A 69,736-nucleotide genomic window follows, 5' to 3' on the forward strand; every position below is an offset into this window, starting at 1 on the left:
GATTGGCATGCAAAAATTAGTCTTCAACCAAGCAGGCTCAACATATCTAAAATGCTGAAAAGCCATACATTCCGAGCTATCCATCTAGTATGGTATTGTAGCATGAATATCATCTCAAACACCGAAGGTGTTACCCAAAAAAAACGCCGAAAGGTGTGTAAGTTCAAATCTCCAGGAAATCCAGTTAACCCAGCCTAGCCTAATGTTTTTTTTGTAAAGCGGGGCCGAAAGAGCCATGGGCCAAACCTTATGCATCTGGCGGTCAGGCTCTTGGGCTGAACCTTCCTTTCCCGCATAGGCAACAGGCCCAAACCAGAAACCACTATCGGGCCGAGGTAAGCAAACGGCTAAACCCCCAACCCATTTCGAAACCCCTCCTCCAACCTCGTCCGACCCTTCTCCCCTCTCCCCTCTCCGCCGCCGCCACCATGCTCCGCGCAGCCCTCACCTCCGGCGGCGTCCGCCTCACCGCCCTCGTACCCTGCCACCTCGGTCGCCTCTTCTCATCCTCTTCCTCATCATCATCCACCATCGCCGCCCTCTTCTCTGAGCCCACCCCGCCCGCTGACCCGGCCGCCGCGATCCAGTCCGCCGGCGTCGACCTCTCCCACCCGGACACCGTCCCCGCGCTCCTCCTCGACCCGGGGCTCGCGGGAAACTACCCCGCGGCCTCGCGGTTCTTCTCTTGGGCCGCCTCCGACCCCGCCGCCAAGGCTACCCTCAACTCCCGGTCCTTCAACTCCATGCTCAAGCTCGCCGCCGCGCACGGCGACGCCCAGCGCTTCTGGTCCCTCGTCACCTCCATGCGGTCCAAGGGCTACGGAATCTCCAAGGCCGCCTTCCGTGCCGCCTCCGAGAGCTTCCGGGCCAAGGACATGGCCAGGGACGCCGACCTTCTCCAGGACGCCTTCGCCGCGCACGGCAGGAACGCGGCGGCGGCCGAGGTATGCAAAATTCTCCGGGCGCCGGGCAAGGATGACTCGTCAAAGCTGGACATGCTGAGTGAATCGGGCGTTGAGGTGGCTGATGAATTGGTGGCATTGGTGGTGGAGAAGGTCCGGCAGTTCCCGCGGCAGGCGATGGTGTTCTTCCAGTGGGTGGAGCAGTCGGCTGGGTCTGGAATTGGTTGGGGCAAGGTTTACAATGCAATGGCAAAGGTTCTCGGCCGTGAGGACTGCATCCAGGAGTTCCACGAGGTCTTGCGGAAGATGAGGGGTAAGGGGCTTGAGATGGATCGGGATGTGTATGTTACTGTCACCGACAGGTTCCTCAAGAGGAAGATGGTTGAGGATGCAGTGGACCTGTTCCGATTCATGGCAAGCAGACCAGAGAAGCTCTCGGAGGAGGATTTTGTCGTCCTGCTGAAGAAGGTTGTGGTGACTGGTGATTTGGATCTTAAGTTGGTAACAAGGGTCGTGAGGTACTATCAGCATGCGGGCAATGAGGTCAAAGCCTTGGCCTTTGATTCTGTTCTCAAGTCATTGAGGAGTGTGGCGAGGCTTGGGGAGAGTGGTAGAGTGCTCATGGCGATGAAGGAAGGTGGCTTTGCACCAGACAGTGTCGACCATGAGAAAGTTATTCTTGCAATGTGTGATGCTGGCAATCTTGAAGAAGCACACAAGTATTTGGTTGATGTGGAACAGTCAGGGCATAAGTTAGGTTCAAAGGTATGGTCTTCTTTAGTTCAGAAGTATTCTCTTGGTGAAAATGTTGACACTTCAGTGTCATGTTTCCATGAAATGCTGGAAAGAAGCGGCAACGACAACGAGAATGTGGGTTCTGCTCTTGAGGCGCTGGTTTCTGGATTATGTAAGAAGAAAGGGGCAAAGGAAGCATTCAAAGTTCTGAAGAACCTGATGTCTGAAAAGAATGTAGTTCCTTGGCAGACAACCTACAAGTATTTGATCCACAAGTTGATCCGCCAAGGGCATCTAAAACAAGCATTTGAAGTGCTAGGTTTGATGAAAAGTCACGGCTATCCATCATTTATTGATCCTTGTATCACACATATTTCAAAGTCTGGGACAGTGGATGATGCCCTGGGCCTGTTCAATGCAACATCATCAAAAGGGTTGCCATCAAGAATAACTTATGTGCGCTTGTTTCAAGCTTTGTTGAAAGAAGATAGGCATGAAGTTGCACAGCAGCTGCTTTCCCAGTCTCCTGCTAGCATCCAGAACCATGCTGATGTTCGTGATGTTTTCAGTAGGATCAAGATAGAAGAGCCCATTCCAGCGGCGTTGGCAGATGGCTGATATGAGGCCTAATTCAGCTTTTGATGGCCATATTTCGAATGACATTCTGAATTTGCCCTTTTGATGTTGTAATAGTGCTTTGAGCTGAGATCAACTTGTATGTTATAAACTTGTTTGCTCAATTGTTTGACTACTATTCTCCAAAGAAATAAGTTATGCCTTTTAAATTTCTTTGTCGTTTCTTTATGTTTGATCCACCATATTTCCATACCTTCTGTTGGCAGTTAGCTGTCGTGTGAATCAATATAGCTTGTAGTTTTGTGCTGCTTTGTTATTCAAAGATACAGGTTTGGTTCTTATCCAATTTAACATCCGCGTATACATTTATTATCTGGATAAGCTGTGAGCCTGTGACACGAAATATGAATTCTTTCATCTTAGCTCCGTTGAATCTTGTGATAAGTTTTGATTGTATATTACACAACTCTACTTGAACTAACGCTGAATTAATGAAGTGTGAGATCCAATTTACCGTATGACCTTGCTGACTGAGGATATAGATGGAAAGTGGTTATTTGGATCCCCAGCTAAAACACCTCGAGATCTTTGTGGCAGTGGCGGATCCAAGAAATACTTATAGGGGGGGGGGGCTGAAGAAATATCACTATAGCAAAAGGTCTATTATTGGTTGTACATAATTTTTAGTCCATATTCCTTCGGCAATTCGAATCACAAATTTTAACAAAATTGGTAAAATGTTGTAAAAAAAAACAAAATTGGTAAAATGGATAAGGTAAAAGCATGCCACAACATCAAATAAGGTAAAAGCAATAAGCAAATATACAGGGAGATGGGCCTTCTTGATTGGCAGTTCGGCACCGTGCTGGCTAGAGGCCTGCCTGGGTGTTATCTTGCCTGGGCCTTCAATCGACTGAATTGGAGGGTCGTCGCCTGGGCCTTCTTGGGTTGCAACCGAGGCCATCCAGGTGGGAATTAATGAAAAAGGCCTGCTATCTCTCTGGCCCAAGAAAAGCAATGTCGTCTTAGACTGAAGAGTTCGACATCTTTAGCCCCTCCTACTCAACAGCCATGGTGGATTTTTTTGCAGGGACTCCATGGGGCTCAAGGGGATCTGCAGCGGTAGGGGGGGCCTTCCTACTCAACAGCCATGGTGGAATTTTTTTGCAGGAACTCCATGGGGGCTCAAGGGGATCTGCAGCGGTAGGGGGGCTAGAGCCCCCCAAGCTTGGTAAAGAAAGCAAGCACGCCATTAATTACTATATATACTATCCTTTTGCCACATTTTGCCGAATCCAGCCTTCGAAAGAGCCGCCTACGCCGCTGGACCCGCGAAGACTACCTGGCTGTACTGTCTACTGTGCATCTTCCCTTTCAATTCCCTCGCTACTCAGCTTTCTCCAAATCTCACAATCGAAATCTTGTAATCTGAGCGTCGGCACGAAGTATAAGTGTCGACATGTACCTAGGTCGATCCATAGGAACCCACTCGGGTTCGGTTTCGAATTCAGAGGGAGAGAATCAAGTGTATAAAAGGAAACCCGCCGCGGCGGCACTTGGCACCGAACCGACCGCATCCACTCCCACAAGGACAAGGCCCGAAACGACTCGATCGCAGCCTCCGCCGCAAGAAACGAGGCGACAGCCGATGGCGGTGCCGGACGAGGCGGCGGTGGACGACGTCCGGCCGGTGGCCATGATGAAGAAATCGGCGTGGACCAAGGAGGAGGACGCGGTGCTGCGGGAGCAGGTCCGGCTGCACGGCCCGCAGAACTGGGCGGCCATCAGCGAGGCGCTGGCCGGGCGCAACCCCAAGTCGTGCCGCCTCCGGTGGTGCCAGCACCTGAGCCCCATCGTCGACACCAGCAGCCCCTTCTCCCTCCAAGAGGACGAGAGGATCATCGCGCTCTACCGCCTGTACCCCAACAAGTGGGCCACCATCGCGGGCTTCCTCCCGGGCCGCACCGACAACGCCGTCAAGAACCGCTGGCACTCCGTCCTCGGCAAGGTGTACCAGCAGCAGCGGCGGCGGGCGGCTGCACCCATCCACCTCCTCCGCCTCCCCGACGGGACGCTAGCTCTGTTTCCTTTGGCGCCGGGGGATGTCGGCAGAGGCATCACCATCCCAGTGCTCCGCCACCCGCCGCCGACCGGGGTTGATCTGAGCGGCGAGTGCCTGAAGCTGTTTCCGCTGGTGGCAGGTGATCTCGTCAGGGGCAACAATGCGAGCGAGGCGGCGGCGATGGATGTGGATTGCAGCACCGACGAATTGCTCGTCGAGCTGAGGCTCTGGCCGTCCACGAACCTCGAGGGCGGCGTTCAAGGCGATGGTGCAGGCAGTTCGGGGGCCCGAGATTCTCTTGTATCTGTATGTTCCTGAAATTCTTTGTTGTCCTTTCTCCTTTGATCCCTTGGTTGTCCTTGTTCTGAACTTCTGATTTGTAACAGATTTCCATGACAGACTGAACTTGCGATGTCGGATAGGATAGAGGTCACTAATCTAGTAAGCAACGAAAGTTTTTTTTTTTAAAGAAAAGGCAGGAGCTCTACCGCTTAATTAAATATAGGAACGAGAGTGTTTTATGTACACGTGGCATTTATTGGGCTAATCACACCGGTCCTAAACCAAAGTAGATACACTCCTCTCACGGTTAGTTTTTTCACCCCGCAAAGGAAAAAGCCCGCGCCTTTACACAATGTCTGCTGTGCTGTCTTGAACTCGTTCTAAAAAAATCCTCATATTCCTCTCCTTCCACGAGTTCCACACAATATATATTAGTATTCCATTGAAACGTCTGCGTTCCTATTTTGGGATCTTGTTTGCTGCATCTTCTCACCATTCGGCAATGCAGGCGGGGTCCTGCTGCGGCAACTGCACCATGAGATTTTCCCAAGATAACACTTGACCCCAAACGGCCTATGCAAAGGGGCAAAGCAAAGAGAGATGAAGCCCTGTCTCCAAAGGTCCATTACACAAAACACAATGTTCTTAATGAGGCCATCCCCTCTTTTGCAGGTTGTCCGCCGTTAGGACTTTGTTGTGCATTAAGATCCAAGCGTGCAGTTTGCATTTGTTTTCTGCTTGCGCCTTCCAGATGAGTTCGTGCTTGAATCTTCGATGGGATCCTCTGAATTGAATCAAGTATACCGAACATGGCTGTCCACTTCCAAGTGATTGTGTCCTACACGTCAAGCTGTAGCTACACCCCTTTCAATCTGATCCAAAGCCCGATAAATTCTTGCAGCTGTGTTGTTGTTGTCACATGCGCCCGCAGCGATCGGATCCAATTGCCATTGTGTAGTTCCTGACTCACTGTCCTATTCTTCCTGCGCACTAGCTGGAACAGGTGTGGCGCCAAGTATCTGGGCGCTTCTCCATCAAGCCAAATATGATGCCAGAAGCGAGCCTTGTTACCGTTTCCGATTGTGATTGTGGTAGAGGAGTTGAAAAGGAGGCGATCTGTGTTGTTGCACGGTACTTCCGTTCCCACCCATGGCTTTGAGTCATCTACCCATTCTTGCCACAGCCATCTTGAGGCGAAGAGCTCTCCCAAATCTTTCTAGGTCCGGCACTCCCAATCCTCCCAGCTCCTTAGGCTTGCACACTGTTGAAGCAAGGAAAGTTTTGATCGATATTCTTGCATTTTGTTGTCTTTCAATTCCTGAGACTGCATTACAAACTTTTTTGCTCAAACAATTGTTTGCAGTATTCCCCAAAGAAACGAGTTACACTTTCCTATTTTCTATATACACAACTCTACTTGAACTAACACTGAACTAATTAATAAGTGTGAGAACATATCTAGGGCTATCTGTGCAAAAACTCTTTTCACATTGGCTAGCCATCTGTGCAAAAGTTGGCCACCAGCAGTAATGGTAATAGCTGAAACAAACTGTGACGCTAACGGACTATTGCTGATCATGTCCACAGCTGACAGTTGCTATCATCATCTACCTGAATCAATCCATGTTGACCTTACGGCAGTTAGCTTGAACCTGGAATTGCATTTCACAGATACAAGTCATTGTTACTGTTGTTCCAGATCAAAGACATTAATTTACATTACTTGGGTGAGATGAAGTTCCTCTGAGCATTTATCGTTTCTGTCTTGAGCCAGGGTTGCTTCAGCGATTTATTTACTGGAATGAGGAATCAGTTGGTTTTCAAAAGGGTTACCTTTCCTTGATGTGACCTCCTTCTCGACTTCTGAAAAGATCTCCCTCAGCCTGTTGGCGGAATTCATCATGACATTCTTTGCAGCCTTCTTCTGATGCTTAGTGCCCTTCAACCAGGCAATCCCTAACAAAACCTTGATGCTGCAGCTGTTTGGTCTCAAGGGCGTGCTAGTCATGTGGTATTTCAATTGGATCTGCAATTTCAGCAAGCACCAACTGTTACCTGAAAAATTGAGTAAAACATTCGAGTGCTTTCATCGAGCTCTGCTTTCATGATCTTACACTGGAGTAGTCTTCATTCTGGACACCTTGGAGGGTCATCACCTCCTCGACAATCCAGTCATTTTGATTCGGTAAGTTATACTTTTGCTGAGTGGTCGTTGCTTCCCCTCCATATCTTGACAAGCTTTTGTCAAACCGAAAGCTTATACGACGTTGGTATACATTACGGTTTAGCAGCTCCCATTCTGTAGCTGAGTAGTCAACACAACCGGCTCTCTCCATCACTTTGTGTTCCAGTGGACCTCCAGAGAACATCTCCATTAAGGCACTGACCTGCAAATACAGAATTTGATTAGATTTCAACAGAATCATTTGCGCCTGCATTTATGAGGTTCCAGACGTGTTTTCATTGGCAAGGCACAAGACTCACGTCGACAGAAAGAACCGCCGAGTAGACTTCTGACATTTTTACATCTTCGTTGGCCAATAGAGAACCTTCTTCATACGGGTTCTCTTTCAGTTCAGGTTCTTTATCGATCATCTCACCTTTTTGTTCCAGACCTGGTGACCGCATTTTCCAAATTTCCATAATAATTCTGTCAAAAAGTTGTTTGATACATTAACATAACTATTTGACAAGAAAAGCTTATATTGCAATAATAATGGAAGAATGGGACCAAACAATGTATAACAAGCTACCACTAAGGGATCTTAATAATATAAAATAAATTATTATTAATACACTATTTTTGTTCCAGAAAATTTGGTAAGGATGACTTATTTCGTTTGTTCAATTGTGTATGAATGTTCATATAGTTTAGAGAGAAGTATTTGTGTTTGTGAAGCTTATTTCAAAATAGGCTTCCTTAAAAATTCCTTTGAAACCACACAAAAGAAAGGCATTTTTAACAACTTATGTAACGACTATAACCAAGGAAATTTGAAAATCCTGAAAAGTTTTGATGTATCTTTGAATGCCTTCATCAAGAAACCAAGAAAAACACCAAGCTCACTGAGGTGAAAGAATCCCTGGTTAGAGCATTGGTTCTTTCTCATCGCTCTAGAATGATCCTGCCCTTTAAATCCAAAGACCCTAGCCACATCGCTTTCTGTTAATGTAATGGGAACAGATTGCTCAGTTCACCAATTTGAGTTTTAGCATGAACATTGAGACAAATTGTAACCAATCTGGCTACCAGGAAATTGCTTCAGATTTCTGTTCGCTGGGTCCAGTCTGGGAAATCAACTTAGTTGCTTGTTACCACTGAAAAGCCAGGTCCTGGTTTGGACCTTGGATATGTATATTTAAGTACTCACCTGAAGAAATTTTAGTTTCCTTTTAAAACTATTATTTATACATGATGTAACCTATTTCATGACTTCTTTTAGGCAGGATGACATCCACAGAAAACTATTATTTAAATAGGATGGTTTTTAATTTCGGTATTGCAAAAATTTCGTCCACCACCGAAATTACCGAATTTCACGAAATTTGGCCGAAATTTCGCCAAAATTTTTTTAGAGACTAGCACATGAAGTATGCTTTTCCTAAAAAAAATTAGATATAAACAAATATTAGTATGATTTATGGCTACACATCTATTGGGTAGAAGAATATGCAATATAAACAATAGAAAATATGAGTCTACACTTATATAAAACATGTATTAGTGTATTACGAATTTTTGGGTTTTTCTTTCGGCGACCACCGAAATTACCGAAATTCGCGAAATTTCGCCGAAATTTTGAACCCTAGGGGACTATTTCAGTCAATGCATCAGAAAGACAGCAAGCTCTATAGAGAAAAGAGGCAGGAAACTGGGTTGTAGGCCATCATACTACGGCAAGCAAACACCAAGAAATTCGAGATATCTTTTTTTCCTGCCATGTTTTTATTTATGTGATGTCATTGATTGTTGAAGATATTCTTTCAGGACTCAGGGACTTAGGATACAAAATTTGCATAAAGCATTAATGGCAATCCTTATTGAAAGGCACTTTATCTATTGGTGTGATACAATGATCGATAAAGCATATCTTTAAAACTTTAACCTGTAATAATCTTAAACAAATGTACAGTAGGGTTTCATATCTCTTTGGAATCTTCATATCAGCATGGAATGAAAAGAAAGGGGGGGTAAAGGAATGATACATACCTGTGAGCATCATTGAATGAAACAAATGTCTGAAAATGGAACTTCAGTCTCCCTTGAGGATCCAGTGCTTTGGCGCCATGCCTGGCTTCAAAACCTCTGTCCTTGCGAAGGATGATCATCAATGATGGACTGCCGACTGTTGCTAGTTTCGGTGGAACAACCTGGATGTCATCGATATCTTCCCAAAGGAAGAAAAACTTGGTTTTCCGGCCAAATATATTGGAATAGAATCCAGTTATTCTTGGGGAAAGAAAGAGGCGCCCCTATGAAAAATGATAACTACCTCAGTTCTTGATTAGTCTGACCAAAACTAGATGCAAAAGATCGAAATAAGATAACAAACTGTGGCGAGTACCAGTGTGCAACACATCATCAAAAGTGTTTGTGCAACATATCATCAAATTCAAAAGTGTTCAGAAATGACACCAATTTATCATGAACCATGATAAAACAGAGCACAACTCTTATGTTGTTTTTCTTTTAATTTTTAATGAACTAAGGTTCCAATGAGACAAAAAAAAGGAACTTCGTATGCATGATCTACATTGGTTTATTTCACATATGCAAGATATCAGGAATGGCACTGTATATTGGACGATGAAAATAAAGGAACATATTTCAAAATACTATTAACTATTCTAAGTAAAATTTCAGTAGTACCATGAACAAATGAATCAATGACAAGTCAAGACATTCTAAGAAACTCCCTCCGTTCCAAATTTGTTATGTATCTACACATATGTTATATATAGATGCATAGCAAAATAAATGTACCAAAAAAATCAAAGCGACTTATAATTTGGAACGGAGGGAGTAGAACATGTAGTGAAGCCCGATTACCTGAAGTGGCATTTTCCGTTTTAGATGGCAGGTGAAATCATCAATGAGAAATTCTTCATGGGGAAGGCTGAAGAGCTTACGGAATGCAGAATTTGTCTGAGCTGAGCGCAATTGCATCTGAACATTCAGTTATGCAAGTTCAGTAAAAGAATGCATTGTGCAAGCATTAAAACAAATTCAGAGAACTTTTCCCCAGATCAAATTCTGGACAACTCATACCTTCTTGCCAACTTCTTTCCCCATTTTTTCCAGATAATTCATAACAACTTCAGTCCCCCGCGAATTGTTCAAAAAGATCCGCAGATGCAATTTGGGCTGGTGCCCTTGGGGAAACCTTCCATCAAGGGGAAGCCACATGTCACCCAAATCTGACAAATTGTTTTTCACAAAGTTGACTTCTGTTTGACCAATAGGAGTTTCATTGCTTGCCCCATCTGAATCATGCACAACCACGTCCAATCTTGCTGGCGGGTCGTCCATCGCGTCAAATTCAAATATTTCTGTAGAGTTGAAAAATCAAAGAATCAGGCAAATCTGAGAGGTCAAGAGGATGAAAGTGCTTCCAGCATGCCATTTCCAGCTGTCCTTTTTAACTTGTGGGATGAGATAAACTTATAATGTAGAAGCAGCACTTACCATTCCATTTTGGTTCAGAAGTCTGGTATTTGACTGAGCTGGTTTTCCTCTTTCCATTGCAGGTAAAAACTACGTAAGGATCAGGAAAACCAGGTGTACCTGCACTTACTACACCGCTTCCCTCAATAAGTGCAATAGTCAACAACCAACCATCTCGATGAGCTTTGACCCCATGATCACTACCTAATGTTGAGACAAGAAAAACGGAAATTAGATGACTGGCCATAGGGAATGGATAATTTTGCAAGTTACAGTGAAAATGAATGATAATAGCTTTTAAAGATGATTATTTTTTTAGTAAAGTCATTTAGAGGACTAAGGGAATCATACAAAGGAATAGATAGAGGAGAGTAGTGAAAAGAAAATATTTGCTTCATTTTGGATTAACTCGTTAACATTTACAGGATAACCTAGATCGGCCATCAGAAAGACATGTCAATATCAGTCATCACACAGAGATGATTACTGGCTTACCACGCTGTTTCCAGGCCTGCAAAAAACGTCGCCCTACTTTGATGATATTATGCCCCTGGATGATCACAATAAGACAAAATACAATCTCTCCAATGGAATCTGGAAGATCAATACCAAAATATTCAAGGCCGCCATGCACCACATTAGGCTTGGCTAGATGAAGATGTGTAATGATATACAGTGCTGTACTGAGAGAGCATATGAATGCAAAGCTTCCAAGGAAGCGGGCAACCAGCTTCCAGTTTGATTCTTTCTGCGTCTGCAGTGATGCTAAAATCTTATCTTTGGAATTAGCATCGTCAAGCTCAGCTACTTTAATTTTCCGGGACAGTACCTCAGAGAAATGTGAATAACCCTCTGCAAGGCCTTGTTTCGCTCCATTCTCTATCATTCCTTTCAGCATTGTACTCTGAACAAAGTTCAGACGCCAACTTACAGTAAGTTGTGTGGTCTGTTCTTCTAAGGGCAACTGGGAACCAGATATTATACGGTACAATATCTCGACCTTGAAACAATTGCCACAGGGAACATCAGGAGTGCTAACACTAGACAAAACTGCAAAAGAACTTCCAGTTGCCTTCAAGTATTTCTGCTCTTCTGTGGCTTTAACAGATTTAACTAATTTGCTAGCGGCTTTTGTATAAGTTATCGTTCGTTTTAAACAATTCTCGTTATTGTCATGCCTCCAGGGCTCAATTTGAAATCCATTTGTTCCTTGAAGTTCAGAAACTTCTGGCCAGAAATCTGAAGTTCCAGAAAACAACCATGAATTCAGTTCAGCTGGTGCAATAATGTAAGATTGGTCCACTAAAACACCACCAGGCAAGTTTGCCGGCATTTCACAAGCTTGGTCTTTGGACTCCATATTTTTCAGTAGTTCATCAAGACTGACCTCAGACAGTGTGCAACCCTCGCCATTTTCACGACACTCAGAATTCATTTGTGTGTTTCGAAACTGGTCTACGGACACAGGATCTGATGCTACAGAATGTGTAGCTTCAGCAGATTTCCGGAAGTATCGAGACATGACCTCCACTACTGATGATGTATCAGCGATGGCACTACCATCGTCTTCTTCAGGCTCCAGAAGAATAGATTGCTCTGTGCTGACACAAGACGGTGGCCCTGTGCTTGTAGGGCCTCGGACCTCCATCATGCTTTGGTTGAAGCCATCCAAATTTTTGCGGCATGCCCGATCAATGCTGGTAAAGGCTGACAGATCCAGGCTACTAGCAGTAGCTGATAATGACGAGTCATTAGTTTCAACTGACCTGTGTGAGCTGCATGATATATCATCAATAAGTTGTGGTGGAGCTTGATGTGCGTCGTCACAAAGGGTGGCCCTAACCGATAAGTATACTCTCAGGCAAATTTCACCTGCAAGGAAATATGATTGAACAGTGAATAATGCTAGCTTCAGTCACCACAGCATTCTACTCTGCAGAAATTTGAAATGATCTTCTCAACAGCAAAGCATTCATCAGAACAGGGATAAAAAAAACTGCTGAGGATTGGGGACAAAGACTTGTGATATGGAAAATCACTCAATTAAAGAGGATTTGGCGCATTGCTACGGGAAGTAGAAAAATCTTGACTATGAACAACTTGATCAAGGCGTTATGATTTTATTTCCCTGAACAAGTAGAACGCCTATCATGAGGTTGGAATCCATGTGCAGAGCAAGCATCCATTCTCCTACCCACATCTCCTTGGTATCTGTTTCGACTGCTTTGAACCATATCATCACTGATGAAGCATTGATTTCCATGGCATGCAAGAGGAAAAATCGGATGTAAGCAGGGAGTACCGCGCCTTTTCTTCCTGAACTTGGCGGCGCCGCTCCTGGGCTGGAGCTGGTACCACCTGGTGCCGAGACTCAGGTCGTCCGTCTCCATGATGGCGGTGAGGGGCACCCTTACCCGGCCCAGGAACTCGGCGCCGAAGAAGCGGTCCTCGTTGAGCACGGAGACGACGAGCTCCTCGGCGACGTCGCCAACGAGGAACCCGAACTCCTCGTCCCACACGGGGCTGAGGCTCCGCTTCACTACCGTGGTCGCCCGCGGTCGGCGCCGCCCGAGCTGCAGCCGCACGTAGGGGTCGCTGGAGCCGTTGAGGTAGATGGCCGGCAGGCCCCGCGCCTCGATCACGTGCACGCGCAGCAGCATCGGCGCGTCGTGGCGGCCGGGCTCCGGGGGACCACCCGGCGGGCCCGATGGCCTCGCCATCCGGCCGGGGCCTCCTCGGGGACGGACGAGCGGTGCGACGAGGAGGAGAGAGAGAAAGAGATCGAGCAGCAATGGCGGTTCCGCGACCTCCGAGGAATTGGGGATTTGCCGATTTGGATGAGGCGAGGGGGGGGGGGGGGGGGGGGGGGGGGGGGGTGGGGGAGAGGGATTGCCCGCGGTCGTTTGAATTCGGGAGGTGTTTGCGGAGGCATTTCGCGAGCCGTTGGATCTGAGGGAAGGGTGTGGTTCCAGCCTAACACGTGGACGCCTGCTCCGATAGGCTCGGGACGCCTCAGGTTTATCTAAACTGAAATAAACGGCATTAATCGAGGCAGCAACTTCTCGTTTAAACGAGTATGAGCTGTGCTCCGCTGTGATTTTCCCACAGTGGCTGCAGTGTACTCCCTTCCTCTCAAAATAAATGCACATCTTACGAATTGAGAAATCAAACTTTCGCTAAGTTTAACCAAATATATACAAAAATTGTTAATGTTTATGGTGTGCAATAAATATCATTAGGGTATGCAGTCATTGGTCTCGAGAAGGATATTACTCCATATTTTACATGGGACAACAATCAAAAAGCAAATTTTTGGGTTATAACGGGGCAAAATACGGCATGCAAATTAACTTCAGATGGTCAGCTTCTTGATTTGCTAAGGGCATCTCAACTGGTGAAGCTCCTAATGATAGTAGGAAGATGTGAGGAAGGGAATGAGAGGCTGGGGTTGACCTTACTAAAAGAGAATGTTGAAAAAAAAAATCAAGGTAATGGAACTCTTGTACTTGTTGCAATATTGAGCCGTCCATAATTGATGCTTGTCCCTCATAGGAAAAGCAAATCTGCAGCAGTTGAAGCCTCCTCGAGCCATCCAAAAACAATTGTTGAACCATCCACGATGCCTCATTCAAGTCTAGGGGTAATCACTAGAAGGATGGCTTCTCTTTCTTCAACCAGCCCAAGAGTAACAACTAGCAAAATGCCAACAATCTCACCTGGAGGAATTAATTGTAGGAGAAATTAATCGTAGGCTCATCAATGAGTAGATGAATTACTAATGTAGTACTTTTACTGTGACAGTGGTCTTTTGTGTGAACAAATGTCATGCTGTACCTTTAAAAAAAATGACATGCTGTAATTTGTCAACGTATTGCTAAAATTTGTGTTAATGTCATGCTGAAAGTTGTGCTATATATCTTGCTGAGAAGTATTATATCCTCTCAAAATATTGTCTTACATGTCATTGTACATCCTGCTATATTGTTGTTAAACTGGGGCTTAAGATATGCTGAAATGGAACCCGAAAGTGCAGCCGTATTGTTGTCCAGTTGTTTTTCAGCTCTAGTTAACGGTGAGTTAACAGATATGGTAGAAATAAGTAACAGAGTGATTTTTTATGCTATTTTTCTAAAGCTGCGATGCTATTTTTCTAAACTTTAGATCTTTTAATGGTACCAATCCAATTTTCCAAGTGCAAATGAGGGGAAATCGTAGTTCAGGATGAATACAAATTGTTCTTTTCTCCTCTGTTACCGCGCAGTCAAGCACACACTGTCAAAAGTACATGGAAACAGAACAGTTCCGACCAGAGTTATTACCAGACTAACACGCACGGAAGCAGATAACGTATGATTTACAGAAGCAAAGAGCATCTGGTGCAAAACTACTAAATTCTCGAATGGTTTCTCCCACTGGTCATCTTGACAATCCTCCTCACTAAAATTGTGAATAGCAGAAAAAGAGGAGCTGCCTGGAGCCAGAACATAAATAGCTGATTTCTTTCGCTCTACTGAGCTCCCTGATGATACACGCCATATGCATTTGTCCGTTGCATCAGCATCATACATTACTCTTTGCCAAAATCTGCACTGTAATGTGCACTCGATTCCAGCTTTTTTGCATCATTTAGCTTCCGCACAGCCTGAAATGAAAGATGCAGGGATTGAGTGTTAATGTGTAACCCCCACTATGCAAAGGTACACAAGATTGGAGTGTAAGATAGTGCACCTTCATGAAGTCTTCGTGGACTACATAATCTCTCTCTGCACGAATTGCAGCCATACCAGCTTCAGTGCACACGTTCCGAAGATCAGCCCCATTGAAACCCTAAAACCAAGAGAGTAAGGTGAAACTATACAATTGGATTAGAGGTTAGATATGATAATACAACTCACTCACTTCAGCTAGTTTTACAACTGCTTCATAATCAATTTCCCCATGCTTGGCAATACCAGCTGCATGGATTTTCAGAACTTCCATTCTTGATTGCTCGTTGGGTAGCGGAATTTCAATCTTCCTGTCTAAACGTCCAGGACGCAGGAGCGCGGGGTCCAGAACATCAGGTCGATTCGTGGCCATGATCATCTTTACCTGTTCAAGCCAAACTATCCTTGTCAAACTGAATTCATACAGAAACAGCAAGACACAAGCTGCTCTATGTAACAATCATAGAAAATGCAAGGTAAATAGAGTGTCATGAGTATTGTGTCAAGCAAGTGAAAAATCAATATTGAAGCGGATTCTGAAAAGTGGCATCATGTTACTAGTAACTTTGATTGTGCCTATTTAGCTAACCATGCAGAGCCTACCAAGCATACAAATTGCTAACTTTAGAGTATGTAGACTCTGGAAAAACAAGAACGCTGGTGTTGACAGATATTTCGTGAAAATTATACACCGATTACAGGATTGGGAAAGCACGGCAAAATAACATTTTGAACAGTTAAACCTGCCTCAGTTCTAAAACCCCAAAAATCAGAGTTTACACAAATGATAAAGCAGCAACATAAAGGTAATATACCTTTCGGCATCCAATATTCCAATTATTCAAATAAAGTTTCATTATATTACAAATTCCAACAGTAAACATGCATTTGCTCAACAGTACTATCAAATGGAGCTTGCAAAATCGAGAAGTTTACAACAGTAAATCACATGGTAATGTTCTTCCAGGTGTTATATATCCAATAAATGTGGAGTGCATAAATTTGGTTAGATCAACTTCCATTTAAAGATAGCATTACCGTTATACCTAAAAAATATGAGTTATCTAAATAAAAAATTTACCTTTCCTAGCTCGTCAAATCCGTCTAATTGGTTAAGGAGCTCCATCAACGTCCGCTGGATCTCACGATCAGCACTAGTTCCCTCACTAAATCTTCGCCCACCAATGGCATCAATTTCATCCATGAAGATGATGCATGGCTAGATAAGAAAAAATTGACATGAAAAGAACAAATATCATGAGTGATGGAACTAAAATGAATGATGATACGAGTCAGGTAAGGGAAGTGCATTATTGATTTGGTAGTGCCCCGACAGGAATTCAAACGAAGTAATTGATCCGAGTGATTTTTCTCATGCAAAGATGATAATTTGGAAAGTATTTCTTCTCATGCAATACTAACAATAAGATCCACACATTAAGTAATGATCAGTTTTATTAGTAAAGCACATCTTCCATATTGCATTGGTGGGAAATATTTTTATGACACAATATGTTCATCAAATAAACTATTGTAGTATTGTATACCAGCTTGCATAGCTACTTTAGACGCACAGCTTCAGGGAATATATCAATATACCATGGTAGTGTCTTCCAGATAAATGAAAGATCAGTTCAGAACCATTAGGTTTGCAGGAACTGAAAAAGAGTAACATCAAGCCTTTGATACTTACTTGGTGATCCCGTGCATAGCCAAACATTTCTCTAATCAAACGTGCACTTTCTCCAATGTATTTGTCGATAATAGCACTTGAAACAATCTGTTTTTAGACATTATGTAAGCAACGTATTTGAAGTGTAAGAAATACTGAATGCCATCAATGAAGTGAAAAGCCACACACCTTCAGAAAGTTAGCATCGATGTTACTTGCGATAGCCCTTGCCAATAGGGTCTTCCCAGTTCCTGGAGGACCGTAGAGTAGAACACCCTGGATGAGTAAATCAAACGAGCATTGATATTCAGTCAGAACATTAGACATTAATCTCTTTCACCTCATATGCATAATTGGGATCTAAACACATATTTGTGTTTACCTTAGGAGGCTTAATTCCCACACGAAGAAAGAGTTCAGGGTTCATAAGAGGTAACTCAATGGACTCCCTGAGCTCTCTAATCTGATCAGACAAACCGCCTACAGCGGAGTAACTGACATTTCCTGGATCTTCATGAAGCATGTTATATACCACAGGATCCACCTGAAGGATTTTCATTCCACATCATCAAAATACATTTTTCCATTGAAAACATTTGTTCTTCAACAGAAAAAAAAACTAAGAATAGATGAAGAAAAATGCATAAAATGACTGATAAACATACCTCCCGTGGAAGAGTGCGCATTATTGTCAAGGTCGTCATGTCAAGTACAACACGAGTTCCAGACGTCAACTTCTCCTTGTCCACTTTACTTCGGCAGCCGACGACGTATCGGGGACCACTGCTGGCCTTCACAATAACTGAAGAGACGGGTGTTTCAGTGTTCAGCTTTATATCGTTGATAAATATAAAACAGAAACTAAAAGTGGTACTTGATGTAGACATGCCAAAGAAAATACAAAATAGTCAGTTGGTGACTATAGATTAACAGCAGTATTCTCATTCATTGCTACCAAGGAGAGAGGAATGGCAAAAACAGATACGAGTATGTGTTCCTTTATAGTGGGGAAAGAATTGACTCTGAAGCCTGTAAACTGTGTACATGAATACAGATCCAAAGACACAGGAAATGCGCTGGACTTACAGCGTTCATTATCAAGAGGTCGGAGAACCTCTCCAATTATTTGCCCCACACTCTGCAGAGACTTCAAGTCATCTTCAGTCTTGGTAAAATCCTTCTTTGCATTTTTAAGGCTTTCTCTCACTGCATGGAAGGGGACAAGCAAGCAAATCATACTAGTTAAATTGGAATGAGATTTTCAGAAAACAAACAAACAAACAATGTATTTCGGCAATTCTTAGATTAACCTCTAAGAACAAAAGCTATTGTGGAGCACCAATGCTGATAGTTTTGGCTGTGCATCAAATTTACAAATGAAAAATAATAGTAATAGAGTACAGTAGGCTCATAGCAACAGTATAAGACTAACAGAGAAGAAACCAAAGCTTGCGATGGGAAGAAATTTAAACCAGGGAACTGGGGCAATTCAAGCTTATAAGGATTTATTAAACATAAACAGATGACTCTTGGTACCATAGTTTAAAAGGCGGTTAGGCGTCCAGGCGAGTGCTTGGTACGCCTGGACGCCTAGGCGACGCCTAGGCCACAAGGCGCCACTGTTTCCCAGGCGAGCTGGGTACGCCTGGACGCCTAGGCGTCGCCTAGGCGACGCCTTGAAAACTATGCTTGGTACACAACACATAAATCCCTAGCTCTCAAAACACATTACCAATAATCAGATACAGAGAACAGAGTTAGGAGCATTTGCACCATATGATTTTCTTAAACAGCCATCATGCAGTTAGCATGCTGAGAAGTGGGACAACTCTTGGATTGCAGCAGCTGTAACCAAGCTCAAGCTCAGGATACATGCTACTTTTGCCATGGAATTCTATACCCCTCAAAACTGAAATCGATCCAAAAAAAAATGTAGAGGATCCACACACAAAAGCTCTAAGAAAATTGAAGTTTCGCACTTCAATAAAAGAATTGCCAGTGTCTAATTGATGCCCCAACAAGTCTTTAATTGTTTATCTGCAAACGCTTGAACGACCAAACAAGCAAAGTTTGTGAGTGATCAACAAATAGTACGCAGCTCAACCAGGGTGAGAGAGAAATATTGGGGCCAATTATCCTAGCAATCGCTACCAAGATTAACCAGACTAAATACTAAGTCACCTCGTACTTGCAGAATTTCAGATCCACATAAGGCCTTGTTTGGATGTTATCGTATTCACCTCAATCCACATGTGTTGGTGTGGATTGGGGTGGAATTTAGTTCAAGTTCTACTCCAATCCACCCCAACACATGTGGATTAAGGTGAATACGAACATCCAAACAAGGCCTAAAGCAACCAGTCCCCACGGGGCCAGATTTAGCGCTCCAACCCCAAATCTACTGAATCAACAGCTGCCAAAACCTAACGCCACAAGTCCCGATCTAGCACGGAAGGAGCCGCGAAGCAAATCATCACCAACCCCTGGTAAAGCCTCGAAATCAACGAGTACGCCGCGCCACGGCCAGCGAATCTACATAGAAACTACTCGACATCCGAACCTCCAGCTAGATCCCGCGCACGCAGCCACGAAACCCCCTAGTGAGACACGGGAATCGACCGCCCCCGAACCCTAGGGACACTAGAGTCGAGCAAGGTGGGTGAGGGCGGGAAGTGGAGGGGGAGGGGGAGGACTCACCGGTTCCGACGCGCGACTCGAGCTCCCTGCAGTTGAGCAGCTTCTTGCGGTAGTCGGTGATGGCTGCCCGTCGGCGTGCGGCGGCGGCGTCCTCCACGTCGGCCATCTCGTCGTCCCGCAGTCTCTCTCGCGCAGGTTTTGCTTCCGTCGCAAGAAGAGAATCGCGCAGGTTACGTAAAATCGACTAGTGCGCTTTACGGCTTATCTACTGACTGCCGAGCTCACGATGCCGGCCTGAGCTGAACACGGTGACATCTTTTCGGCCCGCAAAGTGTTTTAGGAAACATGGTGTGCCGTGTTTCTTTGGGCCACTGGGCCGGAGCGGGCTATACTATTTCCCTGAAACTTCTGGACAGGCTTAGGTCGGATCAGAAACACTGTTGTACTTCCATGTGATGTGAACTTGTCTTTCTCAAAAAAAAAAAAAAATGATGTGAACTTGTTAAAAAAAGTTGTGAATATGTGAACTTGTTAATATGCTTCCATGTGATCTTGTTTATTACTATTGAAAACATGCTTACATTGGAGGATAGGATGTCTCTTATCCAGTTCATGTGAACTTGTGCCTTTGACCCGAGCAAAATTGCAAGTAGCACATTCTTCCGTCATTCTTACCTGTTTGATGATTATATTGATATTATATTGCACCTTTTTCTTCATTTCCATCGTTTAGCTGTGGCTTGTCGTAAACGATCGTAAATTTTCAGTCAGAACAGTATTTTTCTCTCACACAAACCAGTTAGCAGTACTTCTTTACGAACCAGCCAACCGAACAGGCTGCTCATCCATACTTATTTCAGAGAATGAAGGCTCAAGAAGTCAAGATCCATAAATAATTTCACGCACGTCATCTTTTGCCCAGCAGCCCAAGTATACAAAGAATCTGGTGTCTAACAGTAACATATTGACATGTAAAAGCACTATCAGTGTGGTGTGGCGGTACGTGGTGCATGACTCCACCACCTGGACTTAAATCTCAGTGTGCATAGATATTGATGTTCGTGAAGTTTAACGGTTGCATGTCATTCGGTATGGTATTAGGAATATTTAGGATGAAAGGTCAGTTAAAATGTTCAGTCTGCTCGCTGGTTTCAGTCAAGGCTTATCAGTCAATCAACAGTGTTTTTTTCTCACAATAAACCAGCACCAGCCGAGCTTATCAGCCCAGAAACCAACCAGCGAACAGGACGGTTAATGACGAATTTTGTTTTTAACACTTTTTGTAAACTAATTTTAAATCTAACACTGTTTAATTTTTTTTAAAACTAACACTTTTGGTCGCGCCTATTTCACTAGCGCGACGAAACGCCTGTGTTGCGCCACGCATGGTGGCACGGCAAGAGGGTTGACGTGGCGACGACCGGGACGCTGACCGGTGACGTGGCAGGGTCTGCCGCGCGACCGATCTTGACGCGGCTCTGCCGCGCCCTGATCGGTGGAGCGGCAGAGCCAAGTAAATACCGCCACGCCCGCCCGCGTCTGGCCGCCTGGCCGCCGTGCCCTCCGGCCACGCACGGCGGCTGCCCGCCACGCCCGCCACCGCCCTCACTGCCGCGGCCGCGCCTCCCGGCCCGGTCTAGCGTGTAATTGAAATGCAATTTAATATCAATCTAGAACCAAAAAGAGAAAACATGTGGTACTTTCTCGCAACCACTAGGATCAAATATCAGAACCTTCATCCGAGACATCACATCATACTTGAATACCAAAAAGTCGATCTTTTTCAAGTCATGGGCACTAACAAATGACTTTCACCCAGATTGAAGCACTATTCTGCCCAGATTCTTTGCAACTTGAACATCAAAAGTATAACCGCCAAGTGATTCAAGAGTAATACTTTCTTCTATTTTGTCTCTGAAATGTTTAGTAAATTTACCCGGTATGACCTACGGCATCAAGATTAACGCAGAACAAAGTTCAGCTGAGGTAGAATTTATACAGTTCCCTTACCTCATCTGAAATGGTCAGAATGTCTCTTTGAGTGGGAAGATAGTTTGCTATGACACTAGTGTCTCCCCCGGCGGCACGCACAGTGGTGGCATAAGCTTGTAGCCACTATGTGGGATTCATCCGTCCCTCGTAGGGATTGACCCCGGTGATTTTGAAACCACAGGGCCACTGGAGTGTTCGGAGTGCTCTAGTGAATGCTCGAGGCCCTTTGGGATTGTCACCGTCGGGGTCTGCAGCATTGCCAGTGTTAAGTGGCTGGAGGGCTGCATCAGGATTGCCGAACTCTTGCTCATATTCCTGACACCGGCATACTTCCTCTTTATGGCGAGAGAAACGGCGCCCATCGATATGATGTCGCACATCCCGGAGGTTGTTGATGTGTGCTCGGGCATCTTGGTCGACTTGGTTGTGTTGGCGAGGGTAGTCGATACGGTTCCCCCTAGCACCCCCTGGAGGGGTTGTCCACCATCACACTGTTGATCGGCGAAATGGCTTCTGCTAAGGCGGCAATTGGATCTTGGCATGGTGAATCGACGAATCGAGCTTGTCGAGTAGGAAGGTCTCTGATCTTGGCGAATCTTGTTGACCTGGCAGTGGGCAACTTTAAGCATCGTGGCGACCTTGGCGATCTCCGGCGTTTGCTCGAGCCGAGCGAGCTCATTAGCGGCCATGGCCAAGTTGGCGCTTGGGGTCTTTGAAAGCTCTAGTTTGGTTTTGGTGAATTAATGAAACCCTAAGTGCTAACCTAGTTTATCAAGTGATCATGAGATAGATAGCACACTTCAAGTAGAGAAGCTTATGAAGATCATAGCATGACAATGGTGATGGCATGGCGATGATCAAGGGCTTAAACTTGAAAAGAAGAAAGAGAAAAATAAAAAGCTCAAGGCAAAGGTATAATTTGTAGGAGCTATTTTGTTTTGGTGATCAAGACACTTAGAGAGTGTGATCACATTTAGGTTTGATAGCCGTACTATGAAGAGGGGTAAAACTCGTATCGGAATACGATTATCAAAGTGTCACTAGATGCTCTAACTCATTGCATGTGCATTTAGGATCTAGCGAAATGCTAACACCCTTGATAATATTTGTGAAAATATGCTAACACATGTGCACAAGGTGATACACTTGGTGGTTGGCACATTGGAGCAAGGGTGAAGAAGTTAGAAGTGAAAATAGAGGAGATGCCAATGTCGGTCAAGTGACCGGACGCTGGATCCAAAAGCACCGGACGCTGACTGCCTGCATCCGATCGCGTTGATTGGTGGTACAGAGGCTAGGGTTTACCACCGGACGCTGGGCTATGTCCGGTCGAGGTGGACCGGACGTGTCCGGTCGAGGAAAACCGGTTTTTGACCCTTACTGTACTCGACCGGACGCTGAGGCTCCAGCGTCCGGTCAGTTTTGCCGGAGCGTCCGGTCAGCTTCATAGCCATTGAAAACTGATGAACAATGTTTGAAGCTGGTGACACGTGGCGTCCATCAGTGGACCGGACGCTGAGTCTAGGGTCCGATCAGTTGGATCGGAGCGTCCGGTCAGAGCGCAGTATGCCTAGTGAAGGGATACAACGGCTCTATTTCATGGGGGCTTCTATTTAAGCCCCATGGCCGGCTGTGGCTCATATCTTTGGCCATTTTCATTGATATAGCAACCTTGTGAGCCTAGCTAAAGTTCTCTCACTCATCTCCATCATTGATTCATCATCATAGTGAGATTGGGAGTGATCCAAGTGCATTGCTTGAGTGTTTGCATCTAGAGTCACTTGGTGTTCATGTTTTGCTGTGGATTTCACTTGTTACTCTTGGTGGTTGCCACCACCTAGACGGCTTGGAGCAACGAGGATCGTTGAGTGGAGGGTGGTGATTGTCTCCGGCTCTGATCGTGGTGATTGTGAGGGGTTCTTGACCTTTCCTCAGTGGAGCGCCAAAAGGTACTCTAGTGAATTGCTCGTGGCTTGTGTGATCCTCATCTTGTGTTGGTTGTGCGACACCCTATTGAGAGTTTAGCATGTGAAGCCAATTAGCGCGTGAACCTCCAAGTGAGTGAATCGCCACAACGAGGAGTAGCTTGCCGGTAAGCAAGTGAACCTCGGTAAAAATCATCGTGTTCATCCTTTGATTATGAGATGATTGGTCTTCATTGTTATTCATCTTTGTGATTGATTGGTACACTCCTCTATAGGGTGGTATAACTATCTTGATCACTCTCTTTACATTATCGCAAACTAGTTGACAAGCTCTTTAGTGTAACTAATTGTAAGAGCTTGCTTGCTTGGTTGGTGTGGCTCTTTAATTAGCCTTTGAGAGCACACTAACATGGGGTAGTGTCATACCTCTTGTGTGAATCGACACTATCTAAACTAGAATTGTAGTAGGTGGCTTGTATTTTGAGTAGGCTAGCGCAACACTTGCTTCGCCTTATAATTATCTAACCTTTTGTTAAGTGTTGTTATAGAAATTTTTATTAGGCTATTCACCCCTCCTCTAGCCATTAGAACCTTTCAAGTGGTATCAGAGTCGAGGTCACCGTTATTTGAGGCTTAACAACCTTCGGTGTTAAAATGGCTCAAATCAATAACACCAAGAAGTCACCCCAATTTGATGGCTCAAATTATCCTTATTGGAAGTCAAAGATAACCACACACATCAAGTCAATCAATAGAAAGGTGTGGAAGATGGTAGAAACCAAAATTGAGATTGGTGATCCGGAGAATCCCACCGCGGCCGAAGAAGTGCTTCTCTAAAACAATAACATTGCTCTAAATACTATTCATGATGCAATTGATGAGAGAACATTTGAGCACATCAAGAATATTGAGATGGCTCATGAGGCTTGGAAGAAGTTAGAAGAATCATTTGAGGGCACTCAAGCCATGAAGGGTGCAAAGGCATACATTCTCAAAGAGAAGTTTGCAAGCTTCAAGATGAAGGATGATGAGAGTGTGCCGGAGATGTTCCATAGGCTTCAAGTGCTTATCAATGATCTCAAAGCACTTGGAGAAGAGGTGAAGGACAAGGACTTCTCCCACAAGTTCTTGAGATGCTTGCCTTCAAGATTTGGTACATTGGTTACCATTCTAGTGAGAAGCGGTTTGGACACCATGACACCAAACTAAGTATTGGGAGATATAATGACCGATGATACCTATAGAGATGATGATGAGAAAGAAGAAAAGAAGGAGAAGAAAGATGAGAAGAAGAAGAGCGTGGCATTCAAAGCCACATCATCCAAGGGCAAAGCAAAACAAGAAACATCAAGTGAAGAAGATGAATCATGGGATGATAATGATGATGATGAGAAGATGGCTCTATTTGTCAAGAGATCTAGCAAATTTATGGTGAAGAAGGGCTACCGTGCTAGAAGAAAGAAGTCTTCATCCAAGAACAAAGAAGAGTCAAGAAGGTGCTTCAAGTGTGGAAGCAAAGATCATCTTGTTGATCAATGCCTATATAATAGTGACAATGATGATGACAACAAGAAGAACAAGAAGAAGGGCCAGAAGGAAAAGAAAGAGAAGAAGAACAAGATGGCCTTCAAGAAGAAGAAGGGTGGATCATATGTGGTCACTTGGGATAGCGATGCTTCCTCAAGTAATGATGATGATGATAGTGATGATAATAAGACCACCAAGAAGAAGGTTCTTGCAAGCATTGCTATCAATGAGAAGCCTTCTCTCTTCGAATCTTCATCATGCTTCATGGCTAAGGCCACTAAGGTACAATCTTGTGATGATGGAAGTGATGAAGAATATGATGATGACAATGAATAAGAAAATGAAAATGATAGTGATAGTGATAATGATGAACCTACTAAGGATGAATTATTTGACATGCTAGAAGATGCTAAAGAACACTTTAACATTAAGAGAAGGAAACGCAAGAGCTTGAATAAGAAGGTAAAAGCCCTTAAGCAAGCCCTTGATGAGCTCAAAGCAACTCATGAGGAGCTAGAGGAAGCCCATGAGAAGCTTGGCAAGGCTCACAAAAAGCTTGAAAAGACTCATTCCACTTTGCTTAATGAACAAGATAAAAAGAAGCATATTGAAACTTGTGATGTAGGTTTAACTTATGATATAATTTATGAATCACTATCTATGCCTATCATTGTTGCTACTACTAATCCTTCTTGTAGCACTTCCACTTCCACCTCATCTAGTAGTGATGGTCTCACTTGTGATACCTCACTAGTGGTTGAGAATGAAAACCTCAAGAAGGAGGTCACTAAGCTCACTCACACCTTAGCTAAGGCTTATGGTGGTGAGGACCACTTGCTTATGGCCTTGGGTAGCCAAAGAGCTTCTCTCTATAAAGAGGGATTGGGCTATACCCCCAAGAAAGGTAAGGCGGCCTTTGCTCCTTACAAGACAAGTTTTGTGAAGAACAATGGTTGGTTTTGCACTAGTTGCAAGCAAGTTGGTCATAGAGAGCATGAATGCACTAACAAAAGCAAAAATGCTAATGTATCCTCTATTAAGCTTAATTCTTCCTATATGCTTGTTAAGGGTACAAATGGTGTGAAGGCTAAGTTCATTGGCAAACCATGGATGGGCTCAAAGAAGAAAGCCATTTGGGTGCCAAAGAGCTTGGTTACTAACCTTCAAGGACCCAAGCAAGTTTGAGTACCTAAAAAGAATTGATCTTCGTTTGTAGGTCAATTACAAAGCCGAAGGAAGGCATTGGGTTCTTGATAGTGGGTGTACTCAACACATGACCAGTGATGCAAGAATGTTCAACTCAATCAACACCAATGACAATGATGGTTATGATAGTATCACATTTGGTGATAATGGCAAAGGTAAGGTCAAAGGGCTTGGTAAGATTGCAATATCCAATGACATGAGTATATCCAGTGTATTGCTAGTAGAGAGCTTGAACTTTAATTTGCTATCCGTGGCTCAATTATGTGATCTTGGATTCAAATGCATATTTAGAGTAGATGATGTAGAAATCATAAGTATAGATGGCTCTAATTTGATCTTCAAAGGCTTTAGATATGAGAATCTATACTTGGTTGATTTTAATGCTAGTGAAGCTAGATTATCTACATGCTTGTTCACTAAGTCTAGCATGGGTTGGTTATGGCATAGAAGGCTTGGTCGTGTTGGAATAAAACAATTGAATAGATTGGTTAAGCATGACTTAGTTAGAGGCTTGAAAGATATTGTGTTTGAAAAGGATAAGCTTTGTAGCTCTTGTCAAGCCGACAAACAAGTTGGAAACACCCATCCTAAGAAAAGCATGATGAGCACTAGTAAAGCATTTGAGCTATTGCACATAGACTTATTTGGGCCAACACAATACACTAGTATTGGTGAAAACAAATATGAATTTATGATAGTGGATGACTACACTAGATATACATAGGTATTCTTTCTAGTGGACAAAAGTGATGTATTTGCAACATTTAAATCATTTGTCAAAGGCATTCACAATGAGTTTGAAATAACCATCAAGAGAGTTAGAAGTGACAATGGTAGTGAGTTCAAGAACACTAGAATTGATGAGTTATGTGATGAATTTGAAATTAGACACCAATTCTCGGCCAAATACACACCTCAATCAAATGGCCTTGTTGAGAGGAAGAATAGAACACTTATTGATATGACAAGGTCTATGCTTAGTGAGTATAATGTGAGTTAATCCTTTTGGGCCAATGCTATCAACATGGCTTGCTATTGTAGCAACCGCCTCTATTGTCACCGATTAAAAGAGAAGACACCATATGAACTCTTGAATGGTAGAAAGCCCAACATTACATATTTTTGGGTCTTTGGTTACAAATGCTATATCTTAAAGAAATGCACAAGATTGTGCAAGTTCGACAAGAAATGTGATGAAGGATTCCTACTTGGCTATTCCACCTCAAGCAAAGCATATAGAGTTTGGAATTTGGATAGTGGTACTCTTGAGGAAGTGTATGATGTTGAATTTGATAAAACCAAGGGTTCATAAGAAGAGAATGAGAACTTGGAAGATGTTAGAGGCATTCAACTTTTAAATGCCATGAGGAACATGGATATTGGTGAATTGAGGCCTAGGCAAGTGATTGATGATGAAGATGATCAAGTGCAAGTGCTCTCTAACTCAAATGTGCAAGATGATACAAATCAAGCTAGTGCGAGTGATTCTCATGATGTTGATCAAGATCAAGTGGCTAGTACATCGTCTCAATCCAATGATCTAGCAAGTGCAAGCAATCAATTTTCATTGCTCCAACCAACAAGTATTGCAAGAGATCATCCTTTGGATACAATCATTGGAGATATTTCAAGAGGTGTGCAAACGAGATCAAGATTGGCATCATTTTGTGAACACTTCTCATTTATGTCATCCATTGAACCAAAGAAGATAGATAAAGCTTTAAAGGATGTTGATTGGGTCAATGCTATGCATGAAGAGCTAAACAACTTTATAAGAAATCAAGTATGGGAAATGATAGAAAGACCAAAGGGACACAATGTGATTGAAACCAAATGGATCTTTAGAAACAAGCAAGATCAAGATGGGATAGTAGTAAGGAACAAAGCAAGATTGATAGCAAAGGATATACATAAGTTGAAGGTCTTGACTTTGGAGAAACATATGCCCCGATTTCTAGATTGGAAGCAATAAGAATATTGCTAGCCTATGCTTGTGCTCACAACATCAAGCTCTATCAAATGAATGTTAAGAGTGCATTTCTAAATGGCTACATCAATGAAGAAGTATATGTTGAGCAACCTCCCGGTTTTGAAGATGATAAGAAGCCCAACCATGTGTACAAGTTGAAGAAGGCTTTGTATGGCTTAAAGCAAGCACCTAGAGCATGGTATGAGAGATTGAGAGATTTCCTACTCTCTAAAAAGTTCACCATGGGTAAGGTTGACACCACTCTTTTCATCAAGAAGATTGGAAAAGATCTATTTGTATTACAAATCTATGTTGATGACATCATATTTGAATCAACAAATCAAGAATTTTATGACGAGTTTGGAAAGATGATGGCTAATGAGTTTGAAATGTACATGATTGGAGAGTTGAGTTACTTCCTTGGTCTTCAAATCAAGCAATTGAAAAATGGTACATTTGTGAGTCAAGGCAAGTACATCAAGAACATGATCAAGAAGTTTAGCATGATTGATAGCAAAGTCATTAGCACACTAATGGGAACCAATGGCAACTTAGATAGTGATGCAAGTGGAAACATGGTAGATCAAAAGTTGTATCGGTCTATGATTGGAAGCCTACTCTATATGACCGCATCAAGGCCGGATGTCATGTTTAGTGTATGCATGTGTGCAAGATTTCAAGCCTAACCAAGAGAAAGTCATTTGAAGGCTACAAAGAGAATTTTGAGGTACTTGAAGCATACATCAAATGTTGGTTTGTGGTATCCCAAAGGAGCAAAGTTTGAGCTAGTTGGTTACTCTGACTCGGATTATGCGGGATGCAAGGTAGAAAGGAAGAGCACCTCGGGCACATGTCAATTGTTGGGAAGATCACTTGTTTCATGGTCATCAAAGAAGCAAAATAGTGTTGCATTATCAACCGTCGAAGCCGAATACATATCCGCCGGTAGTTGTTGTGTACAAGTACTTTGGATGAAGGCCACTTTGAATGACTTTGGAATCAAGTTCAAGAAAGTGCCATTGCTATGTGACAATGAGAGTGCAATCAAGTTGACAAACAATCTGGTTCAACATGCAAGAACAAAGCACATTGATGTCCACCACCATTTCATAAGAGATCACCAACAAAAAGGGAACATTTGCATTGAGAGTGTAGGGACCGAAGATCAACTTGCCGATATATTCACCAAGCCGTTGGATGAAAAAAAGGTTTTACAAGCTAAGAAATGAGTTGAACATATTGGATTTCTCAAATATGTGTTGATGCACCCCCCACTCATATGACATGCCTCTCCTTCGAGCAATCTAAGGTAAAAGTTGATTGGCATGACATACATCTTTGCTAAGGACATGTTTAGTGCATCTAGTCATATTTTCAATCTTATTAGGACCTTTCAAATGGTTCTATTTTATTAGGCTCATTCATGAAAATCAAATGAACTTGATGTTTATATAGTATCACTATTGCTTCTATGCTTGACTTGATCTAGTGATAGCATATGACATGTTTATGGGCTTGTAAACCTAGTGTTTAATCTAGAAAATGAACTATAAGTGTTTAACTCAATATGGTATAAGATAACCCTTATTTGGAGGTGTGAAGAAGCTTGTCCTTGGATCAAACTGAGTTAAATATCTTTAGTAAATGATCTAGACTAGACCAAATTTAGGAAAATAATCCTCACCCCATTGATTGACATTAATAATCTTGACTCTACAAGTAATACTATCTACATTTAGAACCTTTGTGGTCATTGATGATAAAGGGGGAGAGAAACAAAGATATGGGGAAGAGAAACAAAGATAGGGAGAGAAACAAAGATAGTGAAAAAGGGAAAGAAACATAAAGATATCTTGACATATGACATAGGGGGAGAGATATGAAAAAGGAAAGGGATCAATTAAAATTTTGAGCACACAAGTAGGGGGAGTAAGCTCATAAACTTGTATGGTGCATTTATATTTGCATTTCATATGTTTGCTTGCATGGCACAAGTATTCAATTTACACATCCATACTTGTGTGATGAATGTTAGTTGTAAGATTGAATGATGAAATGAAATCACTAGATAACTTTCATTTCCAAGTAAGTCTTTACAAGTGGTATCTTTTCAAAATATGTTTCCAAGTGATATTGAGCTAACCATGGTGCTAAGGATGGTATATTGGTGCACTCCGATTGGTATCATGCTTCAAAGGTCCATCTTTTATATCTTAGCATCATATGGTAGACATTGACTCCTACATTTCCTATCTAAGCATATGTGCAAGCTATAATCCAAACTCTTAGCACATATATAGGGGAGCAATTGCTACCATTTAGGGTTCATGAAACTTATCCATATCCTTTTACAAATGGTAAATATGCTTGGGCAAGCAACATGGATTCAATTGAATTTCAAATTCATATATTTGTATAAGGGTTGTCATCAATTACCAAAAAGGAAGAGATTGAAAGCTCTAGTTTAGTTTTGGTGAATTGATGAAACCCTAAGGGCTAACCTAGTTTATCAAGTGATCATGAGATAGGTAGCACACTTCAAGTAGAGAAGCTTATGAAGATCATAGCATGACAATGGTGATGGCATGACGATGATCAAGGGCTTAAACTTAAAAAGAAGAAAGAGAAAAACAAAAAGCTCAAGGCAAAGGTATAATTTGCAGGAGCTATTTTGTTTTGGTGATCAAGACACTTAGAGAGTGTGATCACATTTAGGTTTGATAGCCGTACTATGAAGAGGGGTAAAACTCGTATCGTAATACGGTTATCAAAGTGCCACTAGATACTCTAACTCATTGCATGTGCATTTAGGATCTAGTGGAATGCTAACACCCTTGATAATATTTGTGAAAATATGCTAACACATATGCACAAGGTGATACACTTGGTGGTTGGCACATTGGAGCAAGGGTGAAGAAGTTAGAAGTGAAAACAAAGGAGATGCCAGCGTCGGTCAAGTGACCGGACGCTGGATTCAAAAGCACCGGACGCTGACTGCCTGCGTCCGGTCACGTTGATTGGCGGTACAAAGGCTAGGGTTTACCACCGGACGCTGGGCTATGTCCGGTCGAGGCGGACCAGACGCGTTCGATCGAGGAAAACCGGTTTTTGACCCTTACTGTACTCGACCGGACGCTGAGGCTCCAGCATCCGGTCAGTTTTGCCAGAGCATCCGGTCAGCTTCATAGCCATTGAAAACTGATGAACAATGTTTGAAGCTGGTGACACATGGCATCCATTAGTGGACCGAACGCTGTCTAGGGTCCGATCAATTGGACCGGAGCGTCCGGTCAGAGCGCAGTATGCCCAGTGAAGGGGTACAACGGCTCTATTTCATGGGGGCTTCTATTTAAGCCCCATGGCCGGCTATGGCTTATATCTTTGGCCATTTTCATTGACATAGCAACCTTGTGAGCCTAGCCAAAGTCCTCCCACTCATCTTCATCATTGATTCATCATCATAGTGAGATTGGGAGTGATCCAAGTGCATTGCTTGAGTGTTTGCATCTAGAGGCACTTGGTGTTCGTGTTTCGCTGCGGATTTCGCTTGTTACTCTTGATGGTTGCCGCCACCTAGATGACTTGGAGCAGCAAGGATCATTGAGCGGAGGGTGGTGATTGTCTCCGGCTCCGATCATGGTGATTGTGAGGGGTTCTTGACCTTTCCCCGACGGAGCATCAAAAGGTACTCTAGTGAATTGCTCGTGGCTTGTGTGATCCTCATCTTGTGTTGGTTGTGCGGCACCCTATTGAGGGTTTGGCATGTGAAGCCAATTAGCGCGTGAACCTCCAAGTGAGTGAATTGCCACAACGAGGAGTAGCTTACCGGCAAGCAAGTGAACCTCGGTAAAAATCATCGTGTTCATCCTTTGATTACGAGGTGATTGGTCTTCATTGTTATTCATCTTTGTGATTGATTGGTACACTCCTCTATAGGGTGGTATAACTATCTTGATCACTCTCTTTACATTATCGCAAACTAGTTGACAAGCTCTTTAGTGTAACTAATTATGAGGGCTTGCTTGCTTGGTTGGTGTGGCTCTTTAATTAGCCTTTGAGAGCACACTAACATGGGGTAGTGTCATACCTCTTGTGTGAATCGACACTATCTAAACTAGAATTGTGGTAGGTGGCTTGCATTTTGAGTAGGCTAGCGCAACACTTGCTTCACCTCATAATTATTTAACCTTTTGTTAAGTGTTGTTGTAGAAATTTTTATTAGGCTATTCACCCCCCTCTAGCCATTAGGACCGTTCAGTCTTGTAGACGTCATGGCCATCGACATGGACGAATTCATCGTCGAGGTTGTGGTGGAGTGGGAGTGGCCTCCCTTGCGAGTCGAGCTGTTCTTCGTTGCGAGCAGCCTCGGCTAGCACAATGGTGCCCTCATTCGCTCAGCACTACGCACGGTTGGCATTTCTGTTGACACGAGCAGCGCAGTCCTCGTCGGTTTCCCCATCCCATGGGGGGCTGTCAACGCTGAAAGGTCCTAATATGGCTAGAGGGGGGTGAATAGCCTATTTAAAATCTACAAATCAACTAAAGCAATTTGATTAGTATAACAAATAGCAAAATGCAAACTTGCTCTAGCTCTATAAGGGTTGCAAGCCACCTATCCAATAATTCTAGTTGTTATGATCACTAGGCACACAATCCACTAGATCACTACTCACTAAGAGCTCTCACAAATGCTACACTAAAGAGCTCCACTAGATGAACTTAATCCACAAAGCAAGCTCTCAATTCTAGCTACACTAAAGAGCTTGATATAGCTAGTTTGCGGGAATATAAATGAGTAAGTGAGGTGATTATACCGCCGTGTAGAGGAGTGAACCAATCACAAGATGAATACTTTATCAATCACCGGAAGAATACTAAAGGGCAAGAGACAACCAATTTTCGCCCGAGGTTCACGTGCTTGCCAACATGCTACGTCCCCGTTGTGTCGACCAACACTTGATGGTTTGGCGGCTAAGAGGTGTTGCACGAACCTCATCCACACAATTGGACACCGCAAGAACCTACCCACAAGTGAGGTAACTCAATGACACGAGCAATCCACTAGAGTTATCTTTCGGCGCTCCACCGAGAAAGGTATAAATCCCCTCACAATTACCGAAGATGGTCATGAACAATCACCAACTCGTGCCAATCCTCCTCCACTGCTCCAAATCGTCTAGGTGGTGACAACCACCAAGAGCAACAAGCGAATCCTGCAGCAAAAACACAAACACCAAGTGCCTATAGATGCAATCACTCAAACAATGCACTTGGATTCTCTCCCAATCTCATAAAGATGGTGAATCAATGATGGAGATAAGTGAGAGGGCTTTGGCTAAGCTCACAAGGTTGCTATGTCAATACAAATGTATAAGAGAGTGAGCTTGAGCCGGCCATAGGGCTTAAATAGAAGCCCCCACAAAATAGAGCTGTTAGGCTACTCACTGCACTGAACATGGGGCGATCGGACGCTCTGGTCATATCGACCGGACGTAGGACCCCAGCGTCCGGGTGTGCGATGCACGCCACATGTCCCTTCTCTTTAAATACTGAGCGCCCGATCCCAATGGTTAAGTAATGACCGGGCGCGCTGCTGCGAAGTGACCGGACGCTGGACCTCAACGTCCGGCTGTTTTCAGTAAGCATCTAGAAGCGAGAAACCACGACTGGACGTGTCCGGTCATGCTCGACCAGAGTCACCCAGCATCTGGTCATACGGCATCTCCTCTGTGCACTGCCACGTCAGCAGGACCGAACGCACCCCGTCAGCGTCTGGTCACTAAGTGACCCAGCGTCTGGTCAAAGACTGATGCCAGCGTCTTCACACTTCCACCGATCGGACGCGCCAGTCCAACTGAGACCAGCATCCGATCACTTACAGTGACTTCCGTCTTTTCTATAAAGAGCGCTGGTGGCACCGTCGGACTGTTCGCACTCTATAGGCGGACACTCCGCTGATGAAGTTTCTAACCCTTGCTCAAATGTGCCAATCACCAAGTGTATCACCTTGTGCACATGCATTAACATATTTTCACAAATATTTTCAAGGGTGTTAGCACTTCACTAGATTCTAAATGCATATGCAATGAGTTAGAGCATCAAGTGGCACTTTGATAACCGCATTTCAATACGAGTTTCACCCCTCTTAATAGTACGACTATCGATCCTAAATATGATCATACTCACTAAGTGTCTCGATCACTAAAACAAAATGGCTCATAATATTTATACCTTTACCTTGAGCCTTTTGTTTCTCTTTTTTCTTTTTCAAGTTCAAGCATTTGATCATCACCATGCCATCATCATCACCATAAATCTTTACCATTGCTTCATTACTTAGAGTAGTGCTACCTATCTCATAATCACTTTGATAAACTAGGTTAGCACTTAGGGTTTCATCAATTAACCAAAACTAAACTAGAGCTTTCAGACGCTGACATTGAAAATCTTGCCTCCCCGGAAGGGTAGGAAAGGAGGTTGGACGACGGCTGTTTCGGCGACAGTCTCCGTAGAGCCCTAGAACTCGGAGTCTGGATTTTTCTTCAGGATGGTATGGAGGGATGCTTCGGGGTGTCGGCCGATTTGCAGCATATTAACAGTTGGCGAGAACTAGTCGGTGATCTAGTCGGTGAGGGGATAGATGTCCCCCACCTGGTCGGTGAATTTGCCCCTTAGGACATCCTGATGGATGGCGACCGTAACCCCTGGAGTTTTTTGATCGGCCTCCGATGGATCAGAATCGGAGGGTGGTCGGCGCTGAACCAGAGTGGTCAGAGCCGATTCCGTGATGGAGAGACAGTCGACGAGCTTCTGGCCAACCTGATCGATGGATGCGATCAGATCGTCGTTGTTGATCTGCTTTCTCGGGTAGCGGGAGAGCAGGCGGCGAGTTGTTGATGAAGACGACATCGGAGGCGGTTTCGAGATCAAAACTGCTGTTGCAGGTGTTGGTGTGGTCGGTGCAGAATCGATCTGCACCGGCTCGATGATCTCTCCGTCTCCATCAGCATTGATGACCCAAGAGATCGTTTCGACCGTAAAGATCTAGCCGGGCTTTGGGGAGGACGAAGAGCCTGCAAAACGTACCATCTTGTTCGTCATAGAAATAGCACGCACACTCCTGCCTGGTGCGCCAACTGCCGATAAAAGATGCTCGGCAGTCCTCTGAGGGGTATCCCACAAAGGTATATTGATCGATAGAGGTGCGCGTAATCAAAAACAAGAAGGCAACAAAGACACAAGAGTTAGACAGGTTCGGACCGTCGAAACGACGCAATATCCTACTCCTGTGGTCTGTTAGTTTGTATTGGTTATCATATGATATTGCGTGTATTTTGAAGGGATCCTGCCCGCCTTATATAGTTTGAGGGACATGATTACAAGTCGGTTAAATCTAGGAGATAACTGAAAAGTAATAACAGATTACAGGAATCATAGGATCAAATATATCTTAACAGATCTTGTAGCATCTTCAGGATAATGCCCCTGAATGGTACACGCCAAGCAGTACAGTGCATCATAGATTTTTGTCTTGTTGGTTGGACCGCCTCGGACAGCGTAGCCCATATAGTCTCTCGTGGATACCGGGATCGAGCCCGGAAGCCGGCGCCGGGGCCGACCTGCTCGAGAAACGGTTCGTACCTCCGGCCACGGCAGCCACGACGCGGTGCTATCGCCGAGATCGCTCACAGATACACGCCGCCTGCATCTATTCATCAGCCACCCCAGCAACGTGGACGTCAGTAGCATGTAATCTTAGAGATCGCCCGGTTCTGATCACTGCGCGTGTTCGCAGAGTTGCGGCTGCGCGACAGGGACCATGCGGATCGTGTGCTCCAGGCTGCAGCCCACGAAGGCGATGGACCAGGACCATACCGCACCTGAATCGAGGGCTTGATTAAGGACCATCGCTCGGCCGCTTTCCACCGCTGTGCTGCCCCCGCCTTCATGCCTGGACGCACGGCGTCATGGGCACGGTGGCGCCGCCGGCTGTACGAGCCTACGAGGTGAGAGAACCCAAGACCGTGCTGCTTGCGAGTTGCGACGAAGCTGTTAGGTTCTTCGATTACATTTATATAAACGTATTCACGCACGATCATCATCTGAGCGCATCTGGTGTAGTGGTATCATAGTACCCTCCCACGGTACTGACCGGGGTTCGATTCCCCGGATGCGCACTAACTATATTTTTTTTATCAATGTTTAACCTCATCCTCGTTGTTTTCAGTGTTTTCGTATCATGAGCAAACACCGTAAAACCGTAATGTTTTCCACATAGAATTGTGGTTAATCATGAACTTTTAACCTCATCCTCATTATTTTCTGTGTTTTTGTACCATGAACATTGAGCAAACACCGTAAAAAACCATAATGTTTTCCACAGAGAATTGTGCTTAATCACGAGCAAAGATTTTCCCCCATGTGTCAAAATTGTGCTTAGTGAAAAACTCCTCGCTTTCCATGTGATGTAAAAAGTTGTCAAAGAAGGTGGAAGCTAAAAGGGATACCTTTTCGTTCTTTTTTTTTTTATCAGGTTTCAGATACCAACCTTTGTGCAAGGACCAAAAGGAAAAAAAAGGCCCATTGGCTCGTCAGCTCTTCCAAAAGTCAGGCCATGAGGGAGAAACGTTGCCAATAGTTCTTTCAGTTTCTGCAGCTGCTGCCCAGTGCCCACATGTTAGGTTTGCAGGCTAACTGGCTAAGTCTAGCCTGTCAAAATGGGCCTGACTTTTTTCTGAAGGATCTCTTGGCTTTACAAAAATGCAATGGCTGGTGAGTCACAGGAATCTGCTTGAGCAGTTCTTGTCTAAGGTTGAAACTTTACAGGAGCCACCATGTCATGACGGTATGTATGTTTTTCATGAATTGTTGAATCGTTTTGATAAGCAAAGCATCACAAAAAACCCCACCTTGGCGCCGGCGAAGCCAGTGCATATGTGTCGGGGTCATGCGACCCCGATAACTTTGTACGAATCAGTGGAACCCCGCATATTCCGGCCAGCTACGACCCCATCAAATTGAGTTCATGAATCTGTGCGACCCCGGCAGCAGTTTAGTCTAGATTCGCCGCTGCACCTTGGAAAGACTGTTTGCAAGCAGCAGAAGATTACGGGGTTTATTTTCTATGCTCTGCAAGTGATCCTTAACTTCAGCACATCAGTTTGTGCTTCAGAGATTGCATGCAGTGACAGGCTTGTGACTAATCAGTTCAGATGCCTTGAGTGTCATATGCATATATATAGGACAATGATTCTACACTACTTACTGGGGAAGGAAAGCCTCCAAGTTCAAAACCATGTCTGTCCAGAAATTATTTGGTAAAAAGGCAAAAGGCATGAATAGTGATTCAAAGATCCAGGTAGCAATTCTCCAGTGCGAACAGAAATCTGGTGAGTGGTGTATATGGAGCCCTCGCCTGGATTTTTTAGACATGATTTTTTTTTCGAATTTGGGGAAAATAAAATACGGTAAATTATCACAAGGATTTTGTAAGATAAAACACGGAGAACAATGGAATACTGATCTTTTTGGAGACTCATGAGGTAACCTTGATGTTTCAGTTTGTAAAGGGATCAGGCTGAACTCTGAAATATGAGGCTTGAATTTATTCAGAAAAAGGAGAAATTCATCTGATGCAAGGAAAACTAAAATTCTGAACCGTCTCCGAATCATCCATTGAATTTTGCAATAGCGCGATTTTCTATGAAGAGAATTGTGTTAGTAAACTGCATGCACCTGTCCTGGAGCAGCTAGCGAGCTCTTCATAAGCGCCGTGAGCCCATGAGCATCCAGTTCAAGAAGCATGGATCTAACACACTATACAGTGAGCAGGCATGTAGGTGCTAATCTGCGGTCATGTCCCTAATGCTAGAAAAAACAATGTACATGAAAGAAGCGCAGCCGAGTACTGTACAATCCACCCCCACGCTCCAAGTCTCTGCAAATTCATTAAAAACACAAACAATTCAAAAAGACCGCATAAATAATTTAATCGAGATCAACGACACGATTTCATACAGCTACATGGATATCCACACCACTCATATTGTATTGCGACGTGTGCTAGTCCACGGGAAAAAAAAAAATCCGAAGTACTAAATGGTGTGCCACACACCCCGATACACACTATGCTTGGTGTTGGATGATAGTGCTACCCTCCACTTGTGGTTGTGGTTATGGTTGTGGATGGGAAAGATGAGAGGAGCCGATCGAGGAACCAAGAACCAAGACTCCAAGAGCATGTAGTACCTTGAAGGGCAGGAGAGGATGCGGCGGCGCCGACGACGGCAGGAGCCCCTTGAGGCCGATGTTAATGGAGACGCTGCCGTCGGGCTTGAAGAGGCCGTAGTGCCGCTCGGTGGTGGGTCCCGGCTTGAGGTTCTCATTGAAGAGCGCGAAGATGTAGGCCTTGGCCACCCGGTCGGGCCTGTAGGGCGTCCCCTTGCGCAGGAAGAGCCGCTTCCTGAGGTTGCGGTCGTACGTGACGGCGTTCTCCATGTTGGCGCCGGCCTCGGTGGCGTCGCCGGCGGACGCCCATCCGGTCTCGGCCACCCGCACCTCAATGCCCGAGTATCCCGCGGCCTCGAGCGCGAAGTAGGCGGCGTCCAGCTGGGCGTCGAACATGTTGTCGTAGTGCAGGCCTGTCTTGGGGTCGACGATGCCGGCGTTGGGCTTGAAGAGCGCGTAGTTGATGTCGATGTGCGACGGGTCGCTCATGTAGGCGAGGAACGGGTAGGCGTTGACGTAGAAGGGCGCGCCGGTCTTGGAGAAGAAGTCGAGCAGCGGGCGGAGGTACACCATGAGCTCGTCTTTGAAGACGCAGGCGGAGGGCGGGTAGGAGTTGGCGAAGACGCCCTCCGAGTGCGGCGTGGAGAGCTCGATCTTGGTGTCCAGCCGGAGCATCCTGAGCGCGTCGTGCACGTTGAGCACGGCGCCGACGAGCGCCTCGGCGAGCCCCGTGTCCGCCCCGCCCAGCACCTCGTTGCCGACCGTGATGCCGACGATGCGCGTGGACGGGTAGTACGGCTGCACGTTCTCGTTCAGCCAGTCCATAGCCTTGGCCGGGTTGGCGGCCATGTCCTTGAGGAATTCGTTCGGGATGGCCACCACGAGGTTGAGCCCCGTGCCACGGAACGCGTCCAGCACCTTGTGCTCCGCGTCGTAGATCTTCACGTTGCGGATCTTGGCCAGCTTCAGCAGCCGCACCACCACCTCCGGCGGAGGCAGGTTGTCGGCGATGCGGCCGTAGTTGATCCCGTACGTGCCCACGAACGAGTGGATGCCACCTACATGCGGAGTCGAGCGCATGCAGCAGCCATGGCATGCATCGGGCGAAGATCATCAGGGTCAGTCAAGTCATCAAATGAATTAAATGAACCAATCGATAAATCAATCGATGGATGGATCAGCAGAGCAGCCTACCTTGATCGGAGCGGTGGGAGATGTTGTTGTTTGTGACCTGTTGAGCGTGGCAGGGGAAGGCGAGGAGGCAGCAGCACAGGAGCAGCAGGAGCCGGCGGCGGCGCCCGTCGCCGGACTTCCACCGCGGCGGCGCCATCACCGCCGTCGTCTCCCAGTCCAACTGGCGCAGCAGCAGCAGCGAGGAGGAGCTCGGTGTCGAGAGGCGCAAGCGGAGGAGGAGACGGAGGAGGAGGGAGGCGTGGCCGCAGCGAGGCGCGCGGGCATTAGAGCAGGCGTGCGGCGTGCGGGGCACGTTGCGTGGGGCGCGGGGCATGGCGGCGGCACGGCCATGGATGGATCCCGCGCGCGGCTTAATTAGTACTTCTCCCCAGCGCACGCTCGCTCGCTGGTCGGCGAGGTGGTGGCCGGTTGCTTGCTCGGCCGGGCTCGGTGGGAGTGCCTGGCAGGGGTTGCCAAGAATGGAATGGTGGTGGCCGAGGGGGAATGGTATCGGGTCTCTTGCGTTGCCTCCTTCCCGTGCCTTCCCTCCTCACTTGCCTGCGCGGCTGCGCGCCCGCGGCTCTCCGCATGCGACGTGTCTGCCCTGCCGCTCCCTGCTCTGCTCGGCACTCAGCCGCTGAGCCGCCTCACCATTGAGCTGAACTACGGCTCAGTTCTTCTCAGGGATGCAAGGATCGGAGGAAAGCAAAGCAAGCAAGCAAGTGAAAGAAATGGGATTCTGACAGCACGCGAAAAGGCGCATGATCCGAGATTCAGAGCAGAAACCACGTCAGAGGATAAGGGCTTGTTTAGTTTGCAAAATTTTTGGCGAAATGGTACTGCAGTACTTTCGTTGTTATTTGGCAATTAGTGTTCAATCATAGTCTAATTAGGCTTAAAAGATTCGTCTCGTGAATTTCGTCTAAACTGTGTAATTAGTTTTATTTTTTATTTATATTTAATGCTTCATGCATGCGTCCAAAGATTCAATGTGACGGGGAATCTTGAAAAATTTTGCAAAATGAAGTGGAACTAAACGGTACCTAAGAAGCATGGAGCAAATTTTGCGTCAAAGAAGAACAGACTGATGAACAAGTGTGCTATTGATGCTGATGGTGCAAATTTGCACCTGAATTATATGATAGTGTGTAACAAGTTTAGTTTTTGGATCTTTGGGAGCCAGATGAGGTAGCACGTGTTTATTTCTGTTGAAACTGGTGGTCTCAAACAGTGTGGAGGGGGTAGAGGCCTCCGCCTGTTACGCCGCAACCCACCCCCCCCCGGCGGAGGCACGGGAAACAGACGCGATAGATGGGCGAGTAAGGGAATGACACGGAAAGCTATAGTTTCATTAATTCGTCCACCAACCAACCTCTTTACTGTTACAAGTGTTCCCTATTTATAGGGCTCAACTACCACATTCACAGAGTTTACAGTAGTATCCCTCAACTGCTACAGTACATTCTTGGGATATTCCTCTACTCGCCTTCCGTCTCGGGGGTAATCTTGCCATGCCGCCATCTGGTACTGGGTCTGCATGATCAACCGGCCCATCGGGCCTCAAGACTCGGCGATGGGCTTTAGGGCCTCCGCCGTGGGTCTCCGCTCTGTCCGGCCTCAGGATCCGACGACGAGCCTTCGGGCCTCCGCCTCTGGGAGTGCCGAAGCCGTAGGCCTCCGGTATCCCAGGATCGCCGATCTCCTGCTTGGGTCTTCGCCCCGACGGGCGGAGACCATGCTGGAGCACCCGCGCAGTCCACGAGCGCCCTCATCTGGTTACCTACACATACCCAAACAACGTTGGCATTTAATTAGTCTCCTGGCGGAGCGGCCTCCGCCCCATCGGCCGGAGACGCCTGCAAGCCGGCCAGGCGGAGACCGCGTCAGGGCCGTCACCCGCAACCTGCAAGCTCAATCTAACAAACCGTTCTCTTTCCCGGGTTTGGAGGCGTGGGAGCACAACCTCCGTTTTGGTAACAGGTCGGAGATGCCCTCGTAACCTGCTGACTGCGTAGGTCTCTACCACTCACGGTGGCCATGTTACAACAGTTCCCCCCTTTTGAGACCGTGGTCCGCCTGAGCGTGCCGTGAGCTCAAAACGCTCTAAGCAAGGACGTCCACGGGGGCAGAGACTGCGCATAGTCGCGTCTCCGACCGATCTCCGCCGGTTCCCCCCTGGCCCGCTCTGGCGCGGCCATTGGTCTTGTCAAAGTAGCCGTTTGGCTGCAAATCTAGCCGTTGTGCATCTTGCGACTTATCCGGAGATGACCGTTGTTCGGCGGGAGCCGAACCGCCCGTCCGTGGCCTATATAAGGGCGGGGTTGGTGGCGGGGTCCCCCCCGCACGACTCATTCGCTTTTCTTGCGGCGCCAGAAATCGATCTCTACTTTCTTTGCTTTCGCCTAAGCTGCCTTCGCGCGTTCCTTCTTTCTGCTTGCGCCTTCCTCCCAGGTCGCCGCTGCGGTGGCTTTCCTTTCCACCTTCGCCCATACTCGCCGGCCCGCCTTCTTCGGACCCTATCGCCACCTTCTTGGTGTTAGGGCAGGTGGCTAGGGTGCTCGCTTTGAGGAGTGCATGCTTGCCTCCGCCTCTGCGTTGGAGTTTGAGAAGCTACTGGAGGAGGATTTGGGGAGTGTCTCCGCATCCATCGGAGACCTGATCGCTGTGGATTCCGGAGTCGTGGCGATAAAGTCATGGGATTTCGGCCCCTCCTCCATTACTGAGGAGGCGGTCGCGGAGATGTTGAAGGAATCGTATTTTCCTTCTACGAGGGTAAAAATCCCTCCGCCCGGTCAGACCGTTCCGAAGCCGAAGGAGGGATATGCGGTGGTGTTCCGGGACTTCTTCACCTGTGGCCTCCGCCTTCCTTACGTCCCCTTCCTCCGCTGGGTGTTGGAGACTTTCAACGTCCAGCTCCATCATCTGACTCCTACGGCCTTCCTCACGCTCAGCAAATTCTACTGGGCGTGTGTCTCTTATGGCGCTGAGCCGGATGTGGACACCTTCTGCACTTACTATGAGCTGCAGAAGCAGCCAAAGAAGAAGAAGGAGATGTGGGAAGTCAAAGAGGTGGAGGTGATCTACCAGTATGGTAGTTGCACCTTCATGTCGAAGAGGAACCAAGGCATAGATCGCCTGGAGATTTCATTCTGCCTGAAAGGCAAATGGGACCGCGGCTGGCTTGAGCAGTGGTTCTACGTGAAGACCTATGGGGTGTGTGGCACCACCGAGGATGGTGCGGAGGTCTGGGAATATCCACTGACCTCAAGGATGGAGGTGATGGCGCCGCATACACACGTGGAGCCGCCAGAGGCGGTGTCTCCGGCGAGGGAAGCCTGTGAACAGGCCTTTGCACTAGCGTGCCATTACTCCGGGGGCCGCGATCTGGTGGAGGAGATAATGGCCTCCAACTATTGGCCCCTGAGCAAAGACAATCCACCCTTTCAGCTGGAAACGGTGCAGGTTCCCGTTTTTGGGCCAGAGGCTGGGATTCCGTTCCCCCGCTTTGGCCAGTCTTTGGGGGAGGGGGTGACGGAGGATGGCTTTGTCTCCGAGGTTGAAGAAGCCACCATCGGGTTGGTCGACAAAATTTCCTAGTGTGAGTACACGTCTCAGAGAGCCGTGGCAGGCACCATACCGCGGCTCAATCGAGTTTTTGAGGAGCTCGGGATCATCTACTGTGAGCACGAGGTTTCCGGGGAGGTCCTGGCTTCGATTGACAAGAAGAAGAAGACCTCCGCGAAGAACGTTACGGCGGAGGCCGAGTCCAAGAAGAGGAAGGGCGCCGCTGTTGCACGGGCACCTCCAAAAAAGAAGAAGAAGTTCGGCACTCTGGTGATTGCGCCGGCTACGTCTTCGTCCGGTAGTGCGGGCGTTGCCTCCGTCGGCAGTGAAGATGGCCAGAGATCTTCTGTCCCATCAAGGGACGTGCGGGTCATGGGCGGCGGAGATAGCGGCTCTCCTGGTGCTTCGGTGCGCCCTTTGCGCGGCGCTGTGAGTGGTGCGGGGCGGCCAGAGGCCAGCTCCGCTCTGGCGCGATCCTTGCACGGTGCCATGAGTGGCGCCGAACAGCCGAAGGCCAGCGCCGTGAATCCTATGCCCGACATTTTTGGCGGGATGTCCTCAAGTTCTGAAGAGGGCGTGGAGGTCGACGTGCGGCATGCTCCTCCTGCTCCTGCCGTTGCTTTGCCTCCGTCAGCGCCAGAGGCCGTCGATGAGCGGTCGGAGGCCATGCTTGCAGAGCAGGCCCCGGTGGCTCGGTCGCCGCATGATAGGGCGGGGACTTCTGCTCAGGGGGCTCAGCAGGCGGCCCACCCTAGGCTTTTTATGAGTGAGTTGGTTTGGCGCACACCTTTGTTTTTATTGTCTTTGCCCAGTTTATTTGTTTATGTATTCTATGTTGCTTTTGCAGGTGATGTCATGGCCAGACTCCTCACTTCGGAGGAACAAGCGGCTGCTGCCAGCGCCAGGTTTGGTCTAGGGCAGCCGAGGCCGATGGCGCCAGGTCCAAGTGAGTGTGGAGTGTTTTTATGTTACTCGTCTCTTGGTCTGTCGTTATTGCCTATGTCTGATCGGCCCTCTGACCTGAGTTGTTGTTTTTTTACGCAGGCCCCTCTGGCACTTCTATCTTAGGTTGGGAAGAGTGCTATCTTGGGGTTCTTGGAGACGTCAGATGTGGTCTTCGGTAGTTTGTGTATTCATTATGAGATTTGTTTTCCTCACCTTATGGTTTTGTATTTGTTTGTTCTTCTTTGAATAGATCGCTTCAAACAGCGTCTGAGGGACATGGATTTCTTCCAGCTTCTCCATGTTCATCTAGAACACTAGAGCTTGGTTCGTCTTCGGTAGTTTATGTTTTTTGGTGTATGCTCGCCTTTATATTTGCTTTGTTTTATTTCTATTACTGATCACCTTGGTCTTCTTCTTTCTGATCGTAGGGGTACCACACGGGCGTTGTTATGGAAGAGCGCTGCACTCATGAGGTCTCTGACTGGGATTCTATGATTAAAGTGCTCAAAGCAGAGAACGAGTGCCTGGAGGGTGACAAGGGGCGTTTGACCAACTCCCTTGTAGCTCTTCGTCTTTCACTAGCGGAGAAGGAAAAAGAAACGGAGGTGGCGAGGGCCGATCTCGCCAAGGCTGCCGAGCAGGCCCGTAAGGCGAATGAGTTGGCCGAGGGTCTCCGGTGATAACTAGCCTCTGAGAAGGAATCCGCAGCTGCAATGGAGGGGCAACTGACTTTGATGACGAGGCGTTTGGACTCGGTCAAGGTGGTCCTGGCTGCAACCGTTAGCCAGTACCGGGCCACCATCGCCGAGTTCAGTGGCGAAACCTCCGCTCCTCTGGAGGAAGATAGCGTCTACGCCCTCGCTTCCTGGCTAAAGCGTCACCTTGCGAAGCTCCCCGATCTAGTGAACGGCTACACGGACTATGGGGCGTTGGTGGGGGTGACGAACTACGCCAAGCTTCTAGTGCACGGTGGGTGTACGCATACTGAGAGTATTCCGGGGGGGGTGCTACCGGGTCTAGAGGTGCTTGGTGAGACTTCTCCTGGTTTGCGAAAAAGCTTGAGGAATTTCATTGGGTACTTTTGGGCTCCGTTTGGGAGGCTTACCGCCCGGAAGCTAGCGGAGGAGAAGAGGGCGAAGGTATTTGTAGTCTTTGTTGTCGCTGTTTTTCCCTTTCCTTGTTTCTTGCGAAGCTGTGGATGCTTTTATTGCTCTGTGAAGCTGATATTGTGGTCTGTGCTTTAACATGAGGCACAGAAGGGTCTGGCGAGTAGGCCTCCACCGATTCCTAGCTCAGCGACTGCGGGTGATGCCTCCACCTCTGCTAACGCCCCGAAGAGCGCTACGATCTGCGGTGGTGACGCCCGGAAGCCGCAGGCACCGTCTCTGTCCGTGTTTGGTGCGAGCTCCGCTCCTAGGACTTCTACAACGTTCGGGACTCCAGAGGTCTAGGCTCTTTGCAGGATTTAGTTCTTTTAACTTGTATTTCGCAGTCCGGTTGGACTCTTGTGAATAAAGTTTCTTTTGTTCTGAATGATTTTGTGGAAAATTTTAAACTTGCGCAGGTTCCAAATCTGGAGCCTGCGCAAGATGTTGCGCCTTTGAATCTCTACAACGACGGTATTTACATGAGCGAAGAGCTTTGGGAGTACTGGCGTTCGGCTTTTCCGCGCAGCGTTGCACGCGACTTGTTTGAGTCAGTTAAGTTAGACATAGACGACGAGCGCGCTGGGTTTACTCGCACGCTTGCTTGGCGCGGACCTCCGCCATAATAGTTAGGGTTTTATTGTAAGTTTGCGTCCTGTAAGAATGCTACTTGATGTTATATGGAATACAAAACAGGTTCACTTTCTTGATTGTTTGTGCGGGGGCTTAGGTCTGTTGTGCTAGTTTACGTATCTCGTCTAGTCCCGAGCTTGCACACCATGGGCCTTTGCTTGGGCGAACGTGCGCGATACAGGGGTGGTGGCTAGGACCTCTGCCCCATGTTCTTTCCTTCTCTGTGCTTGCTTGATGGCCGGGGTAGAAGTTTTGGCAGTTTTTTGACCAGCGGAGGCGTACTTGAAGTCTGCCTGGCGGGGCTTACTGAATCGGTGTTTGACCCGATTGGAGGTTTGGCGCAGCTTGTGCAGACGGCGGAGACTTTTGGTGTTTCTTTAGCTAGGTGTTTTAGCTGTCTGGTGGTATGGGCCTCCGATGCTGCACACCTGTGGTACATGTTTTATTTGTAGCAATGGCAGGTTAGGTCTCCGGCGTCAGGGGGATGTTATGAGATTTCGTGCGATATCCCCCTTCTTCCGTAAGCATGCGCTGTTCATCACCATGCTGTAGTTCCTGTCTCTTTTCCCAATGCCTCCGACTGTCTACTGGTGCCTCTGACTTTACGAGTTTTCGTACAATATCTATGGCCGACTTAGATATCTAAGGAGACCCCTGCCTCCATGGCCATTACTGTGGCTTGTGTTTGTGCTCTGCCTTCTTCCCCCCTTGCACCTTATGCTGACTAAGGTTTTAAGGGCGTTGGGGGAACCCGTTTTATAGTGGGGTGGTGGCTTTTGGTTGTTAAATTTTTGGTACGTTGTTTGTTGGAACGTATCTTGGCTTTAATGGTCTATATCTTGGTTGTATTATTCATGTCTTTTGAGATCTTTTGAAGTAAATAGGCTTAGTGCCTAAGTGATAGGGTTTTGTCAGACCTTGTCCTCGTTTTGATGTTTTTGGTGGCAGAGACCTTCTTCCTGGTTCTAGCGCCATAATGGTGTTGCCTCTGATGCTTGGATTGGTTTTTTGTTAATTTTGGAGGCCTGTTTTAGCCGAGGTTGTTTTTGCCTTGCTGCCTGAATTTGTTCAGGTCTTTGTCAAGGTCAGAGGCCTGTTTGGCCAAGGTTGTTTTTGCCTTGATGCCTGAATTTGGTCAGGTCTTTGTCAAGGGTCGGAGACCTGTTTGGCCAAGTTGATTTTTGCCTTGATGCCTGAATTTGGATAGGTCTTCGTCAAGGGTCGTAGGCCTATTTGGCCGAGTTGATTTCTGCCTTGGTGCCTGAATTTGGACAGGTCTTCGTCAAGGCTCGTAGGCCTATTTGGCCATAGAGGTCGTTTCAAATTGCCAATGCCTATGGTCGGCGCTTTGAAAGGACCTGTGCTTATTATTGTTCACCGAATATTGCGGCGCTAGAGCTGACCGCTTTTGGTTTCTGACTTTTCAAGCGTTCTTTTGGGGGGTTACCTCTTTATAGTTGTAGAGGATTTTTACATTGAGCCTGCCTCATTAAAAACCTCACCTCCACTTGGAGTTCCCCTGTGAGGAATAGAGTACAGGCTCTTTTACATTTTTTTTGAAGAAAAGAAAAAAACTAAAAGGTAAATGAACGGAGGGGCCTCCGCTTATTTTTTGCGGAGGTTGCCCTTTGGTACACTGCCTAGATGTAATATCTGCGAAGGCTGTCGAAATTCTAGGTGTGGGTTGTCGTGACACCTTCGCTGTTGGTCAAGTAGAAAGAGCCAGGGCGGCCTGCTGCCATTGCTGTGTATGGGCCTTCCCATTTCGGTTGTAGTTTACCAAGAAGTTGTGCGTTGGGTTTTCTTCTAAGCACGAGGTCTCTGTGTTTTATGTCTTTCCTTACCACCTAAGAGTCTCTCCACTTCTTGGTTTGGGACTGATATTTTGCAATGCTTTCTACTGCTTCCAGTCTTATGGCTTCTATTGTTTCTTTTGCATATTCTTCATCTTGCAACATTAGCTGTCTCGTTGTGCGGAGGCTTTCATGCTTGATTTCTTCTGGCATCATGGCCTCTTCTCCATAAAGCAGTTTGAATGGTGTGAATCCTATTGTTCTTGAGATAGATGTATTGTGTGACCAAATCACTCTGGGTAATTCATCTACCCATTTTCCTTTGCGTAGGCCCAACAATGTTTTTGATATTGCTGAAACACTATTCTGGTTGCTCTTTCCACAACACCATTGGACTCTGGGTGGTATACTAAGGCGAAGGCTTGTTTTGTCCCAATGCTTTTGCAGAATTCTCTGAAGTTATCTGAATCGAATTGTTTTCCATTGTCTACTATCAAAATCCTTGGTACACCGAATCTGCAAATAATGTTTTGCCAGAAGAATTTTCTGACAGTTTCTGAGGTTATCTTAGCCAGCGGCTTTGCCTCTATCCATCTTGTAAAATATTCTACTGCCACTACTGCGAATATGTTTCCTCCTTGGGATGGTGGTAATGGGCCGACCAGGTCCATACCCCATCTTTGTAGCGGCCATGTCGGAGGTATAAGCTGGGTCTCCGATGATTGTTTTGACTGCCCTGGAGAGAATGTTTGGCATGCTTTGCATGTTCTGACTGTCTGCTCTGTGTCTTGTATGTGTGTTGGCCAATGAAAGCCTTGCCTTATTGCCTTTGCTGATAAAGCTCTAGAGCCAATGTGCGACCCGCAAATTCCTGAGTGTATTTCTTGAAGCAACTCTATGCCTTCGCTCTATGATATGCATTTGAGGAGAGGCTGGACTACTCCTTTCTTATACAGTACACCATCTATGATTGTGTAATTTCTTGCCCTGGCCTGTATTCTTGCTGCTTTTGCTTCATCTTCTTCGGTGGTTTTGCCTTCTAGGAATTTTGTTATCGCCTTTCTCCAATCTTTATTTTTAGGTGTAGTATAGGCTTTAGTGCATTAGATGTCTCCGTAGTTGCTGGAGACTTCAAGATCTGGTAAAAAGTGTTTGGTGGCAGTGGCAGGTTGTTTGTCGCAGCCTTTGCCAGTTCATCTGCCTCTGCATTTTCTGATCTTGGGATGTGCTTCAGGGTGAAGCCCTCGAATCTCCGCTCCAAATTTCTGACAACGGATAGGTATTTGATGAGTTATGGCTCTCTTGCTGTGTATTCTTTCTCTACTTGGCCAGTGACCACTTGAGAATCTATTTTGATTGTCAATGTTTTTGCCCCTAGGGCCTTTGCTTTGCTCAGCGCTAAGATCAAGCCTTCATATTCTGCTATGTTGTTTGTTGATTTGAACTCTAGCCTTGCTATGTATTTCAGTTTGACGCCGGAGGGTGCCGTTAGGACGATGGAGGCTCCTACTCTGGCTTGGCCCAAGGCTCCATCCGTGAATGCTATCCAGCCTTAAGTTGTTGGTTGTACCTTGGGCTCTGTCGGAGGTGTCCAATCTGCTATAAAATTGGCTAATGTTTGTGATTTGATTGTAGTTCTGGGGACATATGAGATACCAAACTATGATAGCTCTGTAGCCCATTTGCCTATTCTGCTAGAGACTTCTTTGTTTCTGAGCAAGTCTTGCAGTGGCAGCGATGTTGGAACTGAGATTTCATGGGCTTGGAAATAATGCTTTAGTTTTCTTGATGCCATCAGCACTGCGTAGGCAACTTTCTCTACCTCTGTGTAGTTTAGCTTGGCTCTGGACAGTGCTTCTGAGATGAAATAAACTAGTTTTTGAGTTTTGCATGATTCTTTTTCTAGCTCGTGTACTAAGACTGCGCTGACTGCATGGTCGGAGGCCGCCACATACAGCAATAGGTGGATGTCTGATTCTAGGACGGAGACCATCAGTGAGTTTGCTAGATACTCTTTGAAGTTATGAAATGCCTCTGACTACTTGGACCCCCATTCGAAGTTGCCTCTACCCCTCAGGGCTTGGAAGAAGGGTAGGCTGCGTTCTGCTGATTTTGAGATGAATCTATTGAACGCTGCTATTCTTCCTATTAGCTTTTGCACTTCTTTCTTGTTTTTGGGCTCTGCCATTGTCATTATTGCTCTGGTTTTGTCTGGGTTCGCTTTGATGCCTTCGTTGCTTATGATATAACCGAGCATCTTCCCTTTTTTTACTCCAAATATACATTTTTCTAGGTTGAGGCAGAGGCCAGCTGTCCTAAGGTTGGCGAAGGTCTCCTATAAGTCGGAGACATGATCATTCTTGTTCTTGCTCATTACCACGATGTCGTCGACGTAGGCTATGATGTTTCTATCTAGTTGTGAGCCCAAAACTTCCTTTGTCATTCTAGCGAAGGTTGCTCCGACATTTTTTAGGCCCTCTAGCATTTTGGTGTAGCAATATGTCCCAAATGGAGTGGTGAAACTTGTCTTGTCTTCATCTTCTTTTTTCATCCAGATTTGGTGATACCCAGAGAAATAGTCGAGGAGAGAGAACCTCTGGCATCTGGCTGCCTTGTCGATGGAGGCATCTATTCTTGGCAATGGGAAAGGGTCTTTTTTGCAAGCTTTATTCAGATCTGTGAAATCTATGCACATTCTCATTTTGCCATTTTTCTTTGGTACCAGTACTACATTTGCAAGCCATTCTGAATACTTGACTTCCCTGATCACTTTTGCATCTAGCAATCTTTGCACCTCTGCCTTTGCTGCGAGGATTCTGTCCTTTGACATTTTTCTCTGTTTCTGCTTTCTTGGCTCATGTTTTCATTGATATCCAGTTCATGATGTATGATGTCCCTGCTGACTCCCTAGAGGTCGAAGGTTGACCAGGCGAAGATGTCCTTGTTTTTACTAGAGTTTCTATGAGCTCTTCCTCTTCTGCCTTGCTCAATTGTGAGCTGATTGTTACTTTTCTGTCTGGTAACTCCTTTTCTAGGAGGCTCAGCTTTGTCTCTTCTTGACTTGCCATATCTGTTTTTCCTCTGGGCATATCCAGAGGCTCTAGTTCTTTGTCTGTCAACTCGACTGCATTGATGTTTCTTTGGGCTCTACAGATAGCTTTTTCTATGTTTCTTGCTTCTTTCTGGCTGCCTTGGACTGTGATAATACCATGGAGTGCTAGTATTTTCATGCACAGGTAGGCCATATGCAGGGCTGCGTTGAATTTGGTTGTAAATCCTCTGCCCAAGATGGCATTGTATGGGTAATACAGATCAACGACGTCGAAGGTTATGTACTCGGTTCTGGTATTCGCTTGGGTTCTAAACGACACTGGGGGTGAGATTTTTCCTAATGCTTGTATCTGCTTGCCTCCGAATCCTATTAAAGGGAATTCGGAGGGCTGTAGTTGATTTCTGCTGAGCTTCATTTAGTTGAAGGTATTTGCGAAGATGATATCTGCTGAACTGCCAGTGTCAATCAGTACTCTGCTTATCTGCCATGCTGCTATGTTGGTCTTGATCACCATTGTGTCTGTGTGAGGGTAGCTCTCTAGCTGGAGATCTTCTTCTGTGAAGGTGATTGGGACTCTGGACCAATCTATATGTTTCGCCGAGCCTTGGACTGCTATATTGTTTACCAGGCGGAGGTGATCATTTTTCTGCTTTTTCGTTTGAAACTCCATTAATGATCTTTTGGCAATTGGCAATATCATGCCTATTGTTGGCAGTGCTCCATGAGGGTTGACTTGATTTTCTGGGTTTGGCTTGTTTTTTGGTGTTGGGGTTGGTTGTGAGGTGGTGGCGGAGGCAGTTGCTGCATGTGGTGCTGTGGCGGCGGAGGCTCGAGCCTTATTCAGTTTTGTTCCAGTGGGTTTGTTTCGAGGTAGGTTATATGGGGAGATTTTGGGTTTATGTAGGTCAGGCTTGCCTCTGACCTGTAGTTGCCCACCGGAGGCTACTGGGAAGGTGATGACCGCCATGCTATTAGGAAGTTTGGGTAATAGGCAGAGGCCAGTGTGGAGGGATGTATTTGGGTTGCGTTTAGCGTTGGGTACATTAGACAGTACTGCTGGTGGCCAGTTGTGTAGGTGGTGTTGACCTCTCTTGCGCTCTGCTATGTCAGAGGTTGGGTAGTCTACTTGTTCTTCATCCTTTCCTGTGTTTCTTTTATCTCCGGACAATCTTTGGTGCTGTACCCTGCGTTTTCGCCGTGAAAAATGCAATATGGCCTACGTTGTTTCTGGCTTTGGTTTCTGTTCTAGTTTTTGCCTTAGTAACCTTGCCGACCTTGGTTCCTTGTCTGGGTCTCCGGCCATGTTGGCGCTGCCTGTTGCCCTTGCTCAGGGTGAAGTTGACCCTCGATGCTGAGCACTTGCCCCTAGCCTGGTTTTTGATTTGATACATTCTGGTTCGTATAGGTTTTCTAGGAATTTTTGCTGCTGTTTTGTTGTCTGTTTTGACCTTGCTCCTCCAGCCTTTTGCGGAGGTCATTGTCTGATCTACAGTACTTCTCGAACTCGTCATACAACTACTGTATGGAAGTTGGTTTCTTTCTTGCTAGGTGTGTTGTGAATGGCCTGATTCGGAGTCCTTTGATTGCTGCTTCAATGGCGATCTCGTCTGGGACATCTGGTGCCTTCTCCTTTAGTTGCACGAATTTCTGAAAGTAGTCGTGTAGTGTCTCTCCCTGCATTTGCTTGCACTAGAACAGATCTGTGGAAGTCAGCGACTATGCTGTTAGCCCCTTGAAGTTTGCCAATATCTTATCCCAGAAGTTCTCCTAAGAATAGACTGTGCTTGGTTTGAGCATAGAATACCAAGCCAGCGCGTCGCCTTCGGCTGCAATGACAAATGACTTTGCCAAGACAGCGGAGGCTACTGCTGCCTCGTAACTCATAATGAACTGATGGGGGTCTGTCTTTCCATTGAACTTTGGTAGTGTGATTGGCTTGTACGCTGTTGGCCATGGCGAATGTTGTATGCCTTCAGATAGTGGGGACTTGGGATCGATAGGCCTCTGCATCACCTGAGATGGCATCATTGGCTGGCTAATCACTGGCGTAGGGCCTTGTAGCATGGTTGTAGTTGGTGTTGTTGTGGAGGCTAGGGTTGCGGAGGTTGATGCTGGTACTGCATGCTACATACTTAGCATCTCAACATGTAGGACTGCCAACTGCTGCCTTATTTCTGCTGCTTGTGCTGACGCTTGAATAGCTTGCTGATTAGCTGCGAATGCTACTGCCATTCTGTCCCTCTCTTGTTGTGCTCTTTGCAACTGTGCTTACAGCTATTGCAGTTCTTTCTTGGGTGTTGTGGCTGAGTTTGGTTGGGCCTCCGGATCTTGAATCTCTGGATCTTGGGGTTTCGATGGTTGATCCTGGGCATCTGCTCTAGTGTCATCCTCCACTGGCAAGGTTGCGTAGGTGCTACGAATGTTGCGCCTAGGCCTTCCTCGCTGACCCATGGTCACTGCTGCTCTGGTGGTGGTTTTTCTTTTCCCTACCATCGTTGGTTTGCCTTGGCCAAACCACGGTGGACGCCAATGTTGAAACTGGCGGTCTCAGATAGTGTGGAGGGGGTAGAGGCCTCCGCCTGTTACGCTGCCCCCCTGGCGGAGGCACGGGAAACAGACACGATAGATGGGCGAGTAAGGAAATGGCACGAAAGCTATGGTTTCATTAATTCGTCCACCAACCAACCTCTTTACTATTACAAGTGTTCCCTATTTATAGGGCTCAACTACCACATTCACAGAGTTTATAGTAGTATCCCTCAACTGCTACAGTACATTCTTAGGATATTCCTCTACTCACCTTCCGTCTCAGGGGTAATCTTGCCATACCGCCATCTAGTACTGGGCCTGCATGATCAACCGGCCCATTGGGCCTCAAGACTCAGCGATAGGCTTTAGGGCCTCCACCGTGGGTCTCTGCTCTGTCCAGCCTCAGGATCCGACAACGAGCCTTTGGGCCTCCACCTCTGGGAGTGCCGAAGCCATAGGCCTCTGGTATCCTAGGATCACCGATCTCCTACTTGGGTCTTCGCCCCGATGGGAGGAGACCATGCTGGAGCGCCCGCGCAGTCCACGAGCGCCCTCATCTGGTTACCTGCACATACCCAAACAATGTTGGCATTTAATTAGTCTCCTGGCGGAGCGGCCTCCGCCCCATCGGCCGGAGATGCCTGCATGCCGGCTGGGCGAAGACCGCGTCAAGGCCGTCGCCCGCAACCTGCAAGCTCAATCTAACAAACTGTTCTTTTCCCGGGTTTGGAGGCGTGGGAGCACAACCTCTGTTTTGGTAACAGGTCAGAGATGCCCTCATAACCTGCTGACTGCGTAGGTCTCCGCCACTCGCGGTGGCCATGTTACAACAATTTCTCTATATATCCTTTTCTATTTCTACTAGGACTATGAAATCAGGCACAAACCTTTCAGTCTCCACCATCTTTCTACTAGTTCAATGCACGGATGCCCATACACCTTTAGCTTTAGCCTTTTTAGTTTTTTTTTTCAAATGCTCTAAATAACACTAGTGGTCTATTAAGTATTTGAGCAAAAAATTGGTGTCTAAACTGAAACATGGTCTTTTGGCATAGAACTGGCCAGTTGTCTGCCCTGCAGCAATGAGTTCCCCGGAAATAAGGAAGACTTGCATCCATTTATCTGACGAGACGACACAACTTTGTGCATCAGCTAGCAGGGAGGAAACAATTGTGTGGCCTATGTTCCATTCACAGAAAGTGACAAGACATGCCTCTACATCTCTTGATGAAAAGGTTCCAAGCAATGCAAGGATAAATATTCTGATAAGGAGATGGTGGAAAAAGACACAGATGAGGTGCGACGCTAACTGCTAATGTAGTCATCAAAAGAAAAATAGGGTAAGCCTTCAGAGAAGTGTCTCCTCTATTGATATGTTCCTGCCAGCGATTTTCGAAAAGAAAAGGGCTTTAGAGAAGTGCAATCAGCATAAAGGAGATGCATAAAAAGTGTTACCATATTGTGTGATTATTACATGATGGAAAAAGCCATGTTAGCTCCACATAGGAAAAAAGAACACAAATGTAAAGACCTACCAAAGCACAAAGCAATCGCCAATTCTGTTTCCCAATCTTCTAGTGGTGCTTGACCTACCAGTGGAGATGTAATCATATGCGATTGGCCTTGCAAACCCTGATTTGGACCTTGTGATGTCCAAGAGGCAAATGTAGACATGTATTGTTAGATTTTGCACAATTGAGGGGCAAGATGGGAATATGGGATACAATGACAGTGATGACCATTGGATGCACCTCCCTATCCTATGTCCCCACGCTTCATTTTCACCACCAGACGCCTCGACACTATGCATGATTGTGTTGGTATCACCACTATGTATATATAGATAGATTGTTACTGTGTATAGCAGACTCGGTCTAGCTCACTGCATCCACAAGCCAGTGTCACACAAGACCTAGGCCCACCAAAGCCCATAACTAATCAAGGTCTCGGGCCTAACTCAACCGAAAAGATTAGTTTCATAGGTGAGCGGGACTCCACCCTATGTGTTGTGCTCCTTCACCATCAACTTCCGATGCAAGACTAAAATTAACAATCTTCTCCATCACAAACCATGCCCAACTCTATGAAAGACGTTATCCATAGTGGCAAAGCTCGTAGCAAAATGTGTGTTGGGGGGAGGGGGGCAATTTGTAATGTTGAATCCCATTCTAGGAATTCAACCCAGCTAAACACAAGAAGAGTTAGGTATTCACACCAACCTAGTTCCAAGGCCAACTAAAGTTCACCAAAGCTTGATGGTTTAGATTCTTGTTTAGGAGTACTATAAGTTGGTCCGACCAACCTTGTGAGGTCCAACAGTCTAAAAATTATGTATATTTGTTTATTTGTGAGTGGTAGCCTATCACGTTCACATAGTTGATATTAGTTACAATGATTGATCTATAAACTCATATGTATAAGCCAAATGGATTTACCAGTGTATACTATAAAATCTAGTCTAATATTTGGGCGAAACAAAGAACTTTCAATTTTGAAACTCACTAATTTTGTTCTTACTACATGTTTCTTTTTATTTTAAATATGCCACTGCCTTTACTTTGGTTACTAATTGTCTACTTGCTCTCTCCAAAAACCAAAGAGCACTTTATGCTATTGCCCCTGCTAGCCTGCTGTACCAAGCTGAGGACTCTGAATTGCCCCCTTTTCTAAAAACAAGAGCAAGAATACAAATCAAAGTTGAGGTAAAACCTACACATAAAATGTGCTAGTGGAAACCAGTTGTAATTTTTCAAGGGACCTCAAGTGTGGGTATTAGCGCAACATATGCCAAAGCCAATGTTTAGCCTCCGCAAAGTCCAAATGTGTGATCTGTTGTGCCGAATAACCATGATATATAGGGTTTCCTTGGCTACCTTATTTTCATAATATCAGTAGAGGCAATGAAACAAGATACAGTAATTTAAAAGGTAATATACCTAGAGTATGCGAACTGATCATAAATCAGTTGGTTAGGTTCCTTGTGGTGGATCCTGTCCACCCGAGTTCAAGTCCTCGACTTGGCATAGGTGCTCGTATTTTTCTAGATTTATTTCAGGATTTAACGGCGCTATACTTTCAGTAGTAGGCAACGTCCCCGTCGACAGCAAGGCGCCAGTGGTGACTTCATGAATCTTGAGATCTACTGGCTCGGTCCTTCGAAGGTGCTCATAGGGGTAGGGTTCACGTACGTGTGTTCATAGGGGTGAGTGTGCATGCGTGTTGTGGGAGTCTGCGTTGTACCGTGTAATCCTCAAAAAAATATACCCAGAGTATGCATAATAGAGAGATTAGGGGGACATCTGGTTCCTTGGCCAGTGCTGGCCTCGCCTAGCCTAGCGAATCAATACGTGTTTGGTTGGCTGACAGCTCTCGGTTTTTGCACTGTCTAGGCCAACGTGAGTGAGCCAGAACTACTCTCCGGTGTTGGCGAGGCGAGGCGAGGGTGTTTGCAAACTAACCAAACGCCCCCTCGGTGCACCGTCAATGCATGTAGATAAAAGAGCATTGCGGAAGGAGAATTGAAGTGTGGCTAGATGACTAACCATCTTCATATCTCCTGTAAACTGAATCCATAAATCATTCTCGTTATCTTTTAAATGTTGAAAGTTAATGTGCTACTCTATGACATCGTTGGTCAGCCTTTTTCTCCAACATCAATGCTCTTTAGTCATTGCCCTCATATGCACCAATGTGACCGTTGCCCAACACAAGCCTTAGGCACCTCCCTAGTGTCTAAGTTGCCCCGTTGCTCGACTGCCTCCCCTTTCTTGCCTAAAGGTCAATGGCTCTGACAACCTCTCCTCCTCACCCTTCCCTAATCCAGTTAATATGGTGGCCTTGCTCCACCCATGCCCACACTAACCACTGGTAGGCAATGATGCTTCCATCGTTTCATCACTTCATCGTCCATCACCAAGCTAGCCTCTCACTAGGGATGCGAGGTCTAGGTGGCCAGAAAGAAAACTTACATGTAACCCGCCCATCATGGTCCTCTTCTTTGGTGAGTGGAGGTGGCGGTGTTGTGCTCCATGATTCTTTGTGAAATAAATTTAAGCGAAACAAATTTAACGCTTTATAATTCAATTTTCATTGGAAAAGGTTGAGTAGAAGCTTAGGTAGCATTTGATGTTTTAGAGATGTTTAGGTTGCATGATCTTGCTTTTTTTCCTTAGACCACAATATTCTTTTTCAAGGATTTAAGAACAGGAAATCTTGGAATAAAGAACTGGAGACAAAAAGTTAAAAGGAAACAGTAGAGAAAAACAAACATAAAAGGAAACATTGAAAAGACAACGAGATTGGGAACGAGTAACCACCTCCAGCCCAAACACAGTCACCACCACCTACATCCCCTGTTGTCTCCTCTCCTTCCATCGCCACAGGCGACCCTTCTCCATGGAAGTCGGCAGGCTACCGCCTCCCTTATCCCTCTCGCTAAGCTCCTCCGCATCACCATTCCCTAGCATTACCCACGGGAGGTAAAGAAACCATCTTTCCACCTTCTCCCACCCCCTCGAGCCCCATAGGTGCCACCGGCATTTCTCTTGCGGTTGCTTGGCCCAGATCTGTGCACATTCGGCATTTCTCGTACGTATATCTCGCATGTACCTCGATTCCCTCGGTGGGTGGATGTTGGTATTTATTAACTTGTCACTTGTTTTAATAGCCACCTATTAACTACCTACATCTCCTAACATTACTTTACTAGGTTGTCATCCCTAGTGATGGTGTCAGAGATGCTTGTTGGTGCTGCCTAGCATCACTACTAGAATGATACTAAGTAGTTCTTTATCATCTTATATGACTAGAAAGAATATATAGATATAAATGAAAAAGGATTTGCAAGCGCACAGATAATATATCATTGTAGCACTTCACCCGAGAGTATTCCAGGTATCGTTATTTATATTTTTACCATAGAAAAGGTCTAGCATGGACATGTATTGATAACTTATACTATTAAAGGAGAAGTAAACCTTAACAAATATTGTACTCATAACAGGGGTAAGTCATAGGATAAGAGATATATATAATAAGTAACTCAGAGCACTCCTTTCTAAGGCAATAGCATGGTCAGGTACAATATTAGAGGAATAATTCCTAAGTCATTCTTAATTACAAGTCAAAGCTATAACACTCCTGGTATTACGAGCTTGCTTAGCACCAAGATTTAGATCCGAGAGGGATTAGCCTAACAAGTTTTTAGGTTTTAAAAATTTATAACGCACATGAAATGATAAGCGAATCATATGTGACTCACTTTTGTGGACTCAAATAAATATCCAAGTTACCTTACTTGGTGCGTAAAGTGCTAATAAAAATCCTAACGAGAAAATGGGATAAGTCATTTTAATTGTTTGGCACAAAAAATAATTTATATAAACAAAAATAAAATATAACTTGTGTGTAATACTTAAGTAAAGATGACGACTAAGTGGTGTAGTTGAAGATGCAACTTTAAATTATAAAAATAAATGTTGTTAACTAGTGTTCTTGGGAGCTCAAAAATCAAATTTGAAGTTAAGATAAGCTCTTTTTGTTAAGTCGGCAAACACTTGAACTATTGTTTAAAATGTCATTTTTGGTGAATTATATTGAGCAAAATAGTTAAATAGTGCTTAAGTATTTTGTTCCTATGATCTAGTATGAAGTATGGGCTATCACATGTAGTATTTCTTGGTTGAAGTTACTAAGGTATGGACCTCTTAAAATTGTGGCAACAAGTGTTCATGGATGTTATGTCCAAATCGAACCCTTGTCTTTTCTAAGTCAGAAAAGAGTGTTGGACAATGCTATTTTGGCGTTTAGTTCTAACTAAAATGCTTAAATAGTAGCTTCCTGATTTCATAGTGTTAGTTGCCTCTAAGTGAGTACTTTAGCATGGTGAAGTCCACAGATGAGTTGGAGTTGTCATGGCGTCGCAGAAATTGCCCTAACTTTGTTAGAACGCACTATCGATCTTGTTTCGGGCTTCGGTCGTGAATTGGCATTCAACGCGACGAGCTCCTGTTGGCACCTTTCCCTCGATGCTCACTCTTCAGCCATGGTCATTGCTCAGACGAGAAGCCCTTAGTGGCTACTAGAATCTTGAACTCTGGTTTTAATCTCAACTGGGCTCTAAGCAGTTGGTTTTCATGCTTTAAAATTCGTGCTTCGCACGTGTCTGGCTGTTCGACCAGGAGTGCGTGGTCACCATGTTCGTTGCGCGCCATGGCTGCCTCTAGCTGTGTGCATGTGTGGGCAGGTTGTTGGTGGCCATCCTCAGCATGGCTGTAGCGTGGCCGTGGCTTGGCCACCTTCGGCTGCGATGCCTACTCCTAGTCGAAGGCCTCGGCACTCGCCCCTCGACCGCCGCTGCCACCCTGCTGCGCGACTACCCCTCCCGCTGCCCTCCTTGTCTCGAGGCACGCCGCTACTCATGGCGCTTGTCCCACGCCCTCTGACTCACCCAGCCGCTATAGCATTTGTTCCCAGCCACACAACCCACCAAACAAGTCTGAGCTTAACATCGTACGTAGTCTACCACATCACGACGCTGCGCTGCCGCATACACATGGCCGCACAGGCACCCCTAAGGGCTCCACCCGAGCATTAACCATGCTACCCTTGCCCTCGCTCATGAGGTTGTGTCCTCATGCTGCCATGCCTTGTCGGGTCTTGACTGGGTCACCTCCATCGAGGCCACTCCCTACAACATGGTGGTGGTAGTGTGCCGCTCTCCTCTCCCCTTCATAATCACCAACTCAAGCCCTCCTAGTCTAATTCCTCGCACCGATAGGTAGCTTAGAAAGTTAGCTAGGTGTTGCATTCTCATCGAGCCCAGTTGTGGTCTGTCAATGGTCAATTTCGATTTCTCCTCGCCGCCAGTCATGTGCGCCACCGTGACCAGAGGGTTGGGGGTAAGGCTCGTAGGAGTGGTAACAATTTAATTGGTCATAACCCTGAACTCGTCTTGACTCCCTCTATCCGGTGCTCACATTGTTTTGGCCAGGGAGCTCATCAGCGATGTGGTGACGCATTGGTGTCTAGCTTGAGGCGTCACCACCATGCCCGGGCGCACGTGGCTAGACCACCTTAGCTTTTCCTTGCCTCAACCATCACCACAACACGAATTCTGGTGAGCTACTAGTGCTTATCCTCTATCTCTACTAGCCTGATAGAATCTTAGGCCACCAGAACAGTCACGCCGCTACTGTGGATAGCCGCTCATCGCTGTAGCCCTAACCACCACCCTGTTGTGCGCGTTTAGCCATAGATGGTGGTCGATCCCTTACTCCTGTCTTAGAGAACCTAGGTTGCTCCACGTAGCTACCCTATGTTGTCAGCCACCGCACCAGCGAGTGTAGGGATTCTAGGGACCTGCCCGTGGTGAGGACGAAAACAACTAAGGGCTTGGTCGTAAAGCCGCTGCCGATAGGAATAGTACACATGGTAGTCGTACTATTACCTCGAAGCTTGGGGGCTTCTCTACAAAATTGTCGTCACGCGTGAGCCCCTCAGCCTTGGGCCATGTTGGGCCATTGCGACGCACGCACGGCCACGTCGCGTTGGGCTCCTGGGCCGAATTCTTGCCACCGGCCCTTTTTGTTTTCAAAAGCATTTTCTAATTTAATTTCTAAGGTAAACTTGTAAATTCAATATAAAATTGTGTAGTTAACCAAAAATTATGAAACCAATTTTGTTAGGTTCCTAAAATCATGATCTATCTGTTAGTATATTTTGTTCACATAATTTTATAATATTTTTAGGAGTGATCTAATTAATTTGAGATGCTTAATATTGTTAAGATACAAACTTAAAGGAATTTTTGTGATAAATTGGTGATAGTGTTGGCTCTAAAACTTTCACAGTAAATTCCTAACATTATTAGGTGCTCACTATAATTTTTATAGCTCTATAATAATTAGTTTGCTAAGGTAGCTAAATGAGCCCTAGTTTGAAAATACATATTTAATCAATAAAACACCAAAGCACCTTAGGGTTGTAGAACTAAAACATTTTCTAGGAATAAGGTCTTACTTGATGACGTGGATATGTAGACTAGTACGTTAGTCATTAAAGCTAACTCTTGTAAGTAGCATAGGAGCTTACATAGAATCGATAGGAGCTTACATAGAATGGTTCTGATTGCTCACCATTTGCTTGTAAGTAGCATAGGAGCTTACATAGAATAGATAGTTAATGAACTAATGATGACTGCTAATAAAACTTGGAACATAAGGATGCACTATTTGTGATTGCTGTGAACATCGTCATAGCTTGCTCCGCCGTGGTCGCTGTGAGCATCGACTAGTGTCTCCGTTGATCCTCCGGCCCTGCTCTTTGCTCAATCATGTTCAGGGTGAGCTGCTGAACCTTCCTGTGCCATTTATTTAACCACTACCGGTCCCATTTCGCTGGAGTCACGTAGCCACGCTGTCGTGGCCGCCATCGTCGGTGTCGTGCTCGGTCCTAGCCGTGTTTGGTCTCGTTTGTGCCACCAATAGACGCGTAGGGGTGTAGGGGATGTGGTGGTACTATCGCCGTCGCCGTTGATCTCACTGGCGGTGAGAAATCACCGGTCAGCGCGCGTAACACCGTGGTCAGCGCGGGAGGAAGGGGATGACAGGTGGGGTAAAGGTGTCAGTGGCGGTTTGATTTGAAAATGGAATTTTTCTTTTTCAGAAATAAATGAATAGTGTATACTTTTGTTATTTTTGAGTAGAATTAATTAGAGCTCTAAAATTATGAAAATTTTTGTGTGACCTCTCTGTGATGTATATTATTTAGGAAAAATATGAAATGTTGTTTTTTCAGTACTTTTTGAATGTGATAAAAATTACTCATTTAATTAATAAATGGGTTTCCATGATTTTTCTAGGCTTAATTAATTATCCAAAAATTATGAAAATTGTTTTGCTACTTAGTTATCATGTGATGAACCTTTACAAAAAATTTGAGCTCAATTGGAATAAGTTGATTTATTTCATAATTTTTAATTAAATAATTAATTCATAAAAGTAAATAGTAACCTGTAATGACTTAGGTTTTGTTTGAATTTTGGATTGAGTGATGACCTTGGGTCATTAATTGGTAATGATCCTTGGCAATTGAAATAAGTGTTATGAAAAAGGTTTAGTTAGTCTTGACTTGTAACTGTACCGCGAAGAAAAGTTGTATTCAAGTTTTTAACTTTCGCATCCTTCATCAAGCATCATGTTAAACATGGCATTGTTACTACGTGTAGTGAACGAAGGTGAGCACGTGGTAGTTAATCAAATTGTGGAGGAAGTTAATCCGTCTATTGAGGTCGGATTTGATAATTGTGGAACATCTCTGGAACCTGACTTTTCCGTGAATCAAGGCAAGCCCCGGATGCATTTAAACCTACCTTGTGTTTTACAAATTTTTATCGCTTTTGCTTTTATATGCTGCATTAAGTGATTAGGAGTCAAGTGGAAACCTAATTGGTGTATTACCAACCTTGTTTTTTCCATATCTATCTTGTTACCAGTTTTAATTCATAATGCCTAGTTATACTTAGCCATGCATAGACAGATAAAGGTCAGGTGATTACCTGTCACCTATGTGATATAAAGAGGTTTTTGGTTACAGTCGATTATTCATGTTGTCATGAGATATGAGCATGTGGAGTAATAAATCTGGACCGGGCGGACTCGGTGTGTGAGAGCCACAAGACGTGGATGTCTTGTGAGCGGGTTCTTTCTGCCTGTGTCGATTAAGAACCATCCGTTGTTAAACTATGTGAGATGAGACTTTGTAGTACTAACCACATACTCCGGTAAGCCTTAACTTGGCAATTCTATTATAAGAATGGCTACTCACGCACTGGGAGTGGAGAGATGGCGGGAATAGCATGTACCCACGAGGCAATAGGCTGGATTGGTGGAGTACTGTATTCTCGGATGACGCGGACCCATTCTTGTTTTAGGGGACATGAGGGTAGGTTGGTATATGTAGGTCAAGGACCTACATATGTCATGTGGTCTGAAATTCCCAGCTGGATTTAATTGGTTTGAATCGTCGTTGTTCCTCGGTTATGGAGACTCAACTCTCTGTTCATCATCGTAGTTTAATAACTAGAACTTGAGTAAGGATTGAGAAAGTGTTGGATATGAAGTTTCATGATCTCATTACGGATCATGTTAGCTTTATATATGATCTTTTTGAAGATAAAAATGTTGATATAAAGAATCTTGTTAAGAGAGCTTTTACGCAAAAGAACTTTGATTATTGCTAAAGTCATACATTGAATCCCTGAGTCTGCATTCCTAAGTCTTCCCAGTTTTAATTTTGGTTAAGTCTTGTTGAGTACTTTTGTACTTAGGGTTCGTTGACCCTTGTTGCAGGTGAGCCTCATGAGTAGGTCTATTTTGGACTATGCTGCATGACTGTTGTTCAGGTCGATGACGATAAATGAATGTGTGATCCTTAGGCAGGATACTTATATGGTGTGTTTGTATTATATTACTAATGCCACTCCACTACTACTATGGTTTGTAATATGTATCGAACTTAGTTTGTAAGGTGTAAAACAACTAGTTTGTAAACTAAGTTATTGTAAGACTTCCGCTAATTTACTCTGATGTAGATATTTGAATAAATGTTGTAATACTGCAATGACTCTGTAATGGGATCCTGCTCAGAAATTATGGATGATTCAGGGTTCCCCGAGGACACCCGACAGTCTTCTTAAGTTACCAGGAACATATGTATAGTTGTCAGAGGTCATTGGACAGTGATAGGTGCATATGGGTCCTATAATTTAGGAGGTTCTGCCACAGAGTGGTATCAGAGCTGGTCATTATAAAGTCTTTGTTGTATTGTTTTATAAAAACTTCAAAATAATTTGGGACAAATATATATAACTTGTTAATTTGGTCCAAATTGCTTCTAACTTATCTTATTTCATTCTCACCATTCCTTATTTGATTAAAAAGGCTTTGTGTGGTGGAGTAGTAATCTTATTATGCCCTATATAATAACAACTATTGTTTTTGTACTTTATAAGCTTTGATGTTTTTGTTCGTAAGAACGATTCATGCATCATGATTAATCCACTTGTTACTTACTTTCCCTCTTAGTCTGGAGTTAAGTAGTGAGTCTGGGTTAGATAGTGTAATCCATCCTAGCTGCTATTAAGACTTGTATCAGATTGCCTTATTTGGATTAATCTTGCTTCCTACAGTATGGCTCATACCAAGATAACGCCCCGTAAGTCTGTTTGACCCAAAGGAGTTCCTCGTCACCAGCTTGCCCCTAGGAATGATAGTGCTAGCAGTAGTAGCTCTAGGCCTGATCCCTAGGCAGAGATACAGAGGCTTACAATAGAGTTAGCTGAGGCTACTAGAGATAGGGCTGTGGATGCCATCCATGTGGGAGAGTTACGTGATAGATTGAGGTGTCTCACCACCGCTCACAAGAACTGCAAACACATGTTAGGTCATATGGTGGAAGGAAGGAATAAAGCTTGGCATAGAGAAGATGTAGCTAGAGCTAGAGCTCATGAGCTAGAATTTTATGTAGAAGATTTAGAAGAATATTCTACCAATCTGCATGAAGAAGTCCATAAGCTGAGCAATCTCCTAGATCCAAATCATGAACCTCAAGTTGATGCAATGGACCCTGGTGTCATCATTGCTAATAATGATGAACTTGAAGAGGAAGAAGAAGAAGATCCAGGAGAATTAGTGATGGTCGATGAAAGTGATAATGCAGGTGGAAATGTTTTCGAAATGGATACCGATCCCGAAGTTTGAGGTGATCGGGGAGAAGAGTAGAGTTGTAAATAGTAAGATCTAGTTAAGTTAAGAAGTCTTGTGTAGGTGTGGGCTTGTGTTTAAATAAGTGAAACCAATGTAATACGTTGTAGTAAGCTCTTTTATTGTTTAATAAAGGCTTGTGAGAAAAGGTTGCTTTGTTATGAATAGATGTGATCTTGGGAATGAATTAGATGTATCAGCATAAGGCTGTTATAGATGCTTTGAATATAACAATAAGGGTGAGTTTGGTAAATAGTAATTCTCAACTTCTTATCCAACTTCCAACCCTGTGGAGATTAGTGGGCAAAGTTTGTGCAACTGCTGTTAAAGAGGTTAGAGATATCCTGGTAGTGTGTGAATTTCCTGATGTTTTTCCTTAAGATTTACTCGGTCTACCACCAGATAGGGATGTTCAGTTTAACATAGAGTTAAAACCTAGAACAACTCTGATCTCTTGGAGAGCTTATAGGATGCCTCCTAAGGAATTAGCCAAGTTGAAGACTTAGTGCAAGAGTTGATTAATAAAGGATTTATCCAACCTAGATCATCACCTTGGGGATGTCCTGCAATTTTTGTGAAAAAGAAAGATGAGACCCTAAGGTTATGTGTTGACTATCGTCCGTTGAATGAAGTGACCATTAAGAATAAGTATCCCTTACCTCAGATAGACTTGCTTTTTGATCAACTGGCTGAAGCCAAAGTTTTCTCCAAGATTGATTTGAGGTCAGGCTATCACCAAATCAAGATTAAGCCGGAAGATATTCCCAAAATGGCATTTACCACAAGATATGGATTATATGAATACTTGGTAATGTCTTTTGGTTTGACAAATGCTCTAGCTCATTTCATGTATATGATGAATTCAGTATTCATGCCTGAGCTAGACAAGTTTATAGTGATGTTTATTGATGACATTCTAGTATATTCCAAGAACAGGAAAGAACATGCGGAACACCTCAGAATTGTTCTAACCCGCTTAAGAGAACATCAACTATATGCCAAGTTCAGTAAGTGTGACTTCTGACTTAAGGAAGTATAGTTTCTTGGACATGTCTTGTCAGCTGAAGGAGTTGCTGTTGATTCAAGCAAAGTTAAGGATGTGCTTGATTGGAAACCGCCAACCACTGTTCATCAGGTTCGGAGTTTTCTAGGAATGGCGAGGTATTATCGTTGTTTTATTCTAGATTTCTCTAGAGTATCCAAGTCCATCACTGGGTTGTTGAAGAACCGATCCAAGTTTGTCTGGTCATCTGATTATGAAGAAGCTTTCTAGACTTTGAAAAGACTGTTAACCACTGCACCAATATTAGCCCAACCTGATATCGAGAAGTCATTTGATGTTTATTGTGATGCTTTAGGTATTGGTATTGGATGTGTATTAATACAAGAAGGCCGAGTCATTGCCTATGCTTCCAGACAACTTAAGCAACATGAAGAACACTATCTGACTCATGATTTAGAGTTAGCAGCAGTTGTCCATGCTCTGAAGATTTGGCGGCATTACCTGCTTGGTAATACGTGCCATATTTATACAGACCACAAGAGTTTAAAGTATATCTTTACTCAGTCAGAATTGAACATGCGACAAAGAAGATGGTTAGAATTGATTAAAGATTATGACTTAGAAGTACATTATCATCCTGGTAAGGCAAATGTGGTTGCAGATGCCCTCAGTTGAAATAGTCATTGCAATTGTCTGGCAATAAAAACAATGGATTTGACTTTATGCCAAGAGATGGAAAAGTTGAATATAGAGGTAATTCAACAGGTAGTTTGACCAATATAACTGTTGAAGCCACTATTCAAGATTAGATTATTGTTGCTTAGAAAGAAAACAAGGGTATAGCCCATATCAAAGAAAGAATCAGGAATGGGAAAGCGGAATGCTTCAAAGTAGATGATGAAGGTGTGCTATGGTTCAAGAATCGTCTTGTGGTACCAAAGGTTCCTGAGTTGCAATAGTCAATTCTTGAAGAGGCGCATGCTACTAGGTTATCTATTCATCTAGAAAGTAATAAGGTGTACCATGACTTGAAACAGAGGTTTTGGTGGACCAAAATGAAGATAGAAATTGCCCGGTATATAGCAAAATGTGATACTTGTCAAAAGGTGAAAGCTATACATTTGAGGTCTGCTGTAGAGTTATAGCCATTACCTATTCCAGCTTGGAAGTGGGAGGATATTACTATGGACTTTATCGTTGGTCTACCCAAGACATCAAAAGGCTTTGATTCAATATGGGTTATTGTAGATCGACTAACCAAGTCAGCACATTTTCTTCCAGTCTAGAGTACATATCCCACTATCCGATATGCCAAGATGTATTTAGCTAGAATTGTGAGTTTACATGGGTTTCCAAAGACCATAGTGTCAGATAGGGGTACACAGTTTGTCTCTAGCTTTTGGAAACACTTGCATGCTTCGTTGGGTACCAAACTCCCGTATAGTACCGCTTATCATCCACAGATTGATGGTCAGACTAAAAGAGTAAATCAAGTACTTGAAGATATGTTAAGATGTTGTGTTCTTAACTATTCCAATAAGCGGGATGAATGTTTGCCGTTGGCTGAGTTCTCATACAATAATAGTTATCAAGAGAGCATTAAGATGGCTTCATTTGAAGCACTTTATGGTCGTAGGTGCAGAACATCACTAAATTGGTCTGAACCCGGGGAAAGATGGTTCTTTGGAGTTGACCTTGTGAAAGAAACAGAAGAGAAGGTTAGGCAGATACAAAGTAATTTGAAGATAGCTCAGTCTCGACAAAAGAGTTATGCAAATAAATGACATAGACCATTGGTGTTTAACAAGGGAGATTTTGTATATCTGAAGGTATCACCAATGAAGGGAGTTACCCGTTTTGGTGTTAAAGGCAAGTTGGCACCTCGTTATATTGGACCATTTTAAATTTTAGAGAGGTATGGAAAGGTGGCATATCATTTGAAGTTACCAGAACATCTCTTAGTTGTGCATGATGTGTTCCATGTTTCTCAATTAAAGAAGTGTCTCCGAGTGCCTAAGCAGAATGTTGAGGTTGAAGGAGTGGAACTTGAACCTGATTTGACCTATTCCGAATATCCTATCTGAGTTCTAGATCAAAAAGATCATGTCACTCGAAGGAGGACAATCAAGTTCTATAAGATACAATGGAATCAACATTCCAAAGAAGAAGCTACTTGGGAATATGAAGATTTCTCATTAGAAAAATTTCTAGAGTTTCTTGCGTCGATATAGAATAATGTTAGTTTTGCTTTGTTATTACAAATCATGTTTGTAAAGGGACCTTAGCTATTTTTGGACAAGTTTTGGATGTTTTCGGACTGGCACATTTCCTTTTCCATTACTTACCCTTGGACTTTAAATCTCGGGACGAGATTTCTTTTAGGGGGAAGGATTGTAACACCTCGGGTGTTTTAAATACTAAAACCTACCATGTCATCATATGCATTGTACATCATTTCGTATTAGTGAAAATTTTTATGTGCATTCACTAAAACAAGTTTACCTTTATGTTGTATGTGTTGAATTGTATTGTTTGAATCAAGTTCAAAGTTTTGTTTGGATTTGAATTTAAAAAAACCTAATTTCAGCATTTAAGTTTGCCCTGGAAAACTCATTTCAAAATCTAAGCACATTTTGGGGTTGAGCCTAAAAGTAAAAATGTAGAGCTTGTTAAGTTGTAAAAAGTTTGTTTTTGGAGTTTTCAAAGTTGTTTTATAAAATTTGAAGTAATTTGAAAAGGCGTAATTCTTTAAATGTCCCCTTTTTGAATTCAAATTTGCATTTCAAAATGTAGACCAAATTAGGGGGTGGTTATAAAAGAAAAGTTGTAGAACTTTGAATTTTGAACAACTTTTATTTTTGGAAATTTTTGAGTTGTTACATAAATTTGGGAGTAAATTGGGTTTCAAATCGAGTGGCAATTTTGTAATTAGTGGGAACAGTGACCGTGGAAGCCACCTCACCGTCGGTGATCTTCTTCTGGGTTCCAGGCGCGTCCGTGGCCATCTTTGGCTTCGCACTGGCATGGGGAAGGCTCTTGCGTGGCTTCCTTTTGCTTCTGAGCCGCGTAATAAAGCCTTCGTCGCCGTCGTCCTTCACCGTTTCTCCTCCTCTGTTTTCCCGTCGCCACCGCGCTGCTCCATCGAGCTTTCGCCGTCGACCTAGCGCCGTTACCGTCTCAGCAAAGCCTGCCATAGCTCTGCCTGTTCCTTATGCACCTAGCCAACCAGTCTTTGTTGCTTGATTTCGCCGAGGAACACCGCTAGTCGCCTTTCTTCCTCACGGCCGGTAGAATCTCCACCGTCGCATTCGCCTCACCGTGGCTAGTGCTCTACGGTGAGCCTCTGACCTTGTGAAGTCTTGTTTTAGCTTCACCACGATGCCGTGGTGCTTTGTGCCCAGCTGATTGACCATTTTGTCCACTGCAGTCACCGGAACCTCGCCGTCGTCGTAGCTTACTCTGCCGTGGTTGCTGTGAACGTCGACCAGCGTCTCCGTTGATCCTCCGGCCCTGCTCTTTGCTCAATCATGTTCAGGGTGAGCTGCTGAACCTTCATGTGCCATTTATTTAACCGCTACTAGTCCCATTTTGCTAAAGTCACACAGCCATGCCATCGTGGCCGCCATGACCGGTGTTGTGCTCGGTCCTAGCCGTGTTTGGTCTCGTTTGTGCCACCAATAGATGCGTAGGGGTGTAGGGGACGTGGTGGTACTATCGCCGTCGCCGTTGATCTCACCGGCGGCGAGAAATCACCAGTCAGCGCGCGTAACGCTGTGGTCAGTGCGGGAGGAAGGGGATGACAGGTGGGGTCAAGGTGTCAGTGGCGGTTTGATTTGAAAATGGAATTCTTCTTTTTCAGAAATAAATGAATAGTGTATACTTTTGTTATTTTTGTGTAGAATTAATTAGAGCTCCAAAAATTATGAAAATTTTTGTGTGACCTCTCTGTGATGTATATTATTTAGGAAAAATATGAAATGTTGTTTTTTTTAGTACTTTTTGAATGTGATAAAAATTGCTCATTTAATTAATAAATGGATTTCCATGATTTTTC

The 69,736-nt window shown here is 45.0% G+C and overlaps 5 protein-coding genes and 1 non-coding gene across 8 annotated transcripts; 3 read left to right on the forward strand and 3 right to left on the reverse strand.

Moving 5' to 3' along the window:
* The first annotated feature begins 386 nt into the window (after positions 1-386).
* LOC136475983 (pentatricopeptide repeat-containing protein At3g02490, mitochondrial-like) lies at positions 387-2,663 on the forward strand. Its single transcript, XM_066473639.1, has one exon. It carries the CDS (start codon positions 429-431, stop codon positions 2,253-2,255), a length of 1,827 nt encoding a protein of 608 aa, XP_066329736.1. The 5' UTR covers positions 387-428; the 3' UTR covers positions 2,256-2,663.
* Positions 2,664-3,441: 778 nt separating this feature from the next.
* Positions 3,442-4,838, forward strand: LOC136471352 (uncharacterized). Its single transcript, XM_066469080.1, has one exon. It carries the CDS (start codon positions 3,673-3,675, stop codon positions 4,591-4,593), a length of 921 nt encoding a protein of 306 aa, XP_066325177.1. The 5' UTR covers positions 3,442-3,672; the 3' UTR covers positions 4,594-4,838.
* Positions 4,839-5,327: 489 nt separating this feature from the next.
* Positions 5,328-13,018, reverse strand: LOC136471353 (C2 and GRAM domain-containing protein At1g03370-like). Of its 3 annotated transcripts, none has more exons than XM_066469082.1 (10): positions 12,525-13,018; positions 10,718-12,094; positions 10,244-10,426; positions 9,827-10,107; positions 9,608-9,703; positions 8,768-9,030; positions 7,042-7,207; positions 6,672-6,944; positions 6,391-6,583; positions 5,328-6,209 (listed from the first exon to the last, which is right to left on the reverse strand). In XM_066469082.1, exons 1-10 carry the CDS (start codon positions 12,940-12,942, stop codon positions 6,199-6,201), a joined length of 3,261 nt encoding a protein of 1,086 aa, XP_066325179.1. In that variant the 5' UTR covers positions 12,943-13,018; the 3' UTR covers positions 5,328-6,198. The 3 variants fall into 3 exon arrangements, with proteins under 3 accessions (XP_066325179.1, XP_066325178.1, XP_066325180.1); XM_066469081.1 differs by having other exon boundaries at positions 5,329-6,209; positions 9,608-9,724; XM_066469083.1 differs by lacking the exon at positions 5,328-6,209 and having other exon boundaries at positions 6,419-6,605; positions 9,608-9,724.
* Positions 13,019-14,444: 1,426 nt separating this feature from the next.
* On the reverse strand, positions 14,445-19,480 carry LOC136471355 (26S proteasome regulatory subunit S10B homolog B-like). The gene is made up of 10 exons (XM_066469084.1): positions 19,298-19,480; positions 17,687-17,806; positions 17,266-17,402; positions 16,983-17,144; positions 16,790-16,876; positions 16,622-16,708; positions 16,010-16,147; positions 15,122-15,313; positions 14,951-15,049; positions 14,445-14,864 (listed from the first exon to the last, which is right to left on the reverse strand). The coding sequence occupies exons 1-10, from the start codon at positions 19,401-19,403 to the stop codon at positions 14,790-14,792; spliced, it is 1,203 nt and encodes a 400-aa protein (XP_066325181.1). The 5' UTR covers positions 19,404-19,480; the 3' UTR covers positions 14,445-14,789.
* A 16,482-nt stretch (positions 19,481-35,962) lies between these two features.
* On the forward strand, positions 35,963-36,033 carry TRNAG-CCC (transfer RNA glycine (anticodon CCC)). Its single transcript has one exon. It is a non-coding gene; the product is annotated as a tRNA-Gly (tRNA).
* A 1,434-nt stretch (positions 36,034-37,467) lies between these two features.
* On the reverse strand, positions 37,468-40,052 carry LOC136471356 (glucan endo-1,3-beta-glucosidase 14-like). The gene is made up of 3 exons (XM_066469085.1): positions 39,278-40,052; positions 38,105-39,141; positions 37,468-37,793 (listed from the first exon to the last, which is right to left on the reverse strand). The coding sequence occupies exons 1-3, from the start codon at positions 39,588-39,590 to the stop codon at positions 37,710-37,712; spliced, it is 1,434 nt and encodes a 477-aa protein (XP_066325182.1). The 5' UTR covers positions 39,591-40,052; the 3' UTR covers positions 37,468-37,709.
* Positions 40,053-69,736: the final 29,684 nt, after the last annotated feature.

Source organism: Miscanthus floridulus, chromosome 8, assembly GCF_019320115.1.
Source record: "Miscanthus floridulus cultivar M001 chromosome 8, ASM1932011v1, whole genome shotgun sequence".
In the NCBI taxonomy this organism is placed as follows: Eukaryota; Viridiplantae; Streptophyta; class Magnoliopsida; order Poales; family Poaceae; genus Miscanthus; species Miscanthus floridulus.

What these genes read in the sequence shown, in the direction of transcription:
- LOC136475983 (XM_066473639.1), top strand. Translation starts at nt 429, where the DNA reads ATGCTCCGCGCAGCCCTCACCTCCGGCGGCGTCCGCCTCACCGCCCTC.
- LOC136471352 (XM_066469080.1), top strand. Translation starts at nt 3,673, where the DNA reads ATGTACCTAGGTCGATCCATAGGAACCCACTCGGGTTCGGTTTCGAAT.
- LOC136471353 (XM_066469081.1), bottom strand. Translation starts at nt 12,942, where the DNA reads ATGGCGAGGCCATCGGGCCCGCCGGGTGGTCCCCCGGAGCCCGGCCGC. An exon ending in GTTCAGGAAGAAAAGGCGCG is followed by an intron (nt 12,095 to 12,524) that starts GTACTCCCTGCT and finishes ATTTCCTTGCAG; the next exon opens with GTGAAATTTGCCTGAGAGTA. An exon ending in TTCTGAACCAAAATGGAATG is followed by an intron (nt 10,108 to 10,243) that starts GTAAGTGCTGCT and finishes TCAACTCTACAG; the next exon opens with AAATATTTGAATTTGACGCG.
- LOC136471355 (XM_066469084.1), bottom strand. Translation starts at nt 19,403, where the DNA reads ATGGCCGACGTGGAGGACGCCGCCGCCGCACGCCGACGGGCAGCCATC. An exon ending in TCGATGCTAACTTTCTGAAG is followed by an intron (nt 16,709 to 16,789) that starts GTGTGTGGCTTT and finishes GTCTAAAAACAG; the next exon opens with ATTGTTTCAAGTGCTATTAT. An exon ending in CAGTTGTAAAACTAGCTGAA is followed by an intron (nt 15,050 to 15,121) that starts GTGAGTGAGTTG and finishes TCTTGGTTTTAG; the next exon opens with GGTTTCAATGGGGCTGATCT.
- LOC136471356 (XM_066469085.1), bottom strand. Translation starts at nt 39,590, where the DNA reads ATGCCCCGCGCCCCACGCAACGTGCCCCGCACGCCGCACGCCTGCTCT. An exon ending in CTCCCACCGCTCCGATCAAG is followed by an intron (nt 39,142 to 39,277) that starts GTAGGCTGCTCT and finishes CTCCGCATGTAG; the next exon opens with GTGGCATCCACTCGTTCGTG. An exon ending in ATCCTCTCCTGCCCTTCAAG is followed by an intron (nt 37,794 to 38,104) that starts GTACTACATGCT and finishes ATGAATTTGCAG; the next exon opens with AGACTTGGAGCGTGGGGGTG.